Source organism: Osmerus eperlanus, chromosome 14 (genome assembly GCF_963692335.1).
Source record: "Osmerus eperlanus chromosome 14, fOsmEpe2.1, whole genome shotgun sequence".
Lineage (NCBI taxonomy): Eukaryota > Metazoa > Chordata > Actinopteri > Osmeriformes > Osmeridae > Osmerus > Osmerus eperlanus.
In genome coordinates this window covers 1,069,249-1,130,108 of record NC_085031.1, presented here as the reverse complement: position 1 = coordinate 1,130,108, position 60,860 = coordinate 1,069,249, and the positions used below count along the sequence as shown (strand labels likewise).

At 41.0% G+C, this 60,860-nt stretch overlaps 2 protein-coding genes and 1 long non-coding RNA gene across 3 annotated transcripts; 1 reads left to right on the top strand and 2 right to left on the bottom strand.

Moving 5' to 3' along the window:
- Positions 1-16,895: 16,895 nt before the first annotated feature.
- LOC134033719 (coiled-coil domain-containing protein 106-like) lies at positions 16,896-18,937 on the bottom strand. Its single transcript, XM_062477998.1, has 5 exons — positions 18,815-18,937; positions 18,503-18,626; positions 18,211-18,311; positions 17,475-17,663; positions 16,896-16,906 (listed from the first exon to the last, which is right to left on the bottom strand). Exons 1-5 carry the CDS (start codon positions 18,909-18,911, stop codon positions 16,896-16,898), a joined length of 522 nt encoding a protein of 173 aa, XP_062333982.1. The 5' UTR covers positions 18,912-18,937.
- Positions 18,938-18,951: 14 nt separating this feature from the next.
- On the top strand, positions 18,952-20,006 carry LOC134033720 (uncharacterized). Its single transcript, XR_009932154.1, has 3 exons — positions 18,952-19,459; positions 19,659-19,774; positions 19,930-20,006. It is a non-coding gene; the product is annotated as an uncharacterized LOC134033720 (long non-coding RNA).
- A 29,996-nt stretch (positions 20,007-50,002) lies between these two features.
- Positions 50,003-54,554, bottom strand: rgs3a (regulator of G protein signaling 3a). The gene is made up of 4 exons (XM_062477921.1): positions 54,460-54,554; positions 53,172-53,233; positions 50,495-50,661; positions 50,003-50,217 (listed from the first exon to the last, which is right to left on the bottom strand). Exons 1-4 carry the CDS (start codon positions 54,549-54,551, stop codon positions 50,017-50,019), a joined length of 522 nt encoding a protein of 173 aa, XP_062333905.1. The 5' UTR covers positions 54,552-54,554; the 3' UTR covers positions 50,003-50,016.
- Between the last annotated feature and the right edge of the window lie 6,306 nt (positions 54,555-60,860).

The following is a 60,860-nucleotide window of genomic DNA, read 5'->3' as shown; positions in this document are numbered from 1 at the left end:
AACGCTCCGCTCGCCTTCCCACAATGCCCTACGCGAGCGTCGACGCCTGGTTTCATTGAAAATGAATTGGAAGCCGACGCACTGCGCCGCCCTCTCCGCTGTAGTGGACACGCACTGTTAGGGCGTGGGGGCCCCCCCTGCCTCGCGGGGGCTTCCCAGCTGCCACTGGATACAGCTGGTGATCAAGATATGTTGGTTAGTTGATTCAGTGATCACTTAACTAGTACACCGTGCCCATGATGCAGTCGGTTAGTAAGATGTCGGTGACAAACACAGATTTCTGGAATTACAGACGGTGCTGTGTCCATGATACAGCTGGTCTCACAATTGAAATTCTCAAAATTACTTGTTCAACATCCACTTCATCTTGTCACTTATGCACACCATTAAAAACAAATAAAATAAATTGGAGCAAATTGCCAATGCTCTGGTACATTCATGCAAATTATTATGTGGCCTACAATTGTGACACGGTCCAGTCAAAAGGGAACATTGTCGGCAAGGTCATTTCTCAGTTTTTACAGATTGTGTAAATGCAGATTGTAAGCTTTCAAACTTTTAAAGTTATGTGTAAATTGATGCAAATCGCATCTTCTGAAAACAGCCTGAAAGATGTAGCCTATTCACGGTTTACCAGGTCAAACAAAAACAAATTAATACTGTGTTCAATGCAATGCCTGAGATTAGGCTATTTATTCTATGTAGTCCGTGGCTGTAGGCTAAAACGGACATATGAAAAAAAAAAAACGCTGAATACGCAAAAGGCATGCTTGAAAGTTGACACAACTACTTGTGAAACATTATATTTAAGGGTACTTGACTTGAGACCAAATCTGCCGATTCACTACTTGATTAGGAGGGGGAATGGGATCGTACTTTGAACAGACAAACACAGCCTACATACGGCTGCACCGTGATGCAAATCAAATCACATCATGCAAGACGCACCCGCAACTCAACTGAAAGCTTAGGTAAATAAGAACAAATTCTGAGTACTTAGTGATCCTAAACATGTTGTTTATTATAGAGTAGCTTCAACACTTTAACTTTTGTAATACCGTATTTCTTTGATTAAACGCTGCGGCGTTGATTTACACAATGTTCATTTTTGGTGCGGCGTTAAATCGAGGGTGGCGTTTATTACACAATGTTCATTTTTGGTGCAGCGTTTATTCAAGGGCGGCGTTTATTTGAGGGCGGCGTTTAATCGAAGAAATATGGTATGCAAGAAAAACAAAACAAAAAAAATCATCAATGTGCATAGTTGATAACGAACCCCTTCCTTCAGCTTGAAGCAAAAAAAATTTGCTTCTAGGGGACAATACAGGATGCCGGAAACGTCCCCTTTTGACTCGACCGTGTCACAATTGTCTGCTGTTTCCTACATTATAAATTGCTTATGTCATGTTTATCAAAATGTGGTTCTCTGTTAAATTGTCTTACTCCCACTAACATATAGATATTTAGTTAATTACATAAGTCAATACATGCACAATGGTTGTAGCCTGGTCCTAACCAGACTCTCGTACATTGCATTTGTACAGACAGTCTGGCCTCGCTCCATTGACAAGCATTGACTTCCTTGTAGGCGGGTACTCTGTTGAAATTTAAAACTATTGGATCTGCCCAGAGCCACTCTGATCTGCCATAACCAATCGCTAGCATTCGCCTTAGCCAATTCCTTCACCACTACTGTAACAGAGCTAGCTGCCGTAGCAGGAAAATCAAACTGTTCCCAAACCCCGTGGGGAGGAGGGCCACAACATCATGGCCACCAACAAAACTCAGCAAAACTTGTTCTTGCGCCGGCTTTAGCTATTGGATATTCGGCAGCGTTGCCACAACGGGCCGAATGGCTTTGCGCGCATCTTTCTCCGCCGCCATTACGGAACTACAACAAAAACTAGCGCACAACATCAACGTCATCGTTCTCAGCCACTCCCTCTGTTCGCTGATTCGCCGGTAGAAAATCAACCTGAAAAATCTGACTTGCGTACCTCATGGCCAGACCTATGTACAGAAGCAAAAATAAAATTGAGCGGAAGTACGTAGGAGGGCAGAGCCAGGCTACAATGGTTGAGCCAGTTGGCATCATTTTACATTTACATTTAGTCATTTAGCAGGCGCTCTTATCCAGAGCGACTTACAGTAAGTACAGGGACATTCCCCCCGAGGCAAGTAGAGTCAAGTGCCTTTCCCAGGGACACAACGTCATGACGTCACAACGTATCGAACCAGCAACCTTCTGATTGGTAGCCTGATTCCCTAACCGCTCAGCCATCTGACCGCCCCGGTATCATTAAACATACAGTTCTGCCTAAGGGTGTGTTTACATTAACATACTTTTTTTTTTTTTTTAAGTGTTTCACTTTGTGCTATACATTGCTGTAAAATAGTCTTATTTTTACATTTATACTTGTTTGCGGCTCGCTATATCCATGCCTCAAGAAACTGGCATCAGATTTGTGTAAAAAGTCACAAGCGTATATATTCTTTCACACAAGCATATATTAACTTTTCACTCGCAAGACAATAAGAACTTGCACATAAATTCAACAACCGAGAATTGTACAGGTAGCTGCGAGCGCCTGGCACGCTCACGCCTGGGACACTGGCCGCGAAAGGGACGCCTTTTTTCTTACGGCGCCATGTTATCAAATTGGACCGGCCACAGAGGCTGGGAAGCGCTGCGAAGCGCTGCTATTGCCTGAGTTCTGCAGCAATTATTTCGGCAGCTGGTCAAATTTTTTCGCAAGACGCTTGCGAAATCGGCTGCAGGATGATAAATAACACCATATTAGTTGATATATTTGAATGAAAAACCATGTTATTAAGATTTGACTACATTAATTGTAGACTATGGCGAACATTTGTAAAGTTGTAGACTAAATAATTATTTTTTAAATATTAGCCTACTTTTGAGGCCTACGTACTTACCAATATTCACCCTATTTAAACTTAACTACACCATGTTGGTAACGAACGGCCGTTCCATGTGGTTAACCTGATCAAAACTAATGAAAATAAACGGATCTGTTGAGACCGCATGCCTGTAGTTGTTTTGTTTGTTTGATAGAAATGAGTTGTCACGCGTTGCACACAACACACATGCGTGCAGCAGTGTGTTGTGGATCTAGAACATTTTACATGGTGTGGCAAGAGGTCTTGGCAGGGTGGCATGGGTAAACGGTACGTGGGAATATATGTGAATGGCTTTAACAAAACAAACACAAAAATACTTTTAAACTACGGTAGTTATTGTTAAATAATGCACTTACACACTACAAGTGTTTTTAATTTAGATGGCTGAGCGGTTAGTGAATCGTGCTATTAATCAGAAGGTTGCCGGTTAGATTCCTGGCCATGCGAAATTACTTTGTGTCCTTGGGAAAGGCACTTCACCCTACTTGCCTCGGGGAGAATGTCCCTGTACCTACTGTAAGTCGCTCTGGATAAGAGCATCTGCTAAATTACTAAATGTACCAAACATGGGCCACTTTAGACAGAAGGTGGCGCTACAGGCCACACCCCAATTTGCCAATTTGCATCCAATTTGTCCCAAAATTCTGAAATTCATTACATATGCCTTATAACCCCTTGAGGAACAAAAAAGCCTCAAGAACCTATAACGGCCGCCATATTGGATTTTTCTGTACAATAAAGATTTGTCCAAAACGACAAAATTCTTCTCAAAATGAACCGTAGCTCCGATTGACTTGAAATACAAAACTGATTTGTAAGACATACGTCTTTGTATAGGGTGATAAGCACTAAGGAATATATTACAAAATGGCCAAGTAATTAACATAAGGGTGAATTTGCACCTGTTGCACATGTATGCAACCATGTCCATAAATAAGTCCCACATCGACCTAGGGACTTGATCTGTTCCACACACGAGGAAGACACTACAACATGTTACCATGTGCAAAGGCAACAACAACAATCGAAAATGATCAAATTAAAGGAAATATAATGCTAAATTAATACTTTTTACATCCTGTAGTCATCCTCTCGTCTGATTCAATCCCAAATTCATATGAAGACTTGATAATGTTTAGTACACAAATCCGCCAAATGGTTGAATGTAAGAAGCAAAGTGTATTTATTATGAATATTTGAAATATTTATGATTGGCTAAATGCTATTCATCTGCCCTGCCATGCCTTTTGCAAGCAGGGCTGATGTCCAATCACAGATCGACTAGAAAGAAATGTGGCAGCCATTACCGAAAGCCAGGTACACAGCTTTTGGAACCTACCAGAGCTAGTTGAATTCATAATGAATCTTTTACTCTGAGGTAGTCCAAGTACACAGAAATAACCAGCTATGCATTTACATGTATGCATTTAGCAGACGCTTTTATCCAAAGCGACTTCCGAGAGAGAGTTTTACAAAAGTGCATAGGTCACTGATCATAACAACGAGATAGCCCCAAACATTGTGGGTAGCCAAACATGAAGCATACATTGTGAAAACCAAATAAGTCCCAAAGGGAAGAACAATAAGAGCATGTAGTTAGACAAGTTACCTATAGTATACCTGCATAGTTAACTATGCAGTGGTTTGTAGATCTGTTTATGCTTTTTATTTCACAACACTCCGATCATCTGTTTCGCCAGACGGTAAGCCACAAAATTAAAAAGAAAGGTTCATTGATAGCTAGCCAACTACACAGTAAGTTGTGTTAGGCTATCTAAATAGAGTTAGCTGTAGCTCTATAGTCATAACGAATCTTTTACTCTCAGGTAATCTGAGTACACAGAAATGACCAGATATGCAGTGGTTTGTAAATGTATGCTATATCTAGCCAACGTATCGGATTTCTTTGCATCATGTGTAAATGTTTATTAGATGTCAGTAAGATTCAGTTGTCAGACTGTAAACCACTTAATGAAATTACAGCTCTAGGCTAGCTCGCCAGATTAAATGGTATTTTGGACTGCATTTATATAGCGCTTTTCTACCTTAGCGGCACTCAAAGCGCTTTACAATGTTTGCCTCTCATTCACCCATTCATACTCTCAATCACACATACCGACGGCAGCGAGCTACCATGCAAGCCGCCGGCCTGCCCATAGGGAGCAACTTGGGGTTCAGAGTCTTGCTCAAGGATACTTCGGCACATGACCTAGGAGGAGTCTAAACAAACTAAACAAAAATCAACTTAAAGTACACGGCAGACAGGGTCCGGTAGCCAACTAAACAGTGGGGAAACAGTCGGCAAAACAAAAACCCTGGTCCGTGGTTTTTCTGCCCTCGTTGTAGCGAGGGAGGGGGCCCGGCACGCTTTCGTCGGCCGAGTCTGGGGTAAAAAAGAGACAGCGCTGTTACTATATGTTAACCAGTCCTTCGTCATTTCACCGTGTTCTCACAAAACCCCCTGGATTGGTCTCGCTTCTCCCTTTATGGCACGGCTGACGAGGTCTAATCCGGTGCAGGTGTGTCTTCTCATTATCCCTCGCCAGCCGTGCGTAATGAGAGGTGCAAGCTCGGGAGGAGCTGTCCAGGGTGCCGGTGGTCCTTTGTGGGCGGTGGCTGGACCCACGCTGATAACAGCCTTTACGTGGCTGCGACATCACAACATGTAAACGGTACTGTGTAGATTTCCCACACTGTCAATAAGATGCTTGTCTTAATGCACTGATCAAAGTTACTGTAAGACTTGTGTTAGACAAATGTAAGTCTTCTTGTCAGTGTGAGAAATCACAGGGGTGTTTGCATGTACACAGAGGTTACATTTACAGATGAGCAGTTATGAGCCCATGGATGACATTCAGGTGTTTGAAGATGTGGATGATCAGTTTGGAAGTTAAGGAGAATGTCAACAATGAATGTGACTTACAGGTTTTTTAAAGACTTCTCATAGAACCAAGGTATAAAAACAGCTGACTGGAGTTTGATGCATTTTAAGCAGGACAAGTCTTGGTAACAGCAATCAAAACTAGATACTGATTGGAAAGCACAAGTATGCTACTATCCATTGCTAGCTTGTTTGTGAGAGCCTTTTGTCATTGGTTTCTTTATTTTTTACTTAATCCAATTAATACAACAAGTTAGTCATCAAGTTCTGATGTAGTAAACCATTATCAAAATCATTGCACTACTGCCAGAGCTCTTCAGCAATTATGGATCTCCATAATGTTTGTTTTTGGTGGCCAAGCCTAGAAGCGGCGAAGCCACCTTAAGTGTTTCTACCTATTATTATTATTATTGGTGGCCAAGCCGCGAAGCCACCTTAAGTGTTTCTACCTATTCTTATTATTATTGGGTGTGCTTTGCCTTCGGCAAGGGCACAACCTTTGTTCTCTCACATATATATTATTATTATTATTTCTTTTCCCACCCCTAAGCCTCAGCCAATATTTGGACTACATAGACAACGTAGGTGTCAAAGTTTTCGTCTTGGTAGCAATTGAGTTGCTTGTATTTTTATTTACGTTCTGTCGCATGGTTTAAGTTTAAATTACGTTTTTGTGGCAAAAAAAGTGCCTTATGTCAACGAAGGGTACTCAGTGCTAGCCTACGTCACAACGTCGGCACACGTTAGCAACAACGCATTATATACGACGTGCATCGAGACTGTTGCACAGCAAGTATCGTATCGTGCCGTGGTGTACTAGCAGCATTATACATTTAAGCAATTCAAGACTTGCATGTACAGTACAGGGCTCCAGACTAACTTTTTCCCTTGGTTGCACTGGTGCGCCTAACTTTTTTTATTTAGGTGCACCAGCACAAAATGTAGGTGCACCCAGATTTTTCCTTGCGTCGCCACAATTTCAAGGTCACCTTTTTATCACGCTCCATATACATTCATATATATTATGTAAATGACCTTAAACAAGAATAAGGTGTAGGTAAATATTGGTTTTATTTGACGCACAATTAAACTGTATATAAAAATATTTTAAGTGCTTCACTGAGCTGCCAAACTAAAACATTGCAAGCAAAACTAGAGAGGGTACAATTTCTGGGGAAATTGTAGGGTGTGCTTGCTTGCGTCCGTTTTTGAATGACCTTTTTACAACTGATTTCTGTATATTTTATATGAAAATGCATAGTTATTATTTATAAAGATTAAATAGATAAAAAAAAAACAGACAAAAATGCTGCTCATTTACAACTGAAAATACGAGTGAAGTGTAGAATGAAATAGATGTCTTCTCATTTCCCCTGCAAGAGGCAGCCTCATCGTTGAATCAAAACGAATACATTTGGCAGACCGGTGTAAAAATTGACCTAATCTCTATGATTTAAACGTCATTTTAAGTTTTTCCCTTCTCGTGATATTTTCAGGCATGTAGCCTACTCATTGCATTCATTCATTAATAAAGAACCCCCTTTGAAGATTATTCTACGACGTTACCCGGCAGTAGAAGATGGAATCGCGATTCAAACAGTACCATCTGCTAACTGAAAATATGCCCCCCAAAACGTAAATAAGCTTGACATTTATTTAGTGGAAAATCGCTCATTGATAAAAAGCTCACTGGTAGCGATCATTGTCAGTAACAACGCAAAATGCGATATAGCCCTGTGTGGAGAAGCTGCCCCGGTAAATTCTACTACGGTACAGTACTAGACTACTGCTGTGTTCGTCTTGGTACTGTAGCGATTGCGTTGGTTGAATTGGATGTAACGTTCCGTTGTACGGTTTAGGCTGAAATTAATTATTTTCATGAACAGATTGACAACGTTTAGGCTGTGGCAATGAAGTTCAGGTTAGTAGTTAGATAGACTTTTGATTTAAGTAAGGGAAGTGCCGAACATGTTCTGTCGCCGTTTGACTTCCTAAACAGCTGTGTAAGTTAGATGTTTTTGTCGTGTGTCTCGCGTAAGCTACAGCGTTGCAGTGAGCTACACTGGTTTGAAACCACAGGTAATGGTAATTTCACCAACAAATCGTTTACTAATGTCAGAATAAATCCTACAACGAAAATGTATATGTGAGGAATGTTTATTTTAACGATTGAAAACAGATAACGCTACATCATAGACCACTGTAGTATGTGTTGCCCGGGCAACACAGGCTAATGTCATGATGCTAATACTTCAGTGAAATAGTAGACTACTGTTTCCGAAAGTAGATGTACTTCCTTAATAATATCAGCTTATACTGTACATTACACATCACAATTGTGTGTCATATCACAAAGTAAAATGAGTAAATAGTTATCACCCTGGCCTCTTTGCTTGTGGCGTTTCTGCAGCTGCCTTGCAGTAAAGCTATAGTTAGCCTAGCTATCCCCCAAGTTAACAGATGCGAAACGAATGTTTTGCCAAAGGTAGTCACGCGTTTTTTCGTGACGTTAGTGACGTAGTGACGTTAGTAACGTCAGTGACTGTGGCTAGCAAATTAGCCACCGTTAGCTTCACTTTTCGCCACAAAAACTTAACTTCAGCCTAAACCATGCAACGGAACGTAAATTCCAATAGAAGCAACTCAATCGCTACCAAGACGAAACTTTTGACACCTACGTTGTCTATGTAGGCCAAATATTGACTGAGTTTTAGGGGGGCAAAAAGAAATACAAATAATAATAATATATATGTGAGAGAACAAAGGTTGTGCTCTCGCCGAAGGCTTGAGCACACCCAAATACATGGGCGGTGTGGCTTTGCTGGACTCATTTGGAGCCAAATCCAAGTTCCTCATGAAATTGCGCCGCTGATAGTTACATCTTCTGGCACACTATTATCATTGCTGTGATCAACGCCTGTCTCCTCTACAAACGGGACTGCAAGGCTCTCAATATTCCCAAGAAAAATATGTTGAACAGGAGACTGTTTCAGGCGCAACTAGCTTCCTCTCTCATCCTGACAAACACAGCTGTCAACACACCAAGGAGAGGGCGGCCATCTTCAGCCAGTGGGAGCCCTTTGACGTCGATAACTGTGACACTTCAGAGACCTGTGACTGCTTAGAAGAGACCATCCTCAGGTAATGGGGGTCCACCAAATGGGGTCCCAGCCAAGAGGGCATGTGAACCACCAACGGATGTGCACAGGGACATGGTCGCACATTTCCGGTGAAGACAACGAGAGGACGCTGCAGACACTGCATAAAAGGATATTCTAATACGCTCTGCAGAAAGTGCAATCTCCGTCTCTGCTTTTCAGAGGAAAGGAACTGCTTTTGGGACTACCATTGCAACTGAACAATGGACCCCGTGGTCTTTCAAGTTTTCATTCTGTTTTTATAATATTTATCCATTTTTATTTTTATTTTTTTACTGTTTGTAACTGTACTGTTATAGTGCTATGTAAGCAATCCACACTCCAAATTAACCATTAGTTGTAATTTTTATGTTTGGGTCTTACAGGGTTGTTGTTTACTTAAGTGCCCACTAGATGGCAGTATGAGAGCACAAATGGCAAGGGAAGAGCCTCTGGGCAAGGTGATGGGTATGCTCAAGCATAAATTGTGGCGCAACAGCAAGCAAGATAAAATAAAGATAAAACAGATTAGAAATACACAAAGTTGAAGACAGCTGTGATGTATACAGAGTAGGCTAATTCAATAAGTAATACACAGGTAATACCCAGGGGCAGCATCTCCGCTTCCTCCCACTTTACGAAAATGAAGCCAAAATATCCCGGATATTTGTGCTGCCATCTTGCACTGGTAATGTCATTTGGAGCCAGATTCTGTGCAGTAGTGATCGGGTGGTGGAGCGGCAGTATCGAGGTCCCGATCAACACTCGCCTGACCCAATCACAAGCACACACGTACCCCTTTTTCTATCGTCAAATAATGAAAAACAAACTGACCAGACCGCCTGACCAGAAAAATTAGCACTTGAACAGACATCAGCATTACAATAACTACCTAAAATGACAGAAAACATCTTTGACAAATATGCACTTATTTTGGCTCATGTACCATCTGCAAACATGGAGGGGGCGGGACTTATTGACCTATACTGCAGCCAGCCACCAAGGGGCAACCAAGATATTTTGGCTTCCTCTTTGAGGGGCTGTTACTGGCTGTTTATCAATCCGAAGAATGCACTGCGTTCTTGAGAAGAACGTTCTTGCCAAGCGTCTTGCTAGAACGTTCTTGCAAGACCGCGAGGACGGAGAACGAATTGAGATGCGTGTGTTCTTGCAATGACTTCTGGGAAATCAGATGCGTTCTCGCTGGCCAAGTCACCAACCGATGCATCCTCGATAAAAGGGGCGGTCAAGAACACTTCCGGGTATTTTTGGCATTCTTGGTGACTTGTGTTCTTTGGATTGAAACCGTACTTAGGCAATGAAAGATGAAGTCAACGAGTTCGCAAGAACGTAAAAAAACATTGATTGATAAACGGCCACTATTTCCATTCTTTTTACAGTCTTTGGGTAATACACATCTTCTTTGGGTTTCAATGGCAGTTGGAAAACCAGGTGCATTACCACCACCAACTGGACTGGAGTGTGATACAGGATTAAATCGCTCAAGTTGATCTCCCCCACACAAATAGACTGAATGATAGCTACGTAAGAGCCCACATGATCTCAGTAGGACAACGTACAGCCCAACGCAGACGCTACATCAAAAAGGGGGTGGGTATGTTGGTCCCAACGTCAAAAAGGGGTGGGCATGTTGACACAAACCAATAACATTGAAGCTTAGATGGTCCAAACATCTAAAAAAAATCTAAACGGCCGTGTATAGACATCCATTTTGGTCGTCTAAAGACGGCAAAATGTGTTTTGGCACACTTCGCTTTCCATAAAGTCAGACGGTAATTGGGTGTGCTTTGCCTTCGGCAAGGGCACAACCTTTGTTCTCTCACATATATCTTATTATTATTATTTTGCCCCCCTAAGCATCCGTCAATATTTGGACTCCATAGAAAACGTCGGTGTCAAAAGTTTCGTCTTGGTAGCGATTGAGTTGCTTGTATTTTTATTTACGTTCCGTTGCATGGTTTAAGTCAGAGAATGTCTAATATAGAGCTCCGGATGTCACGTGACTTTACTGTTTACGTCGCCATTTTGGCAGGAAAGTAGTGTCAAAAATGAACGGCGCCAGCACGGATTTCAACCTGTCTGAGTTCACTGCACACTTTAATTCGAAAGACATAGGCAGCTATGAAGCAAAACTTGATCGATTAAACATTAGTGATCCATATAATGCTCCCGGAGTTATTTTTACGACATTTACAAGTGAAACGGAAGGCTTCCCTGACCTTCTGTATCCAGATATTTACAACTCTCTATCAACTTTCATTCGTCCTACTCTGGAGAGTCTTTGAAAGCCTACAAAAGCCTGGAGGGATATAAATGGACGCAATCAGCTGGATTAGTGACGAATATTCAGCTTTGAAATCTACCTGTGTAACGTTAATGCAGTCAGTTTTATAACTTGTATAGCTACCTAGCGTTAGCTAGTCTGTAACGTTCGTCAACAGTTAGCTACTAACGTTGGCTATCCATCCATCATCTGCCGCTTTTCCCAATAGTATGAACCTGCAGAGCCGGAGACCCGGAGAGCTGCAGTATCAGGACCGCAGTTCTAGGACCCTCGTTTTATCTGACAGCGCCACCTAGCGAATTGGATGACGAAATATACTATTGAGTACGTGTCACTAGATCACAACAAGATAGGCTATTTGAATGGTTTGAGAGAGGCAAGAAACAAGGAAAACTGGGGAATTTGATTATTCAGATATGGATATATTTAAAATATATATACAATAATAAACAATAACAATCGCAGTATCACATCCATCCACCCCTCCACCAAATACACCTGCATCGCTCCATCCAACTCTTCATAATTCCCTCGACCCCATCAACCAGCAACATTTTGAAGGATTTCTAGATTTTCGCGACCACCAAAATAACAAAAAGAGTGCGACCAAAGCAGTATTCCCCACAAACAGTAATTTCTGTCTTCAACTTGGTTGTTAACAGTTGTATGTTTGGCAATCAGTGTAGCTCATAGGCAAAAGTAGCTAATGTGAATCACGTGTGGTTATGTATAAAACCACTCTGGTGTCTTGAAACGATTTCGACAGCAAAGTTGAAGTTAGCTAGCTAACGTTAACTTTATTGTCCAATTCAAGACACCAGAATTGTTTTAAACATAACCACACATGATTCAAATGAGCTACTTACACTCTGATTCTCGTCCATCTTGTCACGAAACAAGCTACATCACTTCCTCTTCTTCTTGTTATAATTTAATGTCGAGCCGTAACCTGCATTCACTACTGCAGGTGAAAATATTGATTATCTTGTTCCGGTCCATGGTTATCCATTGCTAGGTGGCGCTGTCAGATAAAACCAGGGTCCTAATAGTAATCGAGTTGATAAGCGTGTCTTCTTGTCTGATCAATACGCAACTGTGAGGTGCGCAAATGGACAGTGGCCACTAAACTGTCGTTCCGCTGCGAGGGCCAGCCCGACGTGCACGAATACACCTGTACAAATGCAAATTAAAGGTCCACTCAAAATGCTGACAAAAGTTTGATTTACGATTTCCAACGCAGCCTCCATTGGTATTCTTAACCTGGAATGATAATATATAGTGCAATGTTTCCTCTATGGCAAAATTTCTGCCGCCACGGTATCAGAAATCAGACAAAATTGTGGGTAGCGACGCGACGCGATCGAGTTGAGATTTTCTCAACTTTATGCAAATGAGGAGCGATTTTCGCTATTTTGCATTGTGGGTAGCGACGCGACGCGATCGAGTTGAGATTTTCTCAACTTTATGCAAATGAGGAGCGATTTTCGCTAGCGATGGCCAATGGCAGTGTTTTCTTGTTTCTCGTAACGTAGCAACCATGGTAAACATTTCTAGCTTTCAGTTTTTAAAATGGAGGAGAAACTAATCGCCTGTGTGGCTGCATATCCAGTCCTGTACGATACGTCTCTGTATTTGTACAAAGACATTAATAAAAAGAATGAGGCCAGGCGCAGGTTTGCCGACGTTGTCGGTGCTTCTGGTGTTTTTTTTGTACTTTGTACTCTCGAACAAAGTTACGTTCCAGGGAGTTCCAGCCGGACTACTACTATAAGCCCGGCTGGAACTCCCTGGTCGTATCGACAGATTAGCAGAGACTTTGAGTACTATAATAAAACGTTTTTACACACGTCAACGTGTATGTCTATTAAACAGTTTTGTATTTTGTATACAAGTTGTATTTTGATCGATGTTGCGAGTACGTAAACCCAAGTCTGCACACTTGGCCATGACAACTACAACAGTGACTTCAGAGAACTACAATTCTACATTAATCTGTTTGATACGCCCCCGCGCGTGGTGAACTGTGGGAAGGCGAGCGATGGCAAGCGATTCGCGTCGCTGCAGTGTAAACGCACTGTAAGAGTGCATGTCGGAGAATTGCACGGACATGCGCTTCACACCGCAGTTGAGATTGCGTGTGTGCGTCCTTGAGAACTGTAAGTCGTATAACTGATGTTGTCAGTTCATTTAAGCCTGTTATTGTATAAGTCTATAGTTCTTCCAAATTTAAAAAAGGGCAAAACACCTGGCAATAAATACATTGATTAGAAAAAATAGGAAAAAAAAGAATATATATATATACATATATATATATATTTTTTTTTGGAGCACCGAAGACCCATTTTGACCCAGGAAAAACCCTGCTAACGTTGGCTAATGTACATTATATCAGCGCACTTTTCATCACAAAAATGCCATTACATATTTATTACAGATAAGTCATTCCAAGAGACTGAATGATCCTCAGTTGAAGCCATGGGTGGTTTTCAGGAATTATGGGGTTCTTCTCTCTGGATCTTAGGAATCCTATAAAATGCTCTCCCTTTATCTTTTCCCCGATGGTTCACCCTTACAAAAAATAAGTATACTTCAAGTTTAATTTGTAAGTATACTTAAGTATAAAAAGTATACTATTATCATGGTACCTAAAGTATACTAGCAGTGTACTTATTTATATACTATTATTGTACTAAGTAAACTGAATTGGCCCACTTTTTAGGTCATTTAGTACACTTTAAAGTACACTTAGTGTATTTGAAGTTTACTTTTGAATACTGTAAAGTAGCCTGTGTAGTGCACTTTTAGTTTATGAAGTATACTTCCTAAAGTACTTCAAAGTATACCTGAAGTATACTTCCCTAAAGTACTTAAAAATATATTTAGGAATACTTTCAAGTGCATTTTCAATTAATGTAAGTACATCAGGAAATAACTTAATAAATGTCCATTTACTATGAATTACTGTAATATTTATATGTTTAGGGGCCCCTCCAACGATCTTGCATCACTTGACGAGAACTGGGGCCCTCGCCAAGTGACACTTATTATTAGCTGAAAGAAGTAATTCCTGCGTGTGGTGTCATGTTGCTTTAATCCAGCTCTTCTTATCAAACGTAACAGTCATTTAACTCTTGGTTACAATGGTAAACCAGCACAACAATGACAATTACCACGCAACAAAAATGTTAACACTATTTACCGCCTTGCATCATGGGAATTGACCAGCCAATGAGCCACGTTCATTTTTTCACGTTGTTATTTCATTCTTCAGTCAGTTTTACAGTGTAACCTTCAAATGCATAATGCAACTCTTCTGTCTGCTTCTTTCTCAAGTTGTTTTTTAGTTTTTTTCCATTAATACTCCAATTGATAATTATTAGTATCGTATAAGAGTATAGGGCTTCAAAATGTTTTGGCCGTAATGACTACAGCTTCAGTAACAAAAAAAGATTCAATGTGCAATGCATATTTTCCTAGACATGAATAATTAGAATATACAAGATGGATCTAAAAAATGTAACTTGTAATGTACTTTGAAAAGTATTTTGACTGTTTTTGCTGTATAATAAAATAAAACGTATAGCCTACATCCTTCTCCAGAAGAAATGTATACAATTTTTTGTTTCTAAGGATACATCTTATAAGTATATCAAAAGTGAACTATTTTCAAAGCATACTTAAAAGTATATCAAAAGTGAACTATTTTCAAAGCATACTTAAAAGTATATCAAAAGTGAACTATTTTCTAAGTATACTTCTTAAAAGTATATCAAAAGTGAACTATTTTCTAAGCATACTTAAAATTATATCAAAAGTGAACTATTTTCTAAGTATACTTCTTAAAAGTATATCAAAAGTGAACTATTTTCTAAGCATACTTCTTAAAAGTATATAAAAAGTGAACTAAAAGTGTACTATCCATTTTTTGGTAACACTTTATATTAAGGTACACATATTCACCCTTTACTAGTTGCTTATTAGCATGCATATTAGTAGCAAATAGTAGCAAACTTTATTAGTCATTAGTTACCACTTATTATTTACATATTATGCATGACCATATTCTACAACTACTACGCCATTAACTACAGGTTTTTCCTTACTAACCTCATAATTACTGGTTATTGATAGTAAGGAAGGACATTGTTAAACATGAATTAAGATCTTAATATGCTTTGCTCAGTATGGGCTTTATAAGGCAATAGTACCACAAGAATAGTAATTATACCGTAATAAGGCCTAATTGTAAATTGTATATTCAAATATAATAAACACAAAACTACAAGTGTTAGTAGTGTCCTAACAGCTCTAAATTAAGTATTTATAACTAAGAATGTGTTCCCCATTCTAAAGTGAAGTCTTGCTCATTACTATTTAACTAGTAGTTTGAAACATATTAGGTTCCCTATTCTAAAGTTACCTCCTCTTCACACCTATTACATCTATTATAGCACACAACTAACCCCTAAGTGATGGGTTACGGTCACGGCCACAGCCGTGCCCCCCTGGTTTTTGGTTTTGCCCTGCCCTAGTGTTTCCCTGTCTCATTGTCTTCACCTGTGTCTCGTTGAGTTCTCGTTAGTTTCATTGTGTCCACCTGTGTCTTGTTTGTTTCTGTGTATTTAGGTTCCCGTTCTGTGTCCAATCTTTGTCTTAACATTACCCTTTGTCGCTGCGTGTTACCCTGTCTGTGTCCCGTTTTTTTGAGTATTAAACCCTTTGTTTGACAATGCCTGCCGACTCCCCTGCATTTGGGTCCAACCCCACCTCACACCGTGACAGAATGCTAAGACCAAAATTGGACCCAGCGGTGAGTTCCCTGAACCCTTTCATGGGGACCCGGCTTGCCTTTGGTGGACCCCGAAGCCTGCAGCGGAGGGCCCATCCTAGGTCCTGGCTCCTGCCTTGGCTCCAGCCCCAGCCCGAACCCCGACTCCAGCTTCGGTCCTGCCCTGGGCCCCTGCCTCGATCCTGCCCTGTGCCCCTGCCTCATCCTGAGGTTGTGCCTCCCTGGGCCCGGACGAACAAGGTTGCGCCGCCCAGCACCCAGACCACCGAGGCTGTTCCTGCCGCCGGTACCCAGCCCCGTTCCTGCCCTGTGCCCCAGCCCCGTTCCTGCCCTGTGCCCCAGCCTCGTTCCTGCCCTGTGCCCCAGCCTCGTTCCTGCCCTGTGCCCCTGCCTCCTCCGCCCGAGGACTCCTGGCCGCCTCTTCCTCTGCCCGAGGACTCCTGGCCGCCGCCACCTCCGCCCGAGGACTTCTGGCCGCCGCCTGCCTCTGTGCCCGCGCTCTCATGCGCCCCCGTGTCCGCGCTCCCAGGCGCCCCCGTGCCCGCGCTCCCAGGCGCCCCCATGCCCCCGTTTCCTTTGTGTTCTCCTCCCTCCCTTTCCCTGTGTGTGCGTGTGTGTGCATGGGCGGAGTCTCCCGGGACAGACAACCATCCTCACCTGTGGCAGATCAGCAATCAACAATCTATGTAGACCCTACTCACCATCCAGACTCTGCCAGATTGTTAACTCTGCTAGAACATAGAACATTAAAGACGACCTTTTGAAACTTTTTGCCTCACGAGTCCGTTTTAAGGTCCGACCATTGCTGTACCGCAACAGTTACACCTTTAAGATATTGAGGACTAGTGAGATGCATATGTTCTAATCCCATTCTGTGATAGAAGAACAAAGTCAGTCCAAGTAGAAATATCTTCTTTATTAATTAACTACTTAAGTGATTGTTTAAACATCTCTTTTATAAAAATAAAACACATTCAGCTGACATATTTTTGGTGTATGAAGGTTAAAAGTATAAAGGTGTATAAAGCTTCTGAATCTCTATTTCCCAGACAGTTAATACAACTGTGAAATAACACAAATGGCATTATGCAGTGACAAAAAAAAGTTTACTAAAAAATGTATTTAGCTGAAGGCTTTGAAAATAAATGTACACCTAAATAATTGTCAGCTTACGGAGCTTTATGCTATGTACTAAAGTATCAGATAGATAAATCCAAGGCCAATATAAACTTTTTTGTAGCTAAACAACACTTTTTTATTTTTTATTTCACACTTCTTGGACAACATTCCAAACTTTTTAACTTAACAAAGTAGCTAGCCAGAATTTTAATACTTAATTAACAAGGGAAGGAGTTGGCCTTTCGATTTCATGTCCTCTATCTATTTTCGCAGGGATAACTTGGGTTGCACACCTCCTAGCAAAGGACAGCAGTGTCTCACTTGCAGGATCAAACTTTAGACTGGCGTATGTTTCAGGGTCCACAATCTTGAGCTCAGCAATTGGAGCAGTCATCTTGATGGTTCCCCGATCCACACCATTGATCCTGAAGGCTTGAGTCATCGTGCGAACACGGCTGAAGCTTTTGAGGACTTTTTGATATCTGTGAATAACCTCAGCTGGCCCTTTGACTGTAAATATAAAATGAAGTAGAAAACACATGAGGGATTTGTACAAACAAGGATTATGCTTAGCTGAAAATGTCCAGACTGGCCTCAACACCGGCTATTTCTTTTACTAGTGCACAGTGCCCATGATGCAGGTGATTATGGTGTCGGTGACACACATATTTCTGGAACTATAGATAGATAGTGAAGTGCCTGTGATGCAGCTGGTGATGCCAGTTCTTCACAGTGGCTTTGGTACCTACATTCTCGTTCTTTCTCGCAATACCACTGACTTAAAAACAGTTACAAATGTAATCAGAAAGTGCAAATAATATAATATAATATTTGGATGGAGCTTGTGATTACTAAATCAGGATCAAATGGAGCTCATTTCCCAATTCTGTTTTTCTGACCCACGACACATATTGTCACATAAAAATGTTGTCCCATCACTTCTATTTTCAGAATCTAGAACTGACAAGTAGGCTACTTTATCCTTTCTTCAGAGTGTAGTTTACATGACCCGAAGGCAGCACAAGGGTTAAACAACTGTGCCAATGCTTTTACCTACCTCTCTTATGAGCTTGCACAGGCACAGCCACAGTTGCAGGTGACCGTGTGTGATGTGGCTTCTTCCGTCTTCGGATGGAAACATCACTGTCTGAGGACTCACTGATGTTTGGAGAATATGGGGAAATGTCACCTATATCCATGTCACCATCTTCCTCACTGTCCTTTTCCGCAGTAAATATTTTTGGCTGAGCTTTAATTAAATAGAGGACAGATGATACATTTAAGAAGTTATGAAGAGACACATCCTTACAAATAAATGAGGTTACATTTTGCAAATGCAAATTACTCACTTGATTTCTTCTTTCCCCCCCATGATTTGCTCACGTAAGAATGCCCGTTCTTCCTCAAGATCCTTGATTATTTTATCTTGCCATTGGATCTTGGCTTCTAGAAACGCCACTTTGGATATTGATCCTTAATAAAACAAAAATACAGTTAGATAGCAGATTAACTGACAAATTGTTGCAGTTTTGCTACTGACAAAATATGCCAACAACTTTAATCTCTGAAAGATCACTGGCTGGAAATTAAAATACAGTACAATTTCAGATTTAAAAACTACCAACACAAAGCAACACATCAAGAACATTTTAAAGTATTACCTGATCCTAGGCTGCTGCTGCCACCGCTGCAACTTCGGGTCAAGCTTCCTGTATCTTCATGACCTAATAGCATAATCACAGCAAACTCACCACACATGAACAGAGGATATGTTTAAATCAAGTAGGATAATCAAATTAATTAATGATAATTATGTGCTACTGACTAAGTAGCTTTCGCCAAGTAGTCAGTTATAAATTGACGGTGTTAACTTTAGGCTACAATATCAGTTAGTTAACGATGGCTTGCACTTAACTCACCATTTTTGATGCACAAACTTTCCAACGTATTTTTGCTTCACTTCCAAAGCGCCAAAGCAAAGCCGGAAGACTATGAAGGAGCACATTACTCCTTTTTTATTATTGTATGGGAATGTAACATGATAGCATAGCAACAGTTTATGATTTGATGAATAAATAATTGGCCGTACATTGATTCACTTTCGCCAAGGTAGCTTTGAATCTAAAAATTATGGTGTCACATTACGAGTTTTTGAGCCGAATACATTTTAGACAGTGCTCCCAAGAAAACCATAAGATCAACAGGTGGTTGATGAAAGAAGGCCTACTTTCAAAATCAATGAAATACCCCTCTTGTCGTCATGCAATGAAGTTGAAGTTGCCCTACGGCAAAAGGCAGGGAGCATGGTGAGTCGAACAACTAGTAGGCCCCACATACATTTTGTAGGCCCTACATATCAGCGCTTTGAAATAAACTTGCATTGTTTAAACACTGCACTCTGACAAGCTGACGCTGATGTCACTTTTTGGTCAAACAAGTGAAACCAGTAGGCCACAGGATCATAGCTTTTTATTTAATTACATGACCTCTGTATTTAATCATCAGGATATGCCGAGATTCATTTTCCATAAAGGAAAATCAGTCTCTAGGTCCATCCGAACTGGCTCCATGTTTGAGAATTCTCATGTTCAACTACAAACGTGGATGCATTTCATCTACAGGTACGTGGTTTTAAATGGTTGGCTATATTCCAGCCAAACAGCAAAACACAGACAATAGGCTACTGTGGGAGACCAATGACAACTAGAAACATATTTACTAAACCCCCACTCCTACACAGTGTAATTTAAAATTGTATTTGGTTGATCTATTACAGATTTGCCCAAGGCCTTCGATTGCGACAAGTGGACATGCTGCAAGAAGGGATTACTCGAAGCTCTGCAACTCTGAGTACATTTACATTTAGTCATTTAGCAGACGCTCTTATCCAGAGCGACTTACAGTAAGTACAGGGACATTCCCCCGAGGCAAGTAGGGTGAAGTGCCTTGCCCAAGGACACAATGTCAGTTTGCATGACCGGGAATCGAACTGGCAACCTTTGGATTACTAGCCCGATTCCCTCACCGCTCAGCCACCTGACTCCCTATAGTAATCTGAGTAATCTTGCAGACAAGCTGCGAAGAGTTTGCAAATGTGCAATGAAAAGAATGAGAAGAAGAGGCAAGCAGACTGTTGGAAGAAGAGAAATTGTTCTGATAGATGAAAGCAAATTTGGCCATAAAAGAAAGGTATGTTAATTATTTAACCACTTTAAGATGGTCCAATTCATAATTTTGTGTCTAAAAGAGTGTATATGATTTAGCATTTTTCTTAACTTAACTCCTATTTTAACCATGATGGATGATTTTATATTTATTGTGGCTTTTGTTGTTTACATATTTACATATTTGCTTCTTGTGAATTTCAGTACAACAGAGGACGGGCAAGCAACAGGAGTTCCTGGGTTTTCAGAATGCTAGGCATCAAGGATGACAGGAGGAGACCCATTCTTAAAATTGTGAGTCACCGTTCAGCCAACCATCTCATGCCCCTTATAAAGAAGCACATTCGCCGTGGAAGCTTAGTCATATCGGATGAATGGAGGTCTTACCGCCGTCTTCAGAATGAGGGTTACAATCACCTGACTGTCAAACATCGAGACTTTGGGGTGTTTGCAAGTCAACTATCTGGAGATTAAGAGGGAACTGCACACAAAATATGTTAAAAGATCACTTAGATGTAATTGAGTGGACTTACTGACGTGGAAGCCATCACAGAAATGGACCACTTGGAATGCTTTTGCATGACATCAAGAAAAGATATACTGTGTAACTGTCAGAAAGAGATTCTGAAGCTTTATACACCTTTATACTTTTAAGCTTTATACTCCTTTATACACCAAGAAGATGTCAGCTGAATGTGTTTTATTTTTATAAAAGAAATGTTTAAACAATCACTTAAGTAGTTAATTAATAAAGAAGATATTTCTACTTGGACTGACTTTGTTCTTCTATCACAGAATGGGATTAGAACATATGCATCTCAATAGTCCTCAATATCTTTAAGGTGTAACCCATCACTTAGGGGTTAGTTGTGTGCTATAATAGATGTAATAGGTGTGAAGAGGAGGTAACTTTATAATAGGGAACCTATATGGGTTAATATGTTTCAAACTACTAGTTAAATAGTAATGAGCAAGACCTCATTTTAGAATGGGGAACACATTCTTAGTTATAAACACTTAATTTAGAGCTATTAGGACACTATTAACACTTGTAGTGTTTATTATATTTGAATATACAATTTACAATTAGGCCTTATTAAGGTATAATTACTATTCTTGTGGTACTATTGCCTTATAAGACCCATACTGAGCAAAGCATATTAAGATCTTAATTCATTTTTAACAATGTCCTTACTTACTATCAATAACCAGTAATTATGAGGTTAGTAAGGAAAATCCTGTAGTTAATGGCGTAGTAGTTGTAGAATATGGTCATGCATACTATGTCATTAATAAGTGGTAACTAATGACTAATAAAGTGTCAAGTTGCTACTAATATGCATGCTAATAAGAAACTAGTAAAGGGTGAATATGTGTACCTTAATATAAAGTGTTACCCATTTTTTTTTTGTAGACTTATAGTATACTTTAATATACAATTTTTTTGTAAGGGCAGGCATCCCGGCGCACAGCAGCTATCCACCATGTTGAATCAACGTTTATTGAAATAGGTAGCAAATTAAACGATGTATAATATGTATGTAAGTATATATGTATGTACACTCTGGCGCTCCACTTGGCTCTCCACTTTCCTGCCAAAATGGCGATGACCGGTGCATGCTGGGATTGCGTGACGTCAACTCCCGGAGCTCTATGGGGAGAACTCCCACTCTCGGGAAACTTCGGGGTTCTGAACTGGTTGCAGTTCCACTCTAGTTCCTGACCTTCCGAGCGGTGAACGGGACTGCACCCGACTACATCAAGTCTCTCCTCCAGCCTTACACCCCCCCCCCGCCACCTATGGTCTTCTTCTGACAACCGTCTGGTGGTCCCACCGCTCAAGAGCGCCCGGTCCCAACACAAGCTCTTCTACTGTCTGGCCCCCCAATGGTGGAATCAACTCCCCACCTCCATCAGGGACACTGACTGTCTCCCCACCTTCAAGAAAAGGCTCAAGACGCACTTGTTCCGGGAGTACAACGTCACTTAGGAATGCTTGGCTGGACCTGATGTTAGTTTCCTCCAGGATCACAATGACTCGTATTGAGAGACTTATTGCTCTTGTTGGTTAGTTGTAACGGTTTCAAATTCTTGTACTCGCTGTGAAATATTTTACTGTTGATTGTTTTTTCTATAGGTACACTCTTGAACTCTTGTGGGGAGTTTCATGTTGTTCAATTGTAACTTGTTTAACTGCATGCTCTTATGGTTCTTCCCTTTGGCACTTATTTGGCTTTCCACAATGTATGCGTCATGTTTTGGCTGCTTGCAATGTTTGGGGCTATCTCGTTGTTATGATCAGTGACCTATGCTCTTTTGTAAAGCTCTCTCTTGGAAGTCGCTTTGGATAAAAGCGTCTGCTAAATGCATAAATGTAAATGTAGTTCCATATGAGGGCGCTAACGGTCGAGTGCAGAATTAATGGAGGTCTATGGAGCTATACCCCTCAATCCACTTTTCTCAGGATATTTTTCTCATTTTTTGTCTAGTAATTTGAATGCTGAATTCGAAAGGGGAGGCAAAAAAATACACACTGCTGGTTTTTAGATTTTTTTAAAGTCACCTTTTGTCCTAAAAAGGCGTACGCACAAAAAGCTTGCGTACGCCGGTTTTCACGCACACGGTGTGATGTATAAAGATTTACTTGACGTGAGAATGTGCGGGCCGTCACAGAAACTTTTGAGCAGACGTGAGAATGTGCGGACTGCCGCAAAGTCTTGTCTGGCTCTATAACATGGCGAATTCTAACTGAAAAGTGCTGAAACTCACCAAACATTACAAAGTAAAGTTTCCACTACTACGTTTATGACGTTGACTATTCAAAAAACATAAAAATAAAAGTTTGATCATTAATGTGGATGATCACATCAAAATGCCAAAACGGGAAATGCTATTTATGCTGTTTAATCCGCCACCATTTAATAACTTCTGTTAAACTTGAGGGTGTCAAACAAACGACAAAATCACTCAGGAAATGCATGTCACGCTAACCCTATAGCTGCCATGCTGTTACGATGCGCCACCACTCGTTTCTTCATTTAAAGTTTTACATCGGACCATTTCTTCTTAATTTCTGCCATGGTCCAGTTCTCTGAACCCACATCATTTATGGCCCTATAATAATAATAATGATTTTATTTGTAATGCACTTTACATTTAGCTAAATCTCAAAGGGCTACAGGTTAAAAACAAGAAATGGCGCAAATAGTGACAGTTTTCCACTCCGCCGACTTTCTTTTGTCCCTAATACCTGATGACAGGCCGACAAACAGGACACATTTTCTCGCCTCCACCTTTGTTGTCAGAACCTCAAGCTCACGGTCACCGTATTTCTTCGAATAAACGCCGCAGCGTTTATTAAATAACGTTCATTTTTGGTGCTGCGTTTATTCGAGGGTGGCGTTTATTCGAAGAAATAAGGTAATTCAGACAAAGAAATGACCTCAGGAGCGCATTTATAGTCCATCTGCATATTCATTTATGGGAGGAGGCAAGGCGGGGTCAGTGGCTCGTTCACGTGCGGTCAATCTCACGTTGATTGCGATTTATAAAGGAAAGGTGCGCAGGACCTGGCGTACGACCGGTTTTAAACATGTGAACATTTCTGTGTGTAGGTACTTTTCGAGTTTTGGCCGTACGCCATCTTCTGGTATGAAAGCTGCGCAATCCTTTATACATGAGGCCCCTGGTCACTTCCTTTTTTCTCTCGAGGCATCAACAACACAGCTAACAGGTTAGGCTCTCCTTGTCAATACACATGCTAGAAAGAGTCTTGGTTTGCTAATGTTGTTGCTAATGTTGCTAATGCTCTGACATTCTGGTTTTGCTTCGGATGCCATCAAGCGGGATCTCTGGTCGTAGTCAGTCCTTCACTAACCAATCAGTATTCATTAGCAGAATGCTAGCGTGTTATGGGCAACAATGACTCACCCTGTAAGAAATCGAAAGGACATAAGTACTCGTTCATTCAACTTTCGACGTATAATCCATGTTTAACTTGCAAAAACTACAATCAAATCTGAAATTTCTCAATGACAATCAGGTGAAAGAGACAAATTTAGCCGTTTAGCTCCATAGACTCCCATTCATTTTGCACTCGACCGCGATCACTCCCAGTGGCACTCTGGTGGAACTGCAACAAAATTTGGTACAATGGGGCTTAATAGGGAGTGGGCAGGCTCTCCTAAAAGGCCATATGGCAGGTTAAACACTACTGTTTATTAATGGGTACATGACATGACTTGACATGGGTCAAGATATGTATATCATTTAAAATATTTCCAAATGGTGTCTTAAAATGGTGCTAAAGACCAGTTTTTGTCGTTTTTGGTGTTAGCATTAGCATATTAGCGCAATTCGGCGATGACGTCATGTTGGGGAGTCGTGGAGGAGAGTAGCCTCGGCCTAGTACTAGAACTATGGCGACTGACTGGGATGAAGAAGAGGTGGCAAAAACCACTAATGTGTATGATGGCCCGCAGCCGTATAATTTTGAACTAAGTAGACATGAGAGGGCAAATGAGGAATTGCCGGAGGAATTAAATGGATGGCCCGAGGAGAATGAGTGGAGAGTTGGTGAAGTGTCCGGGTGAGTTGCTATCATTTAGTAACGCAGCAACAAGCTCTGGAGCTAGTCTACGAACAGCAGTGCACATATACAAAATGTATGTTTTTTCTGTCAGTGAATAGCATCGAGTGAAAGTCAACGTTTTCTTTATATCTAGTGACAGTGATCATTCAGGGCCTGACATTAACTTTTTGAGGCACAAGTAGCCTACATTTACGTTTCACTTTTCCATGCACAAACGTCACGTCCGGGTAAAGATTGTGCCTTTGACCAACGAAGATGACCTGTAATATTATACAAATAATAACAATTGAGGTGTTATAAAAAGTGTTATTTGTTACATTAAACATTTACACAATTTCTGCAGAATGAAACTCTTTCTGTTATGTACTGTATTGCAGCTTCGTCCAAATATCTCTTCAGATCGTGCAGCTAATTTCATGCTCAACATTTGAACGGGGGCTTATTACTTGAAAGAGGAATTATTTACTGCGTCTTCTCAGTTACACTATCAGGGCTTGGAAATACTGTGACTTGCTAAAGTAGGCAAATGGCTAGTAGAACATACCATTTCATAATAATTTCAGTCAATCAAACAGCTGCAAGACCCAGTGAAATGTTATATACAGCTAGCAAACTAACGTTAGCTAGCATCGCTAACGACATTGCTAACTCAACTTCGGTAGGCTATCCTCAGTATTTGCAAGCTGGCCAGTGCAAGTAACATGGCATTTTATTTAGTTTGAGTTTAAACTTATCCAGTGGGGCAAGTACATTTCTCTTCCACTTGCCCTACAGAAAAATCTACTTGTCCCGGACAATCATGTTGTTAGCTGTAGTTCAGATAAGTAAACTTATCTAGATCTAGAAGACATCATGCTAGCTATGGGCTAGTTATGGGCTAACTTGCCAGTCCCACCTGTAAAATCCCCCCAAGATCATCCCTAATTAAATATTTTCCCCGACGTTGTAAACACATTTCCGATTAGATGTCCCACGTTTTGATGGTACTAGCAGAGACCATATTAGACATTCTATAGTACTAGGCTAGTGTTTATTTCTAATCGATTTCAATGGTCTCTAAGCGGGCTTTGGTCTGTCGTCTCCCCAACGTGACGCCATACAATGCATTGTGGGGGAAAGAAGAATCATTGCAAAAAGTAGCTACTTTTTCGTATTATATTCCGTTTTGTGGCACCCAACAACATAAAATACAATGGATAACAGTTTGAATGTTTATTACCAACAAGCAAATAGCGCAAATTCGTTTGAAAAATAAACCTGCCATATGGCCTTTGAACAGGCTCTGTTTAAGTTTAAATTACGTTTTTGTGGCGAAAAGTGAAGCTAACGGTGGCTACCTTGCTAGCCACTGTCACTGACGTGACGTTATACGTCACGAAAACACGCGTGACTACCTGTAGCAGAACATTAGTTTAGCAGCTTGTTAACTTCTGGGAGATAGCTAGGTAATAAATAAATACATAAATGTCAAGCTTATTTACGTTTTTGGGGGAATATTTTCAGTTAGCAGATGGTACTGTTTGAATCGCGATTCCATCTGACATAGCTACTTCCAGTTAGCCAGGCTCTTCCCTCCTACGTACTTCCGCTCAATTTTGATTTTGCTTCTGTACTAGGTCTGGCCATGAGGTACGCAAGTCAGATGTCTCTGGTTAATTTTCTACTGGCCAATCAGCGAACAGAGGGAGTGGCTGAGAACGATGACGTTGATGTCGTGCGCTAGTTTGTGTTGTAGTTCCGTAATGGCGGCGGAGAAAGATGCAAGCGAAGCCATTCGGTCCATTGTGGCAACGCTGCCGAATATCCTAAAGCCAGAGCAAGAACAAGTTTTGCTGAGTTTTGTTGGTGGCCATGATGTTGTGGCCCTCCTCCCCACGAGGTTCGGAAACAGTTTGATTTTCCAGCTACGGCAGCTAGTCACAGCTTCACAGTAGTGGTGAAGGAATTGGCTAAGGCAAACGCTAGCGATTGGTTATGGCAGATCAGAGTGGCTCTGGGCAGATCCAATAGTTTTAATCTTCAACAGAGTACCCGCCTACAAGGAAGTCAATGCTTGTCAATGGAGCGAGGCCAGACTCTCTGTACAAATGAAATGTACAAGAGTCTGGTTAGGACCAGGCTAACTGCCGGTAACGTCGTTGTTGGAATAATCTTCAAAGGGGGTTCTTTATTAATGAATGAATGCAATATGATTAGGCTAAATGGTGAATATATCACGAGAAGGGAAAAACTTAAAAGGACGTTTAAGTCATAAAGATTAGGTCAATTTTTACACCGGTCTGTCAAATGTATTCGTTTTGATTCAACTGAGGCTGCTGATCACCATTCCCTCTTGCAGGGGAAATGAGAAGACAACTATTTCCCAGCTAACACAGTTACGTTGCCCTTACGTTGCTGCAACGTCACTCGATGACCAAACATACGTTGCCGTATGTGGGACGCCAGAACGTAACCACAACGTAATCTTGTGACGTTGCCATTCCGTAACCGCAACCTCCTAGCAACGTAATTTTGTGACGTTGCCAGTCCGTAATTGCAACGTTAATTAAGTAAATGACATTTCTCAATTATACTGCTTATATTGGGGCGGTTCATATGCAGACCTCATTTGACCAAAATGCTACTTGTTTAGGAGGACTATGTTTGTGTGATGTGTAGACTAACTCAAGCTAATCATAAACAAGGCAGCATTTCCATGTAACATTCAGTCATTTTATTTCAAACAAAGTGCCAAACAGTGAATTAAAATCTTCTGCCAGTCCCCACTACCGGTCTTGTCTGTTGGCCCTGACAATGAAGCACAAAATAAGTTAGTGTCCTATCAACATAATTGCACGTGTGAAAGAGGCTATACAAGTCATAAAAAATCACATCTAAAAATATAGCTGCAAGCAGCGATGCGGGTTCCTCCGCAAGATGGGAAAATATTATAAAAATGTACATTGTAGAAGATCGATAGTTGGACAACAAGAGAGCAAAACTACTTCATGTTTGGCCAACAACAATAGGCTGAATGGGGATTTGAACTCATGATCTTAAGGTTACAAGTCAGTCTCTTTATCCTCTCTGCCACACACCAACTGTTGAGACTTTAGGAATAGAAAGGGCAGAGTATTAGCTTTGGTCAGCTTTGGGACAAAGCTTAAGAAACGGTTGGCATTTCAAGGTAAAATTGCATGAAATTGTGCATGGTACATCAGAATGATGTCCCCTTGAAGCCAATAAGGTTTGAAAAAACAGTCAAAATTATATTTGATTTATTGACACAAAGCAATGTGGACATTTACATAAATACACCCCTTTCAGACATTTTGTATTGCATTTCTCATTCCATTTCACCCTATATAAAGACACACCTGCCCGCACACTATCCCCATCCATGCTGTTTCCCTCTCTCCCAGCGCAAGTCACGCCAAAGCAGAAATGCTGTAGCGGCCGCATGAGATTTAGATGTCGTCCAAAAATTGCCTCCCACAATCAAAACATATTAACCGCAACACTGCTTACAGAATTTCTCAAAGATGGCTTGAAAACAGCAGATGTTGACTACTTGAGTAGATCTGTTTCCAGAATGTCAGTCAACAATTTAACAACATGAACCTCAAAAAGTGCAAGGGTGTACCTGTGGAAAAAAGCAAGCAACAAAGATATATTACACAGCAAGTACAGTAGTTTTAAGTCAGTTACAATTAACCAACAAGAGCAACAAGTCTCTCAATAAGAGTCATTGGGATTTTGGAGGAAACATCAGGTCCAGCCAATCATTGCTAAGTACCGTTGTACTCCCGGAACAAGTGCGTCTTGAGCCTTTTCTTGAAGGTGGGGAGACAGTCAGTGTCTCTGATGGAGGTGGGGAGTTTTTAAACCTAGAGGTTTAAAAGGCTACCTTTGCCTAAACTGACATGCACCAACTCAGAGAACTGAGTTTCAACATCCATTTACACATTTAGTCTCTACTTTTTACTCTACTCTTAAGGCATGACTGTTTAATTTAATATCTGCACTTCTCTGTCACCAACTGTCTGGAGTGGGGGGTGTGGGCTTCACAGGGTGTCTACAGGTATAAACAAGTTAAATTTAAGACTTTTTAAGACCTTTTAATACCACTTCCAAATGAAATTAAAGACCAAACTTACGATGGAAATACAAATCAAAAGTGGAACTATACATCATTCCAAGTAAACACTGATGTCTGTTCAATATGAACAGTATGGTAAAATGACAATCATCGGTTGAGTTTAAGAACATTGACTAAATGTGTGTAATGGGAAAGGATGACACAAAAATGTAATTGCTGTCCTAAATTACATTTATTATTACACTATGGTGGAAATGGTGGAGCAGAAATGAGCAATTCCATGAATCCCATGGAAACAAAGGCAAATGTGTGAGATGTACTAATGTGAAGCACAAATCGTCCAAGAAGCAATAATTCTCTTGTGTTTTTATTAGTGGTGGGCATAGATTAATTTTTTTAATCTAGATTAATCTCACTGTAATCTTGGCGTTAATCTAGATTAATCTAGATTAAAATGGCTCATTTGAATTCCGCCGAAGGCATTCAGAATATGTGTGCTACCCAAATAATGACTAAAAGTAAGTCTTTGAGAACGGGTTTCTCAAGCCAGGCGGCGCCGTAGACCAGGAGCTCATCTCCTGTTTCCAAAATGCATCACAAACTGCTTGAGAAAGCTGTTCTACTATGATAATTGGTGATGAAAATAAATTATGTTCAATAAGATGTACTTGTGTTTATGAACTGTTTATAAGATTAGTTAGCTTGGCTGATAGAGCTGTGCTGACGGGCTTGCCTCGGTTGCACTCAAACATCGTAGTTTGACGACAACTCTTCCCCTGCCCTACATCAGTGCTTGGCCCGGCATCTTCCGCATTAGCTAAGGGATGCTTTGCGTTTAGGTGGTATTTGAGACTGGAAGAACTCCTACAGTAAACTAATTCCGCATAGCACAAGGTGCAAACAACCTTAGTCTTGTCGAGGTTTCCATTGGGAAGCTTCTTAAAAATACATTTTCCCTGAAGCAAACCAGGCGGCTTCATAGCTGCATCCATGTTAGCACGTCACGTTTGATGTGATAATTTCATACACAAGGCATACACACAGGTTCGAAGACTCGTTCTCGCCCCCTACAGTGCAATTCGGCTAGGTATACATCCGTGCTAAAATATCAAGGTGAAAGTCATCATAGCTTGCGTAGTATAGACCCAGCTCCCAACCCAACAGCGCGTTAACGCCGATAACGGCTCACCACTAGTTTTTATTCAAATGAATAATCATTGGATTCAGGTCAAAAGTCTATCACTTGAACTCGTTTCATCACTTAAGACATTCAAAGTCAGCAGCTTGGCATGTTGGGACATGGAAAGGATTAAACATTTAGACTTTTATCAAGGTAAAAAATGTTGGTTTGTCCTTTTTCATCAATGTCCTCAAAAAAGCAATCTGCAGAGCCAGTAAACACAGAAGTCTGTGGGGTGACTGTCTCTTGAGGGTGTGCAGGCAGGGCCTGGCCTGCAGGCAGGGCAGGCCAGCTGGATGAAGCTGTCTTGGGATCAGGGCTGAAGAGAAGCTGTCCAGCTAGAGAGGGGAAGTCCAGCAAGGGGTCTGTGTTGCGGGTGACTGTCTGTCTCTGGAGGGCTGGCAGGCAGGGCCTGCAGGCATGCAGGCAGGGCAGGCCAGCTGGATGAAGCTGTCCTGGGATCAGGGCTGAAGAGAAGCTGTCCAGCTAGAGAGGGGTAGTCCAGCAAGAAGTCTGTGTTGCTCTCAGCATCCTCTGTTGTACTCTGTTGAGCAGGCCTCTGCATGACCCTCCAGACCTGTAAAAGTGAAGAAAGGGTCCATGTCAGTTGTGAAAAATGAAGCTTTTCCCATCTACACTTGATACAGACTTCAGTTTTGACTGTGAAATGCTGTGGCATTACTTGAACTTGAATCCTAATGTGTTGACCTGATGGAGACCCATGCAAAGTCACTCAAAACACAGGTTTGATTCCAGGCTCTGGCAAGAGTATTTATCTCTAAACTGGTCAATATACACATCTGACCAAAGACCAGCTCGAGCTTTGCCTGTAATCAGTGATTCTGACTACCAGAGACCTTTAAATAGGCTGACCAAGTGAAACTAGCCTGGCTAACGTAGGTCGCTTTCTCAGGCAAATGACGAAGGAAACAGGATTGCTTTGAAAAATCCTAGATACTGGCTATCTTCAGCATGCTCTTGTCTACAAAAAGCAGTCCTACCTGATGTTTTTGGAGTAGAATTGAGTGAAATTCAGTCACTGCCAGTGAGCGAACCAAGTCTAACTCTGAGGCTAACGTCAAAACAATGCACTCTCACTCAAATTGCAAGTTTTCCACAAATCACAAAAATAATAGGACCATCTGGCTAAAAGCTCAATTCCCACATCTCTTGAGGCTGCCCTGCTCTTTTCGGGGGTAGAATTTACCGAACTGTAAATAAAATGGTGAACATGATGAAATCAAAACATGGCTGTCGCCTACTCAACTCACTCCAATTACAAAGACTTTCACGACCCAAATCAAAATTCTGAGCCTACAGGTCTGTGGGGAATCGCTTTTTCTCCAAAAGGCTGCCCTCCTCAACCTTTTGGGTGAAGAATTTGCCGAGATGCAAAATGATTCACTAATTATAAACACAAGGGGAAAAGCTAGCTACTTTTCGAGTTCGGATTTCCGTCACTTCAAACTCACGATCTAAAGGTCTAAAAGTGCTCAAACCTTCACCATAATTCAAGAGTACTCTTGTGTACACTACTGTAGTGTACACAAACCCAATCATTGATTCTATCTTAAAATGTGTAAAAATAGGACTTACCGAACGTGGCTGCCTCCAACACGGCTATCAGGCGACTCCAGTTGAAAACAACAATGGCCGCCGAAAAATAATTTATATTCCTAATGGCGAGCTGCGATTGGAAGCAAAATGAAACAGGAGCTAAAAACCGAGGGTGGGGGCTTGGTCAGCACACAATTATCAGAAAGCATGTGTGTGTGTATCACCATGCTCGCTCGTGTGTCAAGGGGCAGGATGAGTGTGCGTGCGCTGTGGAGCCATTCAATTGAATTCAATCATATATTGACATATCAAGGTGAAATTGCATCTGGTACTTCAGAATGATGTCAACTTGAAGGCACTAACATTTGAAAAACCATCAGTCAAAATTATGTTTGATTTATTAACACAAAGATATTGTGGCAATGTGGACATTTACATAAATACACTTCTTTCAGCCATTTTGTATTGCATTCCTTATTCAATTTGACCCTATCGAAAGACATGTATGTACAACTCTGTAACAAATTACACGTTGATTGGATCTATGGTTCATGAGGAGAAGGGTTTTGAAGGTTGTACCAAATTTGGACAGTACAAGAAAATTCATAAGTCTGAAAATATGGGTCCTTGAGGCTTTTTTGTTCTCCATGAGAAATAAGGCATGTCTACCAATTTACAGTCATTTTGGACTAATGGGGCGCTGGGGAAATCACGTAGACTTTGGGCGTGTTTTATAGCGCCACCTATGGGCGTACATGGCCACTAGCCGTCTGGGAGTAATGAGTGACCTGTTGTATCATTGGGCCAAATTGGAAAAAATCGGGTCCAGGACCTTTTGAGCTATTGGGCCATTTAGCAGAGAAATATAATAAGAATACTAACAAAAACAATAGGTTTCCTCCTACCAGAGGAACCCTAATAATAGGAATACTAACAAAAACAATATACATCATCAAAAAAATATTATGTGATTCTAGTTTTTTGTCACATAGCCATGTGGAAGGTTGGATATGGAAGCTGCAATCATGATTCATTCACCTGGCTTGTTTTGAATGGGCTACCGGGGCGTGTTTGAGTGTGTCTGCTATGAGGAGCTCCAGAGCCTTCTCTCCGAGTCCCGTCTTCCACTTCATCACAGCATCTGCAATTAGAATTCATGAACTTATTGTCAGCACCAATTTGAACGTTGAATGCTGCGTGTAAGCCATAGTTCATGGCATCTCAAAACACCTACCACTCTCTTTCGGAACTCCAGCACCTCAAGGCGCTCCTCAAGGAGTTCAGCCTGTGTTTGGGCCACCTCTAGGTCCATCACTGGCACCTCTTCACTGTGTCTGCCCTGTAGTCGCCTGAATAGGAGAGCCTCTCGCTGGTTCTCCTCCAATGTCTCCATCTTCCGGAGCATAACCTGTAATGTGTCTGTCATTAAAGACAAGTAAAACGAGTTTACAAGAGTTTGCATGATTGGCATACACTGTGGTTCTTCTAGATTAGCTGTAACATTGATGTAAATAACAAATGTTACCTTGAATGGTATACAAAGCATTGGTATGACAACATTTGTTGTTTTGACAAATATGTATCCCCCCCGCCACGATCAGAACAACTTAAGTATGCCTTACAATGAGTTACCAATGCTATTGAAAAGCTTTGAGTATTTTTTTGAGTGTCTTAAGGCCCCGTCACACCATAACGTTCTGGTCAACGTTCTATGACGTTAGAGGAAACGTTGATAATCATCCATGGTCACTGGTATAGCGCCAGAAGAGCGTTGTGTGGACGCTGGACGCCAGATGTGTCCACCTCGCCCTAGAACGCTCGAAATTGAATGATTAGAACGTTCAGAGAACTTTGACCAGAACGTTATGGTGTGACGGGGCCTTTATATTTGCACTTGCCTGGCTGCCAGCTGTTTCCCGGGCCCCCATGGGTTCTCCTCCACCAGACCAGAGTTGACACCTAGGGGTATGGCACCTAGTGATGCAAAAGTTTTAAGTCATGTTTTTGCTTCAAAACATAGCCTTTAGGGTTTCCATGGCTCATACAATTATTGTGACTGTTATAAATGGTCATTCATTACTTTACCATCATTTCCCAGGGACACAGTGCTAGCAGTCCGGGGTGTCTTTGAAGAACTTCTTGACTGGATGCGACAAATTTGCACTGCATGCAACTGTAAAGGAGCAAGAGGCAAACCAATTAGTTGAACAATTCGAGCTAAGCTTGCCGCTATGTAGCCTTTTGCATTAGCTAGCTAGATTAAAACAATATGGTACTAGATAAATTAGCTAAGCAGAGCTAGCATTGTGAGGACCATCGGACAACTTTACATGTGTTATGTAATGTTATGCTAACTATTCTACAGCTAACTATAATAGTTAGGACTAATATAGAAGCATTTTGTAACTCAATTAAAGATCCTGTAAAGTGGACCTGAAAACTAGTTTTAAGTTCGCCACACCACCGAATAATGTGTTATTAACTACCCATAAAAATTCAAATGAAAAAATAACACCGACAAGTATGTTAAATTAGGCTTTGAAATCATGAAAAAATCAGCAGTCTTCTCTGCTTGAGACTGGGGGGGCGTGTCGCCTGAAGGAGCTGAAGCTCTGCCCCTCGCTGCCTACCTACGACTCAGATAATGGACGCTATGTCAAGCCGAACAAAACCGTATAGAATTAGAATTTATTTGTTCAATGAGTGAAACATACAGATGCATATAAATGAAATGTTCCCCTGAGCTGTAAACAGTAAAAATGGACACCAGAGACTAACACATTAGCTACCATTTCACCAAAATACCATCATTCTACACCGAGTAGCCTAATATCAATTTAGCGGTTTGCACTAACTCATAGCAGAGATACCTCTGGAAAAGTTATCTAGTATAATTATAACAAGCACACAGAACAAAGTGATGAACTGCTGCCGGCGGTGGATGGTCCAGGTGCGACCGGAGGAGGAACGGCCGGGAGGGCGATGCTCGGTACGGCTCCGCGCTGCAAGAGAAGCCGTGTCCACGAACCCCGTCTGTCTCTGGTCCATGTTAAAACTATCCGCCGTGAAATGGTCACCGCATTTAGTCATTTAGCAGACTCTCTTATCCACTGCAGACGTAGCGTCACTGTGTCCAATCCCGACCGTTTTTTAGCTAACATTCTGATAAAATGCCACTTCAAATATTGATAAAAATAATCGTATCACGTTTTCAGCTGATTTACTGATTTCACGTTAAGCTTTAACTTCTTACCTTTCGAGCTAAATATTGTTTAGAAATTTAGAGTTAGCTTAGCCTTTACTAGAGCCGGTCAAAAGACGCTGGCGCCGGTAAATTAGCCGTGCGCTACCTTTGTCCAAACCCGACCGCACTTCTAAACACTGGCCGCTGCTGTTTTTCTGGGGATATTAACTTGATCCAGGGTCACCAAACTGACCATCAATGCTGTCAACATATCCGGGGACGTAGTTATGTCCTCCACAATAAGATATCACGCTTCAACATCTCCAAACTATGCGATAAAATCTCAATTTGACTGTATACCACCACCTGCTGGATGTTTTGTTGAACTCTTCTCAAAGTTTGCTAGCCCCCATCCCTTCCTCCCCTCGACTACAGATCACGTCACACATGATCGTGTATTTTCATTGGCAAGACAAAGTAGTGTTAAGCTAGCATTGAAATACACTCATATGCTAACCCATAGTAGCAGTACGATGACAACACAGACACACTTGTCAGAGTAAAGATCGTCGCCCAAGCGTCGCCGAGTGGTCTTTCGGCCAAAGTAACTTTCCTATATTATTTAGACATGTAAACGTCCATATATGTTCATGAAATTTTACACGTAGATTGTTTGGTATGCCTAAAATAATACTACTTACACTTTGCTGGCGATAGCAAAAGAAAATGCTGGCAAAAAGACCGGAAACTGAGTGTCCAAACCCCGTTCGGGTTTGGACAATAGTAATTTACAGCGGTCGGGATTGGACACAGTGACGTTAGATGGGTAACTTTTTGGCCTCGCCCATTAAAACCTGATCTGAAAACGGAAGAGAAACTGTTCTACGGTCTAACTACACAATTCGGTGCGACAAAGTTTTAGCGCTTTGCACATGCTTTCAGGAACTCAATTCGGTGCGACAAAGTTTTAGCGCTTTGCACATGATTTCAGGAACTAATTTCACACGTATATAATGTACTGAGAAGCAAATCATGGAATTGACTTTACAGGATCTTTAATTTAAGGTAATTTTGAATTACACAGCTCAAACATATAAGATCCTTACTAAAGACCGACAACGCACTTTTATATAGCGCCCTGTGCATGACCGACGGTCTCAAAACATGATCAGCCACACGCTAGCTACATAGTCTTACAAAATTGAGGGCTAAGTTATTTTGGAACAAGTTTTTCTAACAGTTTTGAACGTTTATTTTGATTTTGATTGATTCTTTTGTGGGTGATTTGTGAGACGCAAAACTTTGATATCATATATGCATTTCATCATAACTTTCTGGAGGCTTTAACGTTAGTTATTTTACCTCTAGAGCTAGCTACGTAGCTAGCGAAATCCTAACAAAAACAAAGTGAATCTGATAGCAAATAAACATGCTAAATAGCCTACATTTCAAACCTATAAGTATTAACATGCCCCATTCAATTTCTGCAAATACATTTATATATTTAAAACTATTTCCAAATACTCACCTTTGAAAAAGCTATTTTCCTAGCTTGAATTTAGCCGTTGCGTGAAAGACGATGGATGAAAACCCTTGCAAGATCTCTTGGAAACCCCAGTTTCAGCGAGTCGTAATGGGCATGCGCAACGTCGTTGGGTCCGACTGTTCGTATAACATATACATGTCTTCCTAACTTAAACATTGAAGTAAGCCTTTTCACACAAAAATCAATAAAGCTAGTTAGAAGAACCAGTTTCATATAGTTGATATGGCAAATTAAAATATTTTGTTCAACTAATTCAAAAATGACATTAAGGTGAACAATTTCAAGTTTTATTTTTTACAGTGTGTATAAATAGAATATATATCATTATGCAATTGTTGTATTTGCTTTAACAGGCAGATTCTGATGTATTCCTCAAATATAAGATAAGATATAGCCTATATATATTCGTCCCACAATGGGGAAATTCGGGATAACAAGTAGGTTTGCTAAGGAAGAACTCTAATATTCTGTGATGACATGTCTTTGGAAATGAAACTCTTAAGAGTTGCTTTTCCTTTTGATCACATTTAACACTTTTATTAAAAAGTTATTGGAGCAAACATTTGCATTAATGTGTGTCATACAGCTTTGGTGTGCTATACAAAGAATGTTTGCTTTATCATGTTACACATCACCAATTGATGCTTTTGTACATGTTTATAGTAAAGAATGAAAGACTTTATTAAAGCTACGTTTCTGCATATGAGAAAATTGATGACCAATGACATTCTGGGGCTGAGTTGCACATGAAGCATGCATTGTCTACATACGTGCTGCAACTAGGGATGGGCGATACCAATCATTTTCTTTTCAATCCGATACCAAGTACTTTCAAGACCAGTATCGTTGATATCAATACCGATACTTCTATGACATCTTTTTATTTGAGTAATTTTATAATGCATTCTGAAAGCCATCGTTATTAATATTAAATACACCGCAATAGGCATTACGTGTCTGTGTTGCCTCTTCTGCTCGCATCAGCTGTACTTCGTTGTACTCTTTAGGGTGTTTAACTTTTAGATGCTTGTCATGTTTGTGGTATTGCCACAATGGCGTATTGTTGTTTGACAAATGTCACATAAAGCTTCATTGTTGTTAACTGGAGTGAAATAACTCCAGATTATGCTTCTTTTTCTTTCAGTCATGACGGCAGCAATGCACTCGAATCTGCGCTGAGTGTGCTTTTACTGAGTGAGAGTGAGAGAGCGTGGCGCGCTGCCACTGATGAACTCATGATAAGCACAGACACAGCGGAAGAAGAAATAGGTCCCATCGACTTTCTTATAAGTAAATTTCTATACTATACGGCCTACAACTATTATAAAAATATTCTAAAATCACTTATTTAAAAGAAATCCCAGGTAGGATCGATATTTCAGATTGAGAATCAATCCTTTTGATACAATGCCAGTATCGAAAATATCGATACTTTAGGATCGATCCGCCCATCCCTAGCTGCAACATTTAATATTGTGTGTGATTGAAATTAATGTAGACTAGGCTACACTACAAAAGTGTCAGAACTGACATCAGTACAGTGTGATCTCTCTATCTCTGGATAAACCACTTATAATGCACTCGAGATCCATTGTCCTATGACCAAAGAGCGACATAACGGCAACGTAACGCATGGTACCAAAATTAACGTATCCAGCCGACCAAGGTACGACGTCGCGGCAACGTTGTCCATGGCACCAACTGGCAACCTTCACTTTATAACGTTGCTACGACGTTGCGGCAACGTTGTCCATGGGACCAAAAATAACGTATCCAGCCGACCAAGGTACGACGTTGCGGAAACGTTGTCCATGGGACCAAAAATAACGTATCCAGCCGACCTAGGTACGACGTTGCGGCAACGTTGTCCATGGGACCAAAAATAACGTATCCAGCCGACCAAGGTACGACGTTTCGGCAACGTTGTCCATGGCACCAACTGGCAACCTTCACTTTATAACGTTGCTACGACGTCACAGCAACGTTGTCCACGGGACCAAAAATAACGTATCCAGCCGACCTAGGTACGACGTTGCGGCAACGTTGTCCACAGGACCAAAAATAACGTATCCAGCCGACCAAGGTACAACGTTGCGGCAACGTTAGCTGGGTTCATTCTACACTTCACTCTTAGTATTTTGAGTTGTAAATGAGCAGCAAAAAAATATGCTTTTAAATCTATGTAATCTTTATAAATAATAAGTATGCATTTTTATATAAAATATACTGAAATATCAGTTGTAAAAATTTCATGTCGGACCCCTCTGCAACTGACGCAAGCAAGCACACCCTACAATTTCCACAGAAATTGTACCCTCTCTAGTTCTATGTGGTTTGCTGGACATGTCTCAAAAATGTAATTGCCAGTGTGTCACATGACAGTTTACACTTTTTGGCACATTTGGCTTTCCATTTTCCAAAGTTAAAGTCTTGCTTGAATCATTATTAATCATTATTACAACTAATATGTAAGAACCATGAATATTTGGAGTTGTAGCAATACACAGGTACTGTAACGCTACAGAAATAGTTCTAATAACATTTCAATACAACTAAGATCACTCTGCTCTTATCAATTATACAAATGACAGATAAACCAAATGTACAAAACTTTTTTACTTTTCATGAATGCAATTGTAAACAAAAAACGACTTTCTTCTGCATGGATACAGAATTAAAATAATTGGCCCCAAATTATACAAATATGATTGGCCCCACAGTAATAATCAGTCCTGAACCTTCTAGTTTGGCACTCAAACCTCAAACTCACCCCACCCAGGGAACCTCGTTTTTAAATTTTCTGATGATACCGCCATCCTCAGTCTACTGCACAAAGGTTCCAGTACCTCAGCCTATTTTTCTGAAATAGAAAACTTTGTGCAATGGTGTGATGCTCACTACCTCACTCTGAATGTTATCAAAACTAAAGAGTTGGTCTTAGACCCAAGATTAGTAGGGGATAATAGCCCTGTCATTATACACGACTCACCCATTGAGCAGGTCAGCTCTTATAAATATCTTGGAGTTCACTTAGATGACACTTTTAGTTGGCATGTGCATGTTGATATCTTGTGTTCCCGTCTACAGCAGAGATTGTATTTCCTACGTAGACTGAGGGTATATGGGGTGAACAAAAGCATTATGGTTTTATTTTACCAGGCAGTGCTGGAGAGTTTAATCAGATATGGGATGTCATCCTGGTATGGCAACCTCACTGCAAAATTGAAAACTAAACTCGCTCATCTGGTGCACACGGCCATGAAGGTCATTGGAAAAAGCAGCTACCAGACCTTGCAGTCTATTTATGAACACTGTTCTTAGTCAAGCTCAGAGAATAGCAAGGGACCCTTCTCACATTCTCCATTCAGAGTATGACCTCCTACCCTCTGGGAGGCGATATAGAGTCCCTTACTGCAAACTCAACCGTTTTAAGAACTCATTTGTTCCAACTTCCATAAAATTTCTCAATGCTGCTTGAGGATGAAATCTATGTAATAATTTTTATAGTGCCTTTATTACGGTGATCTTTTAGCATGTATTATTATGAGGTGTATGTATGTGTTATGTTATGGGATATGTGCAATACTGTTATGTAACTGTTGATAATGTTTGGCTGAGGATGTATTGTTTGTTGTTATTGTGACTGTCAAGGCATTTATGACGCACCACAGAGACCAAGACAAATTTCCCTGAGCGGGACAATAAAGTTCATCGTATCGTATCGTAAAATATAATATAAAATATCATATTAATATACTGTAATAGGGTGTGGAATGACAGTTCAAATACATGGAAGAGAAGAGAAAAGGCAATGTAGGAAATTGGAGAGTAAATATTTGGCAATAACTCCAGGTCTGGGGCCCGTTCTTCGTACGTCGCTAACTCAGTTAGCTGGATTTGATTGTTGACGTTTTTTCATTATCTTGGTTGGTTCTTCGAAGCTCATTCTGGGGGGTATTCCAGGTAGCGGGTTTAACAAACTCTGAGCTTAACCAGGAACTCTGAGTTGAGTTACCCTACATTGGGAAACTCCAAAAACTCAGTTCCAGAAAAGCTGATTTGAATTTGTTAACTGAACTCGGAGTACGTCAACTCTGAGTTAAGCGCAGGCATGAGAACTATTAAAAGCCAACATCAATGGAGCTCCGATACTAGGATCCACCATGGCACCCGGCGACAAAAAACATTGTCCTACTTCACCACACTTCAGATATAAATCTAATTTCGTGTTTATGGTCAATCTGAGCACATATTCCGGAAAAAAAGCAACACGGCTGTAGCAGCGTATACAATTGGCGTGGGAGACAAACTGCCAAGTCAATGCATACATTTGAATGTATAGCCAGTCCATACATTTAACCCCACTGTCCGTTAATATTACAGGAGAAAAAGTGGTGGACTTAATCAAATAGCATGTTCAATGTTATATTAAATATAAAAACAAACATCCTACGAACAGGTAAGACATATTTTGCTTAGGCTATACGCTTGTGATTGTAGCCTTGACGTCACCTTGGTTTTAATCATATTCGACGTGATACAAAGTAAATATCAATTGGTGCCTATTTCAACTTGTAGTAGCAGTTTTCCCCTAACAGAATGCTTTCATCAAAGGATGATGATGATTAAGATGACGAGGAGACATTGACTGCTGACGCAGAAATGGATGCAGAGAATTATGTTATAGTAGCTACTGGTAGTTCTCGCCCCATGTACTTTTATTTACAGGCTTGTGTGGAATTGTCAGTTACACTGACATATGAGAATAATTAATATAAAAAACGATTTGCACATTCTGATCCTGTTGAACAGAGCATGGATGCAGTATACAGTGAGATGTTCATTTAATGGCAGGTGAATTCTGCATGTGGAACTGTGAAATGTAATGCAATCTCATGTATTCCCAGTTACAAGTAAATGAGTTGTACAAACTGCACTTCATGAAGAAAGTGCCAAAAACTGACCAAGAGATGGTGTAGGCCTACTTAGGGTAGAAGAACAAAGGCTAATCTTGAAAAAGATTTACTGGAACACCAGTTACAGGAGGATGCATGGTCACATGTGATGTTAATTGTAGGAACAATAAAGTCATAAATTTGTTGAAACCAGGATATTTAATTGTTACTTATAAACTCTGGAGTTTGTTGTTCTTTTGGGAAGCAGGGGCGTAGGTTTCATTATACTTTTTGAAAAGGACAAATCTGCCCCCCCCCCCACAAGTTTTATGAAGAAAATGATATTTAATTGCCTCATACTCAAAAAGCTGTCTCACTGACATTCGAAAACAAACCTAAGCTCATGCTGGGAAGTGTAGTACTGCGTATTTAAAAACAAACAGTTCACAATAGGGTCTACCAAAGCCATTGCAGCTTATTAAAGGTCCCATGGCATGAACATGTCACTTTATGAGGTTATTTAACATTAATATGAGTTCCCTTAGCCTGCCTTTGGTCCCCCAGTGGCAAACATTTTTGATTAGTGTAAACCAAGCCAATCTGGAATTTTCCCCTTATGTCGTCATAAGGGGAAAGGTTACCCCCCCTTTCTCTGCTTTGCCCGCCCAGAGAATTTGGCCCGACAATGAGAAAATGAGCTACGACCGTGCAAGCGCGATATTGTTTTTTCCTCGAGACATCGTGGCTTGCAAACGACCAAAGCATGGCAGTTAGCCCCGCCTCTCTCCTCATAGCATTTAAAGCTACAGACACAGAAATGGCACGTTCTAAGGAAAGCTCATTGTGGGACTGCTCGTAGTGGCTGTAATTCTGCACCAAGGCTGAATTTCGAGAAAGAGACTTCAGATACGCCTAGACCGATTCTGTTCATAACTTATATGGACAGAATTTCTAGGCGCAGCCAGGGCGTTGAGGGGGTCCGGTTTGGTGACATCAGGTTTGGGTCGCTGCTTTTTGCAGATGATGTGGTCCTGAGTGCAATCTCCGGGTCGGGGAGGAGATCTTGTCCCAAGCGGAGGACTTCAAGTATCTCGGGGTCTTGTTCACGAGTGAGGGAAGGATGGAGCGCGAGATCGACAGGCGGATCGGTGCGGCGTCCGCAGTGATGCGGGCTCTGCATCGGTCCGTCGTGGAGAAGAAGGAGCTGAGTCGAAAGGCGAAACTCTCTATTTACCAGTCGATCTACATTCCTACCCTCACCTATGGTCACGAACTGTGGGTAGTGACCGAAAGAACGAGATCGCGAATACAAGCGGCCAAAATGAGTTTTCTCCGCAGGGTGTCCGGGCTCTCCCTTAGAGATAGGGTGAGAAGCTCGGTCATCCGGGAGGGGCTCAGAGTAGAACCGCTGCTCCTCCGCGTCGAGAGGGGCCAGTTGAGGTGGCTCGGGCATCTGATAAGGATGCCTCCTGGACGCCTCCCTGGTGAGGTGTTCTGGGCACGTCCCACTGGGAAGAGGCCCCGGGGAAGACCCAGGACACGCTGTAGGGACTATGTCTCTCGGCTGGCCTGGGAACGCCTCGGGGAAGAGCTGGTGGAAGTGGCCGGGGAAAGGGAAGTCTGGGCCTCCCTGCTTAGGTTGCTGCCCCCGCGACCCGACCCCCGGAAAAGCGGCAGATGATGGATGGACTTCAAATACAGTATTAGGGGACCCCTAAGGCCTATATAAAAGCATCCAAAACAGCCATGGGACCTTTAAGAGTCAAGGCTTTGTACATTTAAATGCTGTATACAGAAAGCTTTACACATTAAGTTCAGCAATAGTGGCAAAAATTTGCTATGCTTTTATGATTTTTTTTTACTGCAGTTAAAAACTCAAGTCTGTTACAGTATGATGGAGAAAAGAGGGGGGGAAATATTGTACCTTAAAAGATTTAAACCCTTCTTTTACTCTCTCACTCCTCCATCCTTTCCTTTAATCCACTCTCTGCATCCCCATACTTTATACAAGGCACATAATCCCTATCCCTAAGGAAACTCTAATATATATCCCTATCTCTAAGGGAGAGCCCGGACACCCTGCGGAGAAAACTCATTTCGGCCGCTTGTATTCGCGATCTCGTTCTTTCGGTCACTACCCACTGTTCGTGACCATAGGTGAGGGTAGGAACGTAGATCGACTGGTAAATAGAGAGCTTCGCCTTTCGACTCAGCTCCTTCTTCACCACGACGGACCGATGCAGAGCCCGCATCACTGCGGACACCGCACCGATCCGCCTGTCGATCTTGCGCTCCATCCTTCCCTCACTCGTGAACAAGACCACAAGATCTCCTCCCCGACCCGGAGATTGCACTCCACCTTTTTCCGGTCGATAACCATGGCCTCAGATTTGGAGGTGCTGATTCCCATCCCAGCCGCTTCGCATTCGGTTGCGAACCGCTCCAGTGAGAGCTGGAGCTGAAAATAAATTCTATCCAAAAAATAGGTTTGCATCATTGAGGAGTACAGTAGATTTTGTCAACCTTTTGTAACCTTTTTTTTCAACCTTACAAAACTTATTTTCCAGGCCTCCAGGAAAATCTGTTCTCCCAGGGATATCTGTTCCCTCTGTGTTTTTAGTGTAAGAGACTGTTGTATAGATGAAACGTGCTGTACATAATGATCACAATAACATACATCACCAGCATCACTGTATTGCTTTATAAATGGCCACTCTAATATACAGGGGGGAACCACTGTCCTCAGGCCTCCAGGGAAATCTGTTCCCCTTGTGTTCTCAGTGTAAAAGACTAATGTAAAATATTTTAAAAATATTTTCTACAATTTTTTTTGAAATGTTGAAAATAAATTATTTCCAAAAATAGGTTTGCATCATTGATGAGTACACTGCATGTTTTCAACCTTTTATAACCTTTTTTTCAACCATACAAAACTTTTTCCCAGGCCTCCAGGGAAATATGTTCTCCCAGGGAAATCTGTTCCCCCTGTGTTTTTAGTGTAAGAGACTGATGTATAGATGAAACTTGCTATACATAATGATCACAGTAACATACATCACCAGCATCACTGTATTGCTTTATAAATGGCCACTTTAATATACCGGGGGTTAACCACTGTGTTCAGGCCTCCAGGGAAATCTGTCCCCCTTGTGTTCTCAGTGTAAAAGACTAAAGTGAAATATGTGAGAAAAAAAATGATACAAAAAGTTTAGAAATGTTGAAAATAAATTATTTCCAAAATAGGTTTGCATCATTTATGAGTACAGTAAATTTTTTCAACCTTTTGTAACTTTTTTTTTCAACCTTACAATACTTATTTCCCAGGCCTCCAGGGAAATCTGTTCCCCCAGGGAAATCTGTTCACCCTGTGTTCTCAGTGTAAAAGATTGATGTATAGATGAAACTTGCTATACATAATGAGCACAGTAACATTGTTACGTACGCCTCTTGGAGGTGGGAACGCAACACCCCGCTGCTAGTAAGCCCCCCCCCCCCCCCCCCCCCCCCGTGGAGTCAGAGGAAAGGTGTGGGGTCGTAGGTGTGAGGAAAGGACACAGGCTGTTGTACCGTTTACAGAGGCTTTTTATTTGCCCAAACACGGTAATAAGGGGAAAGGGGCTGGACGGAACCAAAGCAAAGAAAGTAAAAGTAAACACACCCCTAACTGACACGCCAGTCGGCGCACTAACCAAAAATACAGGGCGTGGTCCGCCCAGGTCTTACCTAGTGTGCATAGACAAGGTACAGCTACGGGTAATGTATGCCCATGGGCCTCTTGCCTAAGCACTCCCAAAGCGCTTTCCCCTTCCCCCTGGGAACAGAAAAATTACACGTTAAGGGTCTGTCACACAGACCAACCACAAACGAAAAAGGTTCAGTAAGACCAAAACTCTTAGGTACTGCAATACAGAAAACAGAGAGTGCAGCACACTTGTACACACACAATAGTAACAGACCACAGCAATAGCATGCCACCAGCCAGCCCTCACTTGACAGAGAGACATGTGGAAGCTTATATAGGTGGTGGTTGACTCCAGCTGCAGTCACTGATGAGGGGGGAGGGGGGGGTTGAGGAGCCAGAGCTCCATTCAAAGAGGGATCCTAAAAGGGAAACACAAACAACCAACAACACAACACTGGGGAACTGTCTTTCTCTCTTTCTCGCTTTCTCTCCATTGTTTTCAATGCATTTGCCTTGTTTGCTGTGAAACTTCTGGGTGAATGGTTTCCCATCAACTATGACTATTCTATCATGTTCATGTTGGTGGTTTATACATGGGAAAAGGTTGTTGTTTACTTCAGTGCCAAACATTACATGACAGTGTTTATATTTCAGCCTGAAACAGGTCACACTGACTCAAATGAACTGTATTTCGTCCTATCCGCATACTACTGACAACTTTTTGGCTTCCAAATCACTTTTGAAGGCTTTCAGTTTTTTATTGCTTTAAAGTGCTTTTCAGTTACTGAAAAGCGTTATCAATGCGTTGGCCTTTTTTGCTATGAAACTTCTGGGTGAATGGTTTCCCATCAACTATGACTATTCTATCATGTTCATCTTGGTGGTTTATACATGGGAAAAGGTTGTTGGCATTGAAATTGACTGTTACTAATCAGTAATATCATGTTTACTTCAGTGTCACACATTACATGACAGTGCTTATATTTCAGCCTGAAACAGGTCACACTGACTCAAATGAACTGTATTTCATCCTATCCGCATATTACTGACAACTGTTTGGCTTCTGAATCACTTTTGAAGAATTTCAGTTTTTTATTGCTTTAAAGTGCTTTTCAGTTCCTGAAAAGCGTTTTCAAGCGTTGGCCTTGTTTGCTATGAAACTTCTGGGTGAATGGTTCCCATCAACTATCACTATTCTATCATGTTCATCTTGGTGGTTTATACTTGGGAAAAGGTTGTTGACATTGAAATTGACTGCTACTGGTCAGTAATATCATGTTTACTTCAGTGCCACAGATTACATGACAGTGTTTATATTTCAGCCTGAAACAGGTCACACTGACTCAAATGAATTGTATTTCATCCTATCCGCATATTACTGACAACTTTTTGGCTTCCGAATCACTTTTGAAGACTTTCAGTTTTTTATAGCTTTAAAGTGCTTTTCAGTTCCTGAAAAGCCTTTTCAATGCGTTGGTCTTGTTTGCTATGACACTTCTGGGTGAATGGTTTCCCATCAACTATGACTATTCTATCAAATAAAATCAACAATTATTTGTATAGCCCTTTTTACACGCAAGCATGTCACAGAGGGCTTCACATACACCCATAGAACTGCCCCTCAACCAACCTAAACCCTCAGGGAAGACAAGGAAAAACTCCCAGAAAAACTCACTACAGGAGAAAAAATGGAAGAAACCTTGGGAGGAGCAATTCAGTGAGGGATCCCCTCCTCCAGAGATGGTTGGTGAAAGAGAGGAGCAGAACACAGGCTTAACATAGTCATACAGAAGGGAAGTGTCAATGGGTTTTGAAACACCAAAATCCATTGTTCGACTTGGTAGATGTAGGAAGGGACCAGGAAACTCGCTGTTGCCCATCATGGAGACTGGTTTCCGGTTGGCGACCAGGTCCAGCGTTGGCAGACCGACGACCAGGCAGGTGCTGACAGCTCAAACCCCCCACACCACAGGGGATGTGTGGAGGGGGGACAGAGAGGGGAGAGCAGGGATTATAGAATGCCAGGAGCAGCTAACAGTTACAGTCATATTTAGAATGAGATCCCCACCGGTCAAGTGTGGACTAGTGCAGCAATTTACCAGAGCAAAAAAGGGTTTTTGATACAGCCCTAGACACTAAGACAGCGCCAGCCCCCCTCGGTTGGAACATGAACTCTGTTCCAGGGGAGAGAACTCTAAAATAAGTTATATTTATATAATAAGGGTGAGAAAGCCCCGTCCCCCGTTGTCACCAACTAGTAACGGAAACTATAACAATAGCAATATACAGTAACAGGTTTACTTTATTTGTAAAATCTAGATGTTACATGTAAAAGTGGGTGAGTGGTTTCCCATCAACTATGACTATTCTATCATGTTCATCTTGGTGGTTCATACATGGGAAAAGGTTGTTGGCATTGAAATTGACTGTTACTAGTCAGTAATATCATGTTTACTTCAGTGCCACACATTACATGACAGTGTTTATATTTCAGCCTGAAACAGGTCACACTGACTCAAATGAACTGTATTTCGTCCTATCCGCATTAAAGTGCTTTTCAGTTACTGAAAAGCGTTATCAATGCGTTGGCCTTTTTTTGCTATGAAACTTCTGGGTGAATGGTTTCCCATCAACTATGACTATTCTATCATGTTCATCTTGGTGGTTTATACATGGGAAAAGGTTGTTGGCATTGAAATTGACTGTTACTAGTCGGTAATATCATGTTTACTTCAGTGCCACACAGTACATGACAGTGCTTATATTTCCGCCTGAAACAGGTCACACTGACTTATGAACTGTATTTCATCCTATCCGCATAATACTGACAACTTTTTGGCTTCCGTATCACTTTTGAAGACTTTCATTTTTTTGTTGCTTTAAAGTGCTTTTCAGCTCCTGAAAAGCCTTTTCAATGCGTTGGCCTTGTTTAAAGGTAGATTCAAAACAAACTAATTCAGGTATTGTTTTCAAAGTAAAATATTTTGATTCTTTGAATTCGGTTGTGTCTAAATTTCAATATTAAGTATTCAATGTCTGTTAAAATGTAAAACATTATGTCACTGATTTGCTTCCATATAATTGCCTTTTACTTTGCTGAAGTCTTAGCTCTCTCAACCTCTCCACTGTGACAGCGAGTCCCAACTAATAACGTGAAGTAACTTCCTCAATCCATAGTTTACTCTCGCAATCGACTGGGAAGCAGTCGGCGATTAACTTGTCGATCGTGATCGATGGTTGGGCACCCTTGGTGTAAAACAAGTGACAGAGTTAGAATTTCCCCTAAATCTCATATCCTTCACTAAATATTTGTTACAAAGTGACAAAGACACACATCACATTGCCTTCTCAAAAGTGTGTAATATCCAGTTTGTACCTAGGTATTTGTTTTGTTTTTCAACTACTAGTCAGTGTATGATTGCTGATCAGAAAGAACAAACGTATTAAACAATCTCACTGAAGAACAACACAAACAACACATATTGTTTAACCAGTCAGTTGATTTTATTTATCTTCGGTAATGACATCATATGTACTCTATTTCATTTTTGCTTGCTATCTTAATAGATGCTTTTGAATTTCTAAACAGTACAAATGCATTTTATAAAACTGATTACAAGCAATGAATGAACCAGGAGAGAATGGTCCTTCCCCTCCTCATTTCAATATATTTTTTCTATGTTTTGTTCTATCTTAAAGAATCATATACTTCCTTAAGTCCCGATAGCTGCCTGCTACTAGGGTCACACAGTCAGAATTATTTGCTAAAATGTATCTATATAACTCTTATTTATTTAACTTAAAACTGTAGGTCAACATTACAACTGAATTGTTTTTGAAACACAAACTCTTAACAAATAAAGTTAATATGGTGCTCAAGCCATTTGTCTTGCGCAAACAAATTAAATAAATTATCTAAATAAATAGTCATTTGAACAAGTGAAGCATTCTTTTCATATTGTATATACTATGAAATTAACAACCTGTCAAAATAATTTCTGAATCATACTAATCGATTGCAGGTTTGAAACTGAAACAATCTATAATCATTGTATTTGTAAAAAGAAACACTGAAAACAGAGAAAACAATATACAGCAACCTTATGTCCTGAGAATGCTGCCTCAGTCAAGGGATGAACAAAAATGAAATCCTCAAGTAAACAAAATTCCAGCATTTCTTCTCTTTCTCTGTGTACAGTGTTTGGAGACAGGTAGCAAATCATTGTTATTTTTAAAATCTTGTCAGATATACATTATTTGAATTTGCCATTTTTGATCTTTTGTTGGTATATTTCTATTCTAAAAAAAATTCTGTCTGTCTTTTTCTCTGATGTTTTTTTTTACCATATCCTTTGGAACAATACAACCAAGTTGACCTCCTTAGAAGAGGTTTTGACTTGAGAGAGGTGTATTATGTTTGTATTGATACATTGAAGACATCACAAAAAGTATAGGACCAGAGAGCTCTTGTCCAGTATTCCAGGGCTTCTATTAATTAGCTACAGTGGTTCTCCTGTTCTCTTGCCAGTCAGTTGTGTTGGTACTGAGTAGGCAGGTATTGAGACATGGAGAAACAAGAACTATGACTTCTGTGTTGTACTATAGTGTGAAAATTGGTTCCAAAGAAAGAGATAGCTAAAGCATTGTATATTTTTAAGACATTGTAGAAGACAGAAGTTAACAAAGTTGACAGTGGACAAAATAGTACCTGACTGTCTATGCAAGTACCCCCTTCTCTTTCCATCTGGTCAGGAACACCTTACAGTGAATATGAAACGCTCACTCGTCCTCTATCCCATTATTATGCAAACCGCTCTCCCTGTCAGTGTCGCAGTCCACAATATGACAAAATAAAAGATGATACGACAACAGAAACACAAAAAAACACAAGCATGCGCAAACTGAAAGTCAACCTTCCTCTCCCTTTGCTTTGGAGTTTGCCTGTCTTCTCTCTTTCTCGTCGATGTAAATGTTTTGTCTCTATGTCTACGATGAAGAGGAGGTGGATGTTGAACTGTTTTTTTTTTGATTGACTAAGTCTATATAGAGTTCAGAACGGAGGAAGCGAGGGTAGGAGTCCTTTTCCATCAGCCCGTATATCCTCCGCTGTGCCAGATCAAAGCAGGAGCGTGTCACATTCTGCAGGTTCTCTTTGGTATGCTCTCTGGTGTACGAATCTAAGTTCACCTGCGGAAGGGAAGGAGGGGATGGTAAAAGAAAGAAACAGTTAGTTTAATTGGAATTAGTCCCAAGTGAGGGTAATTGTTTCAGAGCTTTTGACTTGGGGCTGGTTGGCCCTGGCAGAAGTCATCCAATTAGCTCACTTCTACATCAGCTTCCTGAAGTATCTTATGCTGATAGCCATTACACATTCATCACTACATCACTCGCCGGAACAAAGTAATGGTAAGTTTGCTTCAGTCCTTGATTCTATGTCAGGAGCAAGTTTATTACCCATACTTACCTCTTTACATGACTGGATAGCAATATATTCTGCAAATATTTTCTTGGCTTTTGACACCATCTTGGATTGCGACTTGATTTTCTTGTAATCCTCACATGCCAACCAAAATTCCAGGTTCTCCTCACTGAACTCTGTGCGCAGAAAAGCTCTGAATGCTGCCAGACCATCTGAATTACAGGAAAGAGAGAGGAAAATAAATGTTAGCGGATCTCAGAGCTGGCTCCATGGCAACACAGTAAGCTCTAAAGCACGTGTCAAACTCAAGGCCTGCGGGCCAAATGTGGCCCGCCACATCATTTTATGCGGGAGCTTTAATGGTGTATTGAAATAAGTCACAATGCATTTTGATTATGTTACGGCAAAGTGACGACATCCCGCTCTAGAAAGCAGTGTGTATACACATCAGTGTTTAAAGCTAAGTTCCAAGTTTAACTGTGGGTGAAGGCGAGCATGGTTTGAATGAAAGCACTCCAATGCAGCCGGTTCTGCAAACGTACCCCATGCGCATTTGCAGCCAAGGTCCTCGGGCTAGAGGACTCAGCCAAGCTAGATGTATGTTTCTGCTTCCCCTGACGACAATTTGGAGCCAGAAATGATAAAGACATCACCTTCACTAGACAAGGTTTTACCAATTGGAAAACGGCAATGTTTATTTTACATAAAGCTCAAAAAGCTATTTTGCGCTCGCATTAAGTGTGTAAGTCACTATCTAGTTACACATCAAACCCATAATATTTATCCGATTAACACTCGGATCGATAAGGAGTCTCAAAAATGGTATCAATTAAGTAATCAATTATACGATCCCTTTCCGCAATCATGATACCCCCCAGAAATGTTCACTGCACCCCCAGTCAAAGCAGGCTGCATCCGGCCCTGGATGGAAAGAAATTTCAAGAAAGGGAGAGCGAATACCGAAAGGAGAAAAAACTGTATGTATTTTGTGATTGATTGTGATGATTTTGTGTATGAGGCGATGTCGATCGTTAGAGTACAATCTCCGTTGGCCTTTTGACACCAAACATGAAGATAAATATGCCAAATTTAGCCTTCAAGAAAACCAGCAGATTGTCCAAGAATTGGCGGACTGCAATCGCAGTAGAATATGTTCACAAAAGCTACCGGAAAAAACGATGTTTTGCCCTTTGAGGGAAACCATAATGCTGATGTGGCCCTCGGTTAAAATGAGATTGACACCCCTGCTTTAAAGGGAAGCACCTAGAATAGCACAGTCTGTTGAGTCACACCATTCCAAATGGAGCTAAAGACGACTTAAGGCTTATATATGCTTCTGCGTTTTTCGAAAAACGGACACATGGGAACGCCCTCTTCTCCGAGGAACGCCCTCTACGAGCTCTCCATCAGCCCTCGGAGAGCCCCGGAGAGCTCGACGTGCACCTCCTGAATTTTCTAACTATCCGTCGGAGACCCCCTTGGCTGTGATTGGTCAGTATTAAGAACCGCTTGCGTCAGGGGCGGGGGCGGAGTTGCCGTGATAAACAGGACGAACAGAATCCTTTGACCGCCATTGTTGTAAGTTTTTACAATTCATATTTCAGCTAAACAGTACATGTAAATCAGCATCTGAATTAAAATGTGACGAGAAATGGGGAGTGTAGTTGCTGAAAATGTGCGTATTTTATTGATGAAACGGCTAATTTGTAAATTTGCTCCGACTTCTCGATAACCTAGGTAAATAAACACTCCACGACGACTTACAAAAAACTGTTGCGCCACCTACTCTTCTGGCGGTGAATTGTTTTCAGCACCCACAGCCTACGGAGAACCATAAACGAAGTCTATCCGTCCGTATCCGTGCGTATCCGTGAAGTTCCATTAGAACTTAGAAGAATTAGAAGTTCCATTCAAGTCAACAAAAAATGGCTGAACACTTTTATTAATTAAATACAATTTTAAATTAAGGTAATTAATGAATCGTGTTTGTTTTGTTTTCCTGAAGGTTAAGTGTAGAAAATGTGTATATTTACCCCCAAAATTACTATATACTGTACGATTAGCATAGTCTCTTAAAAATAAAAATCTGTTTCTCAGTTTTTTTTGGTTCACCACTCAGAATCAAATAGGTAGTAGTTTATTGCTACTGCCGGTGTAGCAATAAATTGGTGAGGCAATATTTTGACATTGTATATTTCTATCAATTTCAAGCTATGAAATGAAATTAAGGCATTTTGTAAAGAATAAGAAATGTGTCTTATTTTGAACAAAAAACATTATGGGTGCAAACAAGGACAAGAAATATCTTAATTTGAAGATACCCCTTTACCTCTGCGTTTCCAAAATGTGGCTCATTGGCAGATAAAAAGAGAGATAGAAAGAGACTTCTATGTCAGGGCATTGACATTGGTGGGCCTAGACTCAACATCATCAGGGAAAAGACTCTAAAAAACATGAATTATTCTTTCATTCAAATTTAACAACATTATGTAGACTCCTCCCCTATAAATAACCTCTCTATGTGTCTCTCTTTCTCTCAAATGCAAATACATTCTATTTATTAAGTGGAACTAGATGGGTAGGCAGCAGAATGTTGAACTGGCCATTCACTGCAGAGCTGACTGAAAGACACACACATTTGACAAATAAGTTATGCACTTTCAATTCAACATGAGAATTACGGCATGCATACCAAACGGTTAGAGTTAATAAAACAACTCACATTTATGTATCAGGAGCTTGTCCAGGGACTCCCCCCATTTGAGAGCCTCTTCCGGTGTAGGCCTGCAAATAAAAGCAGAGTGGTTCTTTAGGAAGCCCATGTCTACCAGGTATCTCATAGTGTGACCCATCTGCGTTTAGTCTCTGTTCAAATGGACTGGGCTGGACTCAGGAGGAACAAGAGAGAGAAGAGAGGGAATGGTTTTTCTAGTATTCCTGTATATATATATCTATTATGGTCCTCCTTCCCTTTTTTTGCTGTCTGGCTTTATTTTTCTCATTTTTGTTTGCACCTTAGTGCATCTTTGTATGTGAGCAATTGTGGTGCCATATGTGAGTGCCAGTGTGAGTATGTCTGACTGCCTTTGTAGAGGGTAGCTCTTATACTGCTTCTCACGGCAGCTCATTGGGCAAGGAGGCGAGGGGGTTGAAAGAGCCAATGGGGAGGTGTGTTTAATTGAGGCACCACTCACTCTACCCATTTCTCTGCCTCTACAGCCTCTAAGCCTCTGTGTTTGCTATTCTTAGATAGTTCATGGAAAAATCACACACTCTACCTATCTATCATATCTGGGAGTCTTTTTGAGGAAGTAAAGGATTTATCTGAACCAAACGATCTTTCTCATTAAAGATTACAGCAAATGATGTTTTACAAGTAAAAAGTATAAATATAACACAATCTCAAAAATAATGTGATATGAATGTGAACAAAGGCTGAAATGTAATTTCATTCAAGTTGAGTGTGTAAATGCTGTTAAGATGGATGTACTTATTACCCTGCAAATGTCCTTTTCCTATGTTTTCCTCTGACTCTCCCTTCTGTTTCTACAATAATGTAGATTGTGTTGCTCTCAGCTTCACTGAGCTATGGACCACATGTTAATATTACAATATAGAGTTTTTGTAATCTATAGATGACCTACTGTTTGTATAAAACTCCATCCTGTTTATCAGATGGCTAATGTTTAAATGATCCCAATAAATAACTAAACATTAAGACTAGACTAAACGTTTGAACAATTTAACTCCTTTAACAGTACATTTCATACACTAAATAGATTTAGCCTGCATCAACTGGAATGGACAGAAGGTTATTAGTCCAGTCATATCCAATTGCAGTTCCACCTTCTTCACTTACTTCCTTTATTTCATTTCCCACTTTTCAAGCATCCCTCTCTCTTCCTCTGCTACACCCACACATCTGTTTCTGCCAAATCATTAGCTGGGCTGAGATCCAGGAAGTGGACAAGAAAATATATACACACACACCATCTCTTGCAGACACTTACTTTACTGACTTCATGGATTTGTCCAACTTTCCAGCTGAATTGCTTGCTGGAGATTCATTTCTCCTCCTCAGGAAAGCAAGCCGGTTCTTCATGTCTTTGGCCCTGAGAGAGGGAGGGACAGAGAAAAAAAACAGTAATGTGGAGGGAAAAAAATAGGTGGAAAAAGAAAGGAGCAAGAAAGATATGCAGAAGTAGAGAAAATTGTTGTTGACAAGAAAGAGAGATAAAGAGAAACATGGATGAATCCATAGCATAAGTATAGCATAAGAGATCAATAGAAAGAGAATGGGAAGGGAAAAATTTAACAATTGGCTTGATTATCCCAAAAATAACCCCAAACAATTCAATCCAAATGAGAAGAAACACTTAAGTTTAAAGATTACTCCAATGCTCCAAATCAAATCCATATGAAAAATCCAGAAAAGACAGGAGAAGAGCAGAAATGATTGCCAGGTACAATACATTTTAAACGTTAGCAGGATATCTGAGAGCGAAGAGGTAAATTCTTTCCAGTAGGAGGGTTGTGACCGATGAGTTTTCCCTCTTAATTCTATTTTAGTTGTTAAAGCTGCTATAACTCTTTCTCCTTTCTGTCTATCCCTGACAGGTTTCTAGGCAATGAGTGAGCGTTGCAGAGGAGGAGAAGGAGGAGAGTCTACAGTCCTCTGTGCGCTCACGCCACTCTCAAGGTACCCTGGAGAGGGAGAGGGGAAATTTAGTGGGCGCTAACCCAGGGCCAATGCCCCATGGATGGGACATTGGGCACAGCATTACCCATCTTCAGAACCCCCCCCCACACACACACACACACACACAATAGCATCTACAATAGCATTACCTAGCTCCACCCAACCTCGTTGGGATCTGACCTCAAGACACCTATTTCCAGGTTTGATTTCCATTGAGCCCTGCCTGCTAATATGCGCAGCTACTGCTATTGAATACTCCTAATCACTGCTGTCACCTGTTACAAAACATAAGCACACACTCAGCAGCCAAATAAAGATCCAAGGTAACATTTTTGAATGAACATCCAGCATCAAACACACAGACACACAAACAAATGGACGCATGTGCATAAAAGTATGATAAAAGACAGAAATACATGGCACATGGCAAGCAGTGGTAAAACAAAGGTCACATAAGATATGAAGGGTATAGGCAGAAGATGGCACATTATACTGAATGGCTTATGATCATACAAATAGAAAATGTAAAGATATGCCATAGTAATAAACGGATTGAAACAACTGTTATCAGGGACAATCTAAAGCTGAGTAGTTTATTCAAATAAAGAGGGGCGCATAGGGTGTGCATGTGTGCATATGTTGGTATGTGTGAAAGTGTAAAAAATACCTCTTTCAAGCAGACCAATTCAATGAGACGGGAAGATACCGAAGAGGCGAGAAAAGGTAGGACATCCAATAAAAGACGGGGGGGGGGGGCTTTTTTGTCATGCTTTCTCCCACAGCTTTTCTGTCACTCTCTCCGCTCACGTTGATCTCTAGCAGGATGGAGTGAGTCCTCTGGCCAGTGATGAAGGATAGAGAAAGACAATCCTAGATAAATCTCTGTGTACTACACAAGATATTTATGGCAGAAGCAAAACAAAGGAAGGAATTAATTCATATCAATCATATAAAGAATTTGGTACCTCAATTTGACCAAATCAGTCAGCAATACTCACATATGAGAGATTCAGTTTGATCTTATACAAAAACATATGAGCAGTGAAAGATATTGGTAATTTGAAATATAATAAATATAAAAATATTTATGGTCAAAATATTATGAATTTTATAAACATTAACTATTTCTTGCTGTGTAGCTAAAAAACACGTCCATTCCAGTAATCCTGTCATTGGCCCATTTTTTGTCGGTCTGAAACCATCATTACCCAAATTGGAAAGGCCATGCAATCCTAACAACGTAACAGTCTGTATTTTATTGCTCTCATTTTAGTTTATAGATGACGTAATTTGGCTTTGAGGGTTGCACAATACAAAAAACACAAAAAAACACTGGAAAAACAGAAGAATATTTGCAAGGCCAGTGAAAAGGTGTTAATATCCCAGTCTGGTTCCAATACTATTAAATAAGAGATGGAACTGCGTTGGGTTGTATGTGTGGAAACCATGAGACAACGCAATGTATTTGACGAGTCTAAAACAATGGTTAGAAAAACTTAGGATAGAATAGTCCACACTGACACCATGTGGGGGATTTTAAGTACCGCATGTGAAGGGCTGCTCCATTGTCAGCAAATTCATGTCAATTAATTCAACAACTGAAGAAGTTGATTATTTTGAGCTTGGTATAAAATCATAGCATGCTCAGTATTGATATGTAGATTACATTTTATCACATACAAAAAAACATACATTTTACCAATCTTCAGTGATGTCCAGCCTACAAGAAGAAATAACCACTTAAACAATGGGGCCACAGATAACCCAGTGGAGGGAGTGATGAAGGGAGAGGTAACCTGATAGTGGTCATTTTCAAAGTGTGATGTAGTCTGATCTGGTCTAATGGCATTGCCTGTCACCATCACATCTGACTTGAATGTTTGCATGTTTGAGTGTAAGTGTATGCATCTCCTTCCTTACATGCCAGTAAGTCTGAAATGTTAAACGTGTGTATGAGGGTATTTAGCACCTCAATTATCTCAGGGAGGTATTCCCATGTTGCCTGGTTCACATTACTGACAGTAATAGCTGGCCAGGGGCTATTCCTGGTGCTGTAGAACTGGGCCAAGCTCCCAGGGAAAGACACTAAGAACATGCAGACCAGAGGACAGAAGAGCTTCATACAGACAGGAAAGGTAGACAGCATTGAGGAAAGACTGGGTGAGAAAATGACTGACTACCACTAGGCATAAAAAAAGAAAAAAAAGAATTGTCATTAAAACATTTGATCCGGAAATAGTCATGTAGTTAGTTCAATAGATATTTAATCCTGTCAGAAGATGCTTTGAGATTAACAGAAGGAAACAAAACAATAGGAGTCAAGACAATGACTGCATATCAAGGAAGCATTACACATTCCGAACATTATTCTTTGTAGCCTTTTTATCAGATACAATTTCTCGTTATAGTCTTTTCATCAGATTGTTAGACTGCAGGTCGGTCCACTTTTGGACATTTTGGAAATGCAAAGCCTGCAGGATACTGTCTAAATGCTGCTGTCACATAACAACCTTTTAGATTTTTCCCAGCTTCTTGGTTGTCAGAATCAGAATTGGTTTTTATTGCCATATACCTTTTCACAGACACAGAATTTACTGTGGCAGGAAGGTGCATACAATAAACATACATATACGGATCTTAATCAAAAAAACAGTTGAATATATAAATAAAATAAAAAAGTCTAATACTAAGGAGTTAAACAATAACTAAATAGCTAAACAGTACTGTAAGAAATATATAAATAAATATACAAGTTACAAGAGATATAAAAAAAATAGAATACAATTAAAGATAAAATAAAAATAGGGCAGCAAAATGGGCAACATAGTGCAACATGTGCAAAGTAGGTGGTGGATGGACTTATAATAATAGTGTTAATGTCAGTGTGAGTCCTTGGCCTTGTTGAAGAGGCCAGCAGCGGATGGAGAAAAACTGTTCTTAGTAGGAGTAGGGGAGTAGCTGGAACAGAGTGTCCAGGGTGGGAGGAGTCGGCCACAATCTTCCTCGTTTGCCTCAGGGTCCTCAAGGTGTGCAGGTCCTCGAGGGTAGGCAGATTGCAGCCGATCGCCTTCTCAGCAGTGCGGATGTTACGCTGCAGTCTGCTCTTGTCCTTGGCAGTGGCAGCAGCATGGTGATGGAGAAGGTGAGGATGGACTCAATGATGGCTGTGTAGAAGTGCACCATCATTGTCATTGGCAGGTTGATTTTCTTCAGCTGCCGTAGGAAGTACATCCTCTGTTGTGCTTTCTTGGTGAGGGAGCTGATGTTCAGTTCCCACTTGAGGTCCTGGGAGAAGATAGTTCCCAGGAAGTGGAAGGACTCCACAGCGTTGACTGGGGAATCGGGTGATGGGGGTGAGTAGGGCTGTATTCTTCCTCTCCACAACCATCTCCACTGTCTTAAGAGCATTTAGCTCTAGATTGTTCTGGCTACACCAGGTCACAAGGTTGTCAGCTTCCCACCTAAAATCACTCATCCCCTCCAGAGATAAGCCCAAGCAGGGTGGTGTCGTCAGCAAACTTCAAGAGTTTGACGGACGGATGACTGAAGGTGCAGCTGTTGGTGTACAGGGAGAAGAGCGGAAAGGACGCAGCCCTGAGGTGATCCGGTGCTGATGGACCGAGAGTCAGAGACTTGTGTTCCCAGCTTAACGCACTCCACAAGCTCCACCTTCAGGTGGAGTCAGGCACGTTCAGCTGAGAGAGCTTGTCCTGAAGCAGGGCAGGGGTGATGGTGTAGAAGGCAGAGCTGAAGTCCACAAACAGGATCCTAGCGTAGGATGCTGGGGAGTCCAGGTCCTGTACGGGGTGAAGTGGAGGGCCATGTTAACGGCGTCATCCGCAGACCTGTTGGCTCTGTAGGCAAACTGCAGTGGGTCCAGGAGAGGGTCCGTGATGGCTTTGAGGTGTGCCAGCACCAGGCGCTCAAAAGACTTCATTACCACAGATGTCAGGGTGAGGGGTCTGTAGTCATTATGTCCTGTTGGCCTTGGCTTTTTGGGCACAGGGTTGATGGTGGAGGACTTGAGACAGCTGGTCAGTGCAGTGCTTGAGGGTGGCTGGAGAGACAGCGTCAGTGTCCAACCCCCGACAAGGAAAGGGTCTTCCCCTTGTCCTTATCTGCCAGCAGAGGCTTTAAAGCTTATGACCCAGCATGGGGTCAGAAAGAGAGGCCACATGGCCTCACAGTATCAGACAAAGGAAGAACTAACTTTTCTGGATTTACAAACATTCTCAAGGACTACATGGCTCATGGACACTATTTCAATGACAGTAGTTGATGTGTTATAATGTGTGCTTTTCTTATATACTTAGAATATGTATCCTGATAAATTTGCCTGAAAACGCCTAAACAGCATACCCAAAGTAAATTGAAAGCTGTTCTTGAACCATTTGGAGTACATGCATGTAAATGGTCTCTTTTGAAAGCTGACACTCTGAAGTTATTTCCCCTGTTGTCAGGACCCCTGTCAGTCCTACTAGTGTTGAGTAATAGAAGCTTGAACACAAGGAAAGTGAAAGTTTCTATTTCCGCCTAGATTTTGTTTTGAAAACAGAGGCCTGAAGAGGCCTAGAGGTGGTAGGTATTAGCTGGAAGACTAAATTGGACCACAGGTTGAAGCCTTACCCAATTCAAATCAAAAGTCAAACATAATACCACAATATATTCATATTTGACACATGTTTTTATAAGAGTACATCCAGGCGTTTTCTAAAAGGGCCTTTTGGAGACTCCAAAATGACCCTTTGTAACCAAGGTCAAATACTTAGGATAAAAAGGTATTATTTTTCATAATTGTTATCTCTAATGAAAGGTGGTACTTAGAACTATCATATACAATAGCTAAATCCCTAATTAGTATTACTGAAACACAAAAACTGAATCATGAACACATTGGAGTGCTTTATCTGATTCCCAGGATTGGCGCACAAAGAACACTGATTCTGTCAACCATATTGCGCAATTGGGGGGGGGGGGCAGGACGCACAGACCTAGTTGGCTTTAGAGGGCTGTCAACGGGGCATGGAAGCTCCTATTGGGTCAATCTTGGTGTCAATCAAAAGGGGAGGGTTCAACGGACATTTTGATGCCTTCATATCGTAAATAACCGGAGAAAAGAACACTTTTATGTGAACAAGTTGTTTCTTCCATCGGCTAACTTGCATAATGAAACAAAGGATAATGGCTATTCATGAATGTAAAACATTGTATTTGGACGAATTACTTTACATGGTTAGATACTTTGAACCCTTGGGAGTGTACGCAGATCAAGTTTTGATGTGTTGTTTGCATACCTGGACGACACTGAACCTTTGAGGGTAAGTAGAGACGTTTGGCTTTGGTGTTGTTTACAAAGTGGTGACTGGACAAAGACGTTGACTAAACTTGTCGTTGTGACTCAATCTTGAAATGGTTTACATATCTACAAGCACAAGAATCGTAGCTTTCCAATGATGTATAACATGTGTAGTAGTCTAAAAAATGTATTTATTAACATTTAGTGCATATTAACTGGGGGAGGAGGGGGCAGTGTTTCGGGCCGCGGGCGGGCCTGGAAGAAAAACAGGTGTTTTATTATAACTTCCCTTCAGGAAGAGTTGCATTAGTCAATTTTAGATCCAAATAATTGTACCATACTAACAAAACCATTTATGAATGGTGTATTGTTATATCTTGAAGTTCAAGCATTCCATGAACATTTGAAATATTGAA

What these genes read in the sequence shown, in the direction of transcription:
- LOC134033719 (XM_062477998.1), bottom strand. Translation starts at nt 18,911, where the DNA reads ATGTGTGGTGAGTTTGCTGTGATTATGCTATTAGGTCATGAAGATACA. An exon ending in CAGCAGCAGCCTAGGATCAG is followed by an intron (nt 18,627 to 18,814) that starts GTAATACTTTAA and finishes TGTTTTATTAAG; the next exon opens with GATCAATATCCAAAGTGGCG. An exon ending in TGTGCAAGCTCATAAGAGAG is followed by an intron (nt 17,664 to 18,210) that starts GTAGGTAAAAGC and finishes TTATATTTACAG; the next exon opens with TCAAAGGGCCAGCTGAGGTT.
- rgs3a (XM_062477921.1), bottom strand. Translation starts at nt 54,551, where the DNA reads ATGAAGAACCGGCTTGCTTTCCTGAGGAGGAGAAATGAATCTCCAGCA. An exon ending in CAAGCTCCTGATACATAAAT is followed by an intron (nt 50,662 to 53,171) that starts GTGAGTTGTTTT and finishes CCTGTAATTCAG; the next exon opens with ATGGTCTGGCAGCATTCAGA. An exon ending in CTATCCAGTCATGTAAAGAG is followed by an intron (nt 50,218 to 50,494) that starts GTAAGTATGGGT and finishes TCCCTTCCGCAG; the next exon opens with GTGAACTTAGATTCGTACAC.